This window comes from Dipteris shenzhenensis, chromosome 27 (assembly GCF_047967505.1).
Source record: "Dipteris shenzhenensis isolate YYH24624 ecotype China chromosome 27, Dip_SZ_1.0, whole genome shotgun sequence".
Taxonomy (NCBI): Eukaryota; Viridiplantae; Streptophyta; class Polypodiopsida; order Gleicheniales; family Dipteridaceae; genus Dipteris; species Dipteris shenzhenensis.
The window spans coordinates 20,953,176-21,025,264 of NC_141622.1; the positions used below are offsets into that span (position 1 = coordinate 20,953,176).

Genomic DNA, 72,089 nt, shown 5'->3' on the forward strand with positions numbered 1-72,089 from the left:
AAGCCTGGTTGTTTGGTTCTCTCCTGGTGTCGTTTCCATTGCAGTGTATGCTCTGTGAGTTAGCTTAGTATCTGGTTATTACGATAGTATAGGCTGCTTTGGGCCTGCTATTCCAGCTCCAAACTGATGTTTGAACTTCGATTTTGGCGGCATCTTCTTGGTTTCATGTGGCCTAAAAATGAACCACTCAACCTCTATTTTCCCTCCTTTCAACGGTGCATGTGGCCGCCCTCTAAGGGAATAGCATTGGTGGGAAATAGTCAACGTAGACAATGCATGCCAACGGTTAGGCGCAAAGTAAAGGACCTGTCACCTAACCACCAAATTCAAGATGCCAACATTGAAAGAAGGGGATGCTGGCACTGGTATGAAAAATTCAACGCGGACAATGAACGCCAATGGGATGTCAGGCGCAAAGTAAAGGGCTTAACCACCAAATCAAACACCACTATAATTTCTGGCACCCAACGCCAAACTGGTATTACGGCCACTTCTGTCAGGCAAATAGACCCACGCCATGTATACAAGGTCCTCGATTCTTCGTATTTAGGGTCTGTCGCATTGGGAGGAGATCAATGTGTGTACCGAGTGCAGCACTGTATCTAGCCATTTGACCATATAATAGAGAACTCAAGTTTCCTGCATGTGTTGTGCATACGTTAACGCTCTCTCGCCCCCTCTTTTTTAGTTGCTCATTTATCGTGCACCACACTTTGCATTTGTTGCAGCTGATCCACAATCACTCATAGAAGGATGACACTCACCAGTTATCTACAAACTGTAATTACTCCAACACCCAAATGCACGAAGGGGCCACGAGACGATAGACCTAACCAATGCATGCCTTTATGCATTCAACGTCAACACTTCCGCTCACATTATGTTTTGCCACACCCAACCACCTCTATATGCCACCATAATCCTCATGTTATCACCACTCATTGGGGTGAAGAGGTTGGTTGAGAGTGGCAAATAGAGATAAGAGGGTAGAGTGGGACTTAGGGGAGTACATTGTAATAGAGGTCTCACATGAGACGAGGCATAGCCTTGCCCGCATATTATACAAGTGCTTATGTTCCCTAGTTACAAACATTTATGAGTTTTAGTCAAAAGATGTTTGTGTTCCAATTGTACATGCATTTAGGGTTGCATGTATGATGGTTTCCCTATCACTTGTTATTCAATACTTAGGGAGTTTAGTTTTGAAATGAAACACGTTAAAAAGAAAAGCAAAGGCTCCATGATTTGCGTCCTCACAAACAATCATATTTATTCTTTGAGATGGTGAATGGTTAACCACAAGGGGAATTATTTGCTAACATAGAGACATCATGAACAATGTCAAACAAATGAAGATAGTGTAGTGGTGAATATCAAGGGCATGCACCAAGGATATCATGAGTCCTCCAACAGACTCCTCTTACCATTAAAGTAGTTATGCATCATCTCCCTCATAGAATCCTTCCATTTGTTGCTTCTTTTGGTGTTGAGTGGGACATTTATGATCACCTTTACATTTTCATGCCAGGTATACAATTCGTGGTAGGTACATGACTTCTAGCTTCATGCACAAGCAATTATTGGGTGATCGGTAATATTAGTAGTTCGACCATACTCACATGCATGGTTGAGCGCACAAGCCTACATCCATGCTATGGTAACAATGTTGTCAGTAAACCCATGTTAGACTTCTAGCTTCATTCACAAGCAATCATTGGGTGATCGGTAATATTAGTAGTTCGACCATATTCACATGCACGCTTGAGCATGTGCACAAGCCTGCATGCATGCTATGGTAACAATGTTGTCAGTAAATGCATGTTAATGGAGGGCACGAGGACATCTTCAATCTTGATAAATTCTTTGCCTTGATATATCACAAATGGTTAATCATATAATTGAACCAAGATTAAAGTTGATATACTTTGCTTGGGCAAAGATAAAGGGAATGGATTTATATCATGTGTGCATGTGCAAGAGTGTGCATGCTATGGGAGTGCAGTTGTAGAGGGATTAGGTAAAGAGGCCTAAAAGAGAAATACTAAGTAACTGAACTAAGCATGTCTACTACGAAATGAAGAATACGTTAAATCCAATACTCAATGACGTCTTCAAAGCCATCAAATGTGGGTATCCTACCAATGCCGCCTGGCAAGATCTCTCCTCATAGTGCATGAAACACCCCACCCACATACACCACCATGCACGTGTGAGTAGGTGTGTATGTTATATGTATGCATGCATGACATGTGCACATGTACACATGCATGCATGGGAATGTGCGTGCACAAATGTTCCTACATGGGGTATCCGGGTTTGCATGTGTCCTTATGCTTAAGAGTGCATGTGCGATGATAACCAAAAGGCATCAAAATTGAAGGTTATAATTAGACAAGAAATATACATATAAAAAGACTAGTATAGAATCCTTTTGCGACCAAAATGTTGATACATGAGGCATCAACTTCACAGAGTAGACCTTTTGTTCGATCAGCTAATTCTAAACAAAATGGATGATGTTTTCCCAGGTAAGAGTATAAACTGTTAGTAGCAAACCAATAGAGAAACCTACTCCAGATGGACGACATTGAAGATTTTCAAATAATAAACCTATGATTACATTCGAAAGTTGATTAAGCAGGAAATCAGGTAGCACATCATGATATAAAGACATCTTTATAGACCACATAAGAATGGACTTCATGGAGACATGGAAACATGGAGGTCACACAATCCTGGAAATTATCTGGAATTCTAGTGCTCTTTCAAAGTTCTATTTATCACAGATTATGAACACAATGGTAAACAGACAAATGCTAAAACTTTTTTAAAATTTTTCATCAGGTAGGGCTGGTACACTGTCATAATTCACAAATTGGCATTAACCTGTGCCATCCAGCCATTTGGCATGTCAATGATTTGACACTCTTTGTAATATAATAACAACAAATCCTCCATTTGGAACAATGATCACTTCATGATATTTCGTCCAAACTCTTAAAAGCGTCATTTCTTGCTGAAATAGCGAAGCAAAATTGGTCAGGAGTTCAAACCTGTATCTCTAAACAAAGTCCACTGCATTGTGTACCATATAAGAAAGTTTTTTTTTTAACCGTGTTAACTTGAACTAGGAACGCATCTCACCTGAGAGTCGATGTCTCGCAACACATGACTTGCCTTCATTGTTAATGGGCTAAGAAATGCTGCATGCTGACCATTTACAAACAAACATATCCCAAAGTCATACAACCATTTATTATTTATATATACAAGTAGACCAATCTATCCATTTCAATTAAAGTATGTCCCTTGTAGTAGTACAAGTTTTTACTTCTTCGCGTACAAATAGGATCAAATTTTCTGGTCTGTCATATTATATTCTTCGAAAACACTGAATCCCATGAATACTGTTCTTACTGAGCAATTGCTCTTGTTAGTTAAGTTTCAAACAAAGTCAACATTGTCTTCCATTGATAACATTCCACACATAAGTCCTCAGGCCTAGAAAAGAAAACATCTAGACATTTGAAAAAAAGCATTACTCTTTGAAATATTGGCATTCATATCCAATAGATGAGCAGCACTGATTCTTTTAAAATTCAGACTTGACAAGTATTCCTAACATATAGTGCTCACAACAACTATACCCAAAAGTCTCAATCATTTGCTAGACTTTCTTGGGTCTTCCTGATAGATATTATGACTTATATCAACTTCATCATGTTGCCTGTCTGAGAGAATGTGATTCGTGACCTGACATGATATACAAACTTTTGGCTAGAATTTATTCTATCAAAGCTAGAGAGTTTCCAATAACATACCTTATTTCTATTTTCATCTAGTCTTCTAGATTTTCATTGTATGCAATTTCATTATGTGAAACACTAAAATTATTGTATCATGTCCTCTGCAAAAAAGAAAAGAAACAGAGAAAGCTATGCCCAAGTGTTCTGTGCATATTCTTTTACGAAATCCATATTCCATGAACAGGTTGATCCTCTGAATGTTGGCCCCTTCTTGAAGGCAGAATGATTTTATAGGCTTGCAATGTAAAGAACATGCCTCTAGAATTTACACAGATCAATGACACAAATATGGGAAACATCATAAAGCTTCTCAATGCCCTAAACGAAAGCCTCTTTCATCCAAAGCTTGTACAGTTTAAAAGTAACAGCAAGAGTGGACTTGACACTTTTAAACAATATTGGCACATCATTTACCCTTAAAGTTGTCGGCTGATCCATTGTGCTCCTGATTGGAATCCCCATATGGGTGACAATCAGTGTCCCAAGTATACCTGTGAATTTCATACATTTATGATTTAGTAGATATGCACTAAATTTACATGCGGTTAATTCACCCTGTGCTCCTGAATATCATCCAACAAAACAAAACTCGATGGTATAATTTTTCTTACTTAAAAGAGTACAATGAATTATTTCACTCTTTGTGCTCGTTGTTGTGACATGTCTGAAATTCCTTATTTAATGAGGCAATGTGTGACTGAAATCTTAACTTTGGATAATCCTAGGCTTCATACGATAGCATGGTGCAGGAGAAGCAAAGGAAGTGGTCCCCTAAATCAGGACTGAGCAGGCCGAACCTCCCAAGCAGAGACCAGGTGGACCAGGCAATGCTTGGGCAGACTCATTGGTACTACTTATAACAGTGGCAGAACCACACAGGGCGCAGGTGTAAACCTAACAATGTGGTAGGCCTGTCATTGTAGTCATTATTGCAATGGGAAATGTATAGGGATAGAGTAGCTGATTTCCCAGAATCAAGAGGCTTAAAACCTCAATGATGACACCCACGAGAAAAACAGCATGCACTTTCCAGGGAGTTGAACATGAGTGTGATTTAGTTCCTACAGAAATGGAGTAAATTCTTGATCCACCCCAATGGACCTGAATAGAGGTATGTTATAAGCGGAGGAAGACGGGAAGAGGGTAGGACGCACATTGCCAATGAAGAAAGGGAACACAACCGTTCTGCAAAGAGGGAAAAGTATACCTAATAGTGGAGCAAAGATACACTTAAATGTGCAGACATAGAGGGCGATTATTCGGCATTCAGCATTTCTCATACAGGATTCACAAAGTAAGCTAGAGTGTGTATGAGAAGTGCAGGCCTGATGCTATAAACTCTCCAGAGTCATCCTAACAATGTGTACTGGTGAATGGATCTTTTTATTCTATACTATTTGTCTGTGTTTGCCCCAGTCTACTTATGATGTTCTTGTCCCTTTCATTATTGTCAAATGGGGGTTCCTCAGGGATGCAACACTCCTTGCTGCACAACATGTGGGGGTTAAAGGTCACTGTGCCTTTACCCCGGTTATGTACAATACTCAAACACATATATAAATGAATGAAAAAGAAGATTAGGGTGGTTATGCACCCACCAAAACTTGTGGCTCTCTGTCTCTGTCTCTGTCTCTCTCTCCTTCTTCCGTTCTTGCTTCCGTTGAGAGCACTCTCAACTGGTATCAGAGCCCGGGTGATCTAGCTGAGCGTGCGTGAATGCTTGGAAGCTCAGCAGCTCTGTGGGAGGAAGGAGAAGCTCTGTGGGAAGCTTTATGGGTGACTTGCATCCGAGTGTGCAGAGACCTTGGAGGAACCTTTGGAAAAGTCACTTTGGTTTTGCGAAGTGGTTTCGAGAGCCTGTTAAGTGTTTTCAAAGAAAAAGTCGTTTTTTGAGCTTTTCCCTGTTCCGTTCGATGATAGAGACTCCGTATTGACTTGTAGAGGCAACTATTGCTTGCTTTTAGTGTCCACTTTACTTCAGGAGCTTGGAAACACCTTCATTCTTGAATCTGGGATCATTTCATTGGATTTCTGACTCACTGTGTCAGTTTTTGCGTTTTTTGCCCGAGTGTTGAAACTCAAGTTTGGAGCAACCATTTGCAGATCTGTCAGTTCCGGTGGACTCAGGAGGTCCTAAAACTTCTATGTTGCTCATCATTCGCACTCCGGTGGAGTTTACAAACAGCTCTGTTTCCAAAAACGTTTTTTTGGCCATGTGTTGGACCCAGTGATTCAGACCACGGTTTCCAAAACCGTCTGTCCCATTGCGTTTCGGACGCCCAAAAACCCCTACCTGTCAGTTCTTGCGCGATTCGGTGGAGGATTTTCAGAGTTATAGGTCTCTGTGTATTCGATTTCGTCTCTCTGTTATGCATTTTTCATTCTAAGGTTTTGAAACCTTAGATTTATGCCACATGGCAGTGGATAAGTGTTGACTCCCATTTCTCACTCATCGGTTGGGATTTTGGAGTTTTGGCAGAAGAGAGATATTTGCAGATTTTCTTGCTGAGTCCGATTATGCAATGGCGCCCATGTTTTGAGGCATCTCAGGTTCTATTTTTCAGTAGCGGTCATTACCGTGGGACTATGATTTCTTGAGCATACCTTATGCAGATCACTCCGGTTTGAGCAGTGTGCGCTCATTCGTGGTATGCATTGGGTTGCAGTGGATGATTTATAGGCCATTTGGATGCATTGCGGTTCTTATTGGATGCGCTGATAGGCCCAAATTGCCTTGTGGGATGCTATTTTTTATGGACGCTTTGCACATGGATGCTATTTTATGCTGAGGGACAGCTTTGACACATTGCAGGTGATGCACTGATAGTGCTATGCTCTCTTGGATGAGATATTATTAATGCATATGCCAGTGGACGGTGTTTATGCTTGAGTCATTTGGCACTTATTGGCATTTTGGATTGCCATTGCAGTTGGCATTTTCTTTTGGGCCAGATTTGCTCATATGGATGCATAGTATATGCACATGAGTCAGATGCATCTTTTGATGCTTTGAGCTTTGAGTTTTGGTGATATTTCACTCTATTGTGGCATACACATTTGGGTGCATCTGGTATTTGGTGTGATTCTCTCTTGCAGGCACTAGCATTTGGGATTTTGTTTCATTTGCATCATGGCATCCTCTTCCATGTCTGAAAAGGAGTTTTTCAGCATTAAAAAGTTTGATGGGACAAACTTTTCTTTGTGGAAAGAACAAATAAAGGATGTGCTTATTCAAAAGAAGCAGATTAAACCCTTGGCAGGGATTGAAGCTAAGCCTGCAAATATGTCTGAGAATGATTGGAATGAGTTGAATGCATTAGCAAAGTCTACTATTAGACTTCATCTTGCAGAGTCAGTTTATTTCACAGTAGTAAATGAGCAGACTACGGATGATTTGTGGAAGAAACTGTGTGCCACTTATGAGAAGGTAACTGCCTCTAATAAAGTTTTCCATGTCTGAAAAGGAGTTTTTCAGCATTAAAAAGTTTGATGGGACAAACTTTCTTTGTGGAAAGAACAAATAAGGGATGTGCTTATTCAAAAGAAGCAGATTAAACCCTTGGCAGGGATTGAAGCTAAGCCTGCAAATATGTCTGAGGATGATTGGAATGAGTTGGATGCATTAGCAAAGTCTACTATTAGACTTCATCTTGCAGAGTCAGTTTATTTCACAGTAGTAAATGAGTAGACTACGGAAGATTTGTGGAAGAAACTGTGTGCCACTTATGAGAAGGTAACTGCCTCTAATAAAGTTTACCTCATGAAGAGGTTGTTTGAGCTGCAGATGAAGGAAGGGGTCTCCATTGCTTCTCACTTCAATGAATTCAATATTATTTTCAGCCAGCTTCAGGCTCAGAAGATGAATTTTGATGTGGAGACTAAGGCAATATTTCTCTTATGTTCATTGCCATCCTCATGGGATACCTTCTGTATAGCTGTCAGTAACTCTGCACCTGGTGGAGTACTGAAATTTGATGATGTTGTGGGTAGCTTGTTGGCCGAGGAGATTAGAAGGAAGTCTATGGATGGCAACAAGCAAGATGCAGCCTTAAATGTGCAAAGGAGCAGATCACAGTTCAGGGGAAAGTCCCAAGAAAGAGAGAAGTCTCATAGCAAATCCAGGGCACGAAACATTGAGTGTTACCATTGTGGCAAGAAAGGCCATATGAAAAAGGATTGCTACAAGCTGAAAAGAGAGCAAAAGGATAAGAAAAAGAATGCAAATTGGGGTGCAAATCAAAAGGAAGAGAGTCCAAGGGAGGACAAAGGAAAAGTGAAGATCGAGGAGATCAATGCAGTCACACATGATAGTGACAATGACGTTCTCTTCATGTCTAGTTTATTTGCAGAGTTGCTTACCACTTCAGATGATGCATATTCTCAGGATTCGATTTTGGATTCTGGTGCTTCATTCCATGTTACTCCCCATAGGGAATGGTTCTCCACTTATGACAATGGAAAGACAGGTTGTGTGCATCTTGGAAATGACTATGCATGTGACATAGTGGGAGCAGGTGACATAAAGTTTTCTTTTGCAAATGGGTCTGCATTTGTTTTGAAACATGTGAGACATGTGCCTAAGCTGACCAAGAGTCTTATTTCACAGTGGGTCAGCTAGATGATGCTGGTTTTCACACCACTTTTGGCTTTCAGAGTTGGAAAATTCAGAAGGGCTCTATGCTTTTGGCCAGGGGTGCCACTGTGGGACTTTGTATCCCTTACATGTATCAGGGGTATTTGATCATGTTGTTGCAATAACTGAGCAGCCAAGTACTTCTTTGTGGCATTGCAGGTTGGGGCACATGAGCCAGAATGGAATGAAACTCTTATGCCGTTTGGGTTATGTACCGCATTTGAGTTTCTCTGATTTTGAATTTTGTGAGCATTGTCTCTATGGGAAGCAGACTAAATCAGCCCATAAAAGAAGGGGAAAGAAAGAGTTTGAAATGCTTGATTTGGTGCATTCAGACGTATGTTTTCCCATGCCTACACGGTCATTAGGCGGGGCTGAATACTATGTGACATTCATTGATGATGCAACTAGGAAAGTGTGGGTTTATGCTATAGCTCGGAAGAGTAATGTGTTCCAGGTATTTCAGAAATGGCTGGCCTTGGTTGAGAATCAGTCAGGTAGAACGCTTAAATGCCTATGGACTGACAATGGTGGAGAGTATCTCTCTCATGACTTTCAGCATTTCTGTGATACACGTGGGATTAAGAGGGAGCTCACATCCCCTCATACTCCAGAGCAAAATCCAGTTGCAGAAAAGATGAATCGTACCATTCAAGAAAGGTTGCAATGCATGCTTTCCAATGCAAGTCTTTCTGGTGGTTTTTGGGCTGAGGCAATGAAGACTGCAGTGCATGTGATCAATAGATCACCTAGTAAGAGTTTGGAATGGTGGTATTCCTGAAGAGGCATGGAGTGGCAAGAAGCCCTCTTACTCTCATTTGCGTAAATTTGGGTGTGAGGCATATGCACATGTGCCAAAAGAGCTTCGAAGGAAGCTAGATCCTAAGTCTAGGAAATGCATCTTTCTGGGTTATGGTGAAAGTGGAGAGATGGGCTATCGTCTCTGGGATCCAGAAGCAAAGAAGATCATACACAGCCATGATGTAGTCTTCAATGAGAAGAAGATGCATAAGGCACCCATGAGGGATGTGGAAATGAGGAGAATCACTTTCTAGGATGTGAATGCACCTGCATATGTTGATAGACAGCAAGCTGTCCATGCACCAAATGTGCAAGAAATGGTACCACCAAATACTCCCACAGGTATACAATCAAGGGTAGATGATGGATCATCTATTAGTGGCAATGATGAGCCAAATGTGGCTGATATGCAGGTGGGACAGCAAGCTGAAATGCCCTTGAGAAGATCTTCTAGAGTGTCTAGACCGCCTCATAAGTTTGTTCCAGGGGTAGACTATGTGATGCTTACTGATTACGGGGACCCTTCTTGCTACAGAGAGGCTATGATGCGCGAGGATCAACGCAAGTGGGAGTGTGCTATGCAATCAGAGATGAGTTCACTTATGAAGAATAAGACTTGGGACTTGGTTTCTTTGCCACATGGAAAGAAAGCATTGCCATGTAAATGGGTCTACAAAATGAAGGTCACAGGTGATGATGTGCCTAGGTACAAGGCCCGTTTGGTTGCTAAAGGGTTCAAGCAAGAGAAGGGTGTGAACTTTGATGAGATATTCTCTCCGGTTGTGAAGATGACCACACTTAGATGCATGCTTGGACTAGTGGCATTAGAGGATATGGAGCTTATGCAGATGGATGTCAAGACAGCTTTCTTGCATGGGGATTCGCATGAGGAAATTTACATGGTGCAGCCGGAAGGCTTTGAAGAAAAGGGCAAAGAGCATTTAGTTTGCAAGCTGAAGAAGAGTCTCTATGGTCTTAAGCAAGCGCCTAGAGAATGGTATCAAAAGTTTGATGCTTTCATTCGGTCCCAGGATTTTAGAAGGAGTGAAATTGATCACTGCCTCTACACTAAAACGGCTAAGGATAATAGCCTGATAATCCTGGCACTATATGGGGATGATATGCTATTGGCTGGCAAGAATACTTAGAGCTAGATGCATTAAAGGCCAAGTTGCATGAGGTCTTTGATATGAAGGATTTGGGACTTGCAGGTCATATTCTTGGTATGCGCATCACGCGTGATCGGAGTAGGAAACTCCTTTGGCTTTCACAAAAAGAGTATGTTACAAAAGTATTGCAGCGTTTCAATATGGAGGGAGGGAAGGCAGTGAGTACTCCATTGCCTCCATATGTGAAACTGAGTCACACAGATAGTCCCAAATCAGATGAGGAAAGGGCCATGATGGCCAAGGTTCCTTATGCATCAGCAGTTGGGAGTCTTATGTATGCTATGACAGCTACTAGACCAGACATTGCATTTGCAGTGGGAGTTGTTAGCCGATATATGGCTAATCCAGGAAAGAGGCATTGGGAGGCAGTTAAGTGCATCATGAGGTACATGAAGGGTACCAAGGAGATGTGCATCTGCTTTGGTAGAGGAGACATGCGTGTACTTGGGTACACAGATTCAGACTATGCAGGGCATGTGGATAATAGGAGATCCACTTCTGGTTATGTGTTCACCTTTGCAGGTGGTGCAGTGTTGTGGATGTCTCGCGCACAGAAGTGCGTTGCTTTGTCTACCACAGAGGCTGAGTATGTTGCAGCCACAGAGGGTTGCAAGGAGGCTATATGGCTTGATCGGCTAGTGGGAGATTTGGGGATTCATACAGGTGTACCGACATTGCATAGTGATTCCATGAGTGCTATTCAGCTAGCACGGAATCCGGTCTTTCATGCAAAGACCAAACACATTGAGGTCAGGTACCATTTCATCAGGGAGGTACTTGAGGACAAGCGCATAGAGCTTGTCAAGGTTCATACAGTCTACCTAGTCAGGGGTTTGAGTATTGTCGTGTATTGATGGGCATTGGATAGTATGCTCACTAGTTGTTCTCCCTTAAAGGCACATTGTCCTTTAAGTGGGAGGTTGTGGGGGTTAAAGGTCACTGTGCCTTTACCCCGGTTATGTACGATACTCAAACACATATATAAATGAATGAAAAAGAAGATTAGGGTGGTTCTGCACCCACCAAAACTTGTGGCTCTCTCTCTCTCTCTCTCTCTCTCTCTCTCTCCTTCTTCCGTTCTTGCTTCCGTTGAGAGCACTCTCACAACAGCCATAGGCTGATAGTAATACCTCTAAAATATCATCCCTCACCATATTTTGGCAATGATAGTGAGACCTTTTGAAGATTTGAATGGAGAGTTATCCAAAGTAGTCTTCCAAACGTTTGATTTCCAAGCTAAAAGGTGGCCTGGAACCTGTGTCCAGTCTTATCATGCAAAGCAACTGATAGCTTGAGAGATTCAATGAGAAGACGTAGAAGCATCTTAGGACAGGTGCAAGAGAGTTACATCTGGGAGCACACGGGTTCAAGTGGTGTACTCACACTAGCGAAGCCTCCTAGGAGGTCTCTAATGTACCAAAATTTCCTGAAGCAGTGGTAGTTCAATCTTGATTGAGACCTTGAGTCACGCCCGGAAGAGGAAGCAAAAATCGAGAGCATGAAGTAGAAGCATCTGAGAAAGTTGTTGATGAGGAGAAAAGTGAGCAGAATGAAGAGCAAGTTGGCGCTGAGGATAGCTAATGCAAGACCTTTCAGAATCCCTCTTTGTCACACAAAATGCCTTCTCCCCAACTAATTAATTAAAATATATAAGAAAACACAAAACCTCAAGGAACGGATATCGAAGCACATGTGAGTAAGTTTCCTATAGCACACCCAAAAGAATTAAATCAGAGCTTCACATGTTTCCCTCTTCCTTGTAGGATGCAGCGGACATCTGCTGATTCAGCCACCATCAACAGCCACCATCAAGATGAAGCCTAGTGAAAGAATTTTCAAGTTGTAAATTCGGATGGAGGTGGTTGCTACAAAATGGTTAATCCACACAATCATGTGGTAATGAAGCAAACGTTCTTTAGTTATCTTCCTCAGTCTATTGCAGCACAACTCATTGACAATCTTCTCGAGGATGGACCACTCCAATATTTGTTAAGGAATCGGAGAGGATGAAGCATACAAACCCTCGAAGCTTCCTTCGTAGCAGGTCCCAACTCTACTACTGCCATGTGAAGAAGCAAGACATGGAATGGAATGGAAATGAAAGCAAGACTAAACAACCATAATGGAAATGAAAGAAAGAAAGGAATGTACAACTGAAGTAAAGTACTTACATCACCAAGACAGGCTTGAGTGATTTGACATGAGAACTCTAGGATACAAAGTAGTATAGTACTACTCTAGAACTCAATAGAAACACACTAAAAGTCATCAAATTGACTCCATTTCCTAACACCCCCCCATGGAGGAAAGGTGAGGGACTACTGGAATGGAACCAAGAACATGACGGTCATAAAAAACCGTGCATGCCGGTCTAGAACTAGACATGGCTCCCACACAATCTCAGAGGCAAGTGAGCATGGCTCAGAGGCTAGTGAGCATAACATAGAAATCTCATCTAGCATGGCTCAGAGGCTCACCTGATCAACTCAGAGGTCTAGGAGACCAATGCACCAACAAATAGACCAAAAATACATGGCTCCCACAATACATCCCCTCCTGGCTCCAAAGACTAATGAGGAACATGGAGCCACACACCAAAAATAGAAAAGAAATACATCATTTTAGGAGGACTGTCCAAGGCAGAGTACCTTTATTGACTCATCCTTTGCACAGCATCCAAATATTGGGCTGGCCCTCCCATAAGCTGGCTACAATTCTGAAACATTTGAGGGAAAAGAACCCTCAATATGTGGCAACCCTGCTGGAGTCTAAGAGGTAGAGGGAACATCAACTGGAGAACCCAAATCAGCATCATCCTCAAACTGAATGATGTCCAAAGGTGTATCATCGTATGGAGGCAACTCCTTACTGATGGGCTGCATGCATCTCGAGCCTATGCACACATCAGAAAAAGATAAGAGGACAACAGAGGCAACCTGAAAAATCTATTAGAGAAGCCATCCAAAAAGATAGGAAGTTATCTTAAAGAAGTTTTAGAACATCACAACAAGGTGCTTGGGCTAGTTACACAAACTAGCTCAACAAGTACTAACTACATAGCAAGTGTACAGTATTCTCTTTTACAAGTATCTCGAGGAGGACCCCAGTATCTCGAGGACAGAGGAGTCTCACACGCATTGAGGATCACTATTGGGCAGATGCGGGTTTCATCCCATCAGTTGAGGATTGAGGCAGGGAGAGCAGCAGGTATATCCACAGAGTAGCAAATTTGCATGCTAGGAGTGATTCAAATAAAGGAGCACTTTCTTTGCAGCTGCCCAACCTACTACGAGATCCGAGGGTGATACCACTGTCTCTACGAGGATGGGAGTGGCTTCATCCCACTATCACAATTGATCCACTTCCATGACCAAGTCTATGCTAGGCTCTATTTGCTGAGATGCACCGACACAACTAGACCCTACTACAATAGATCAGAGAGCAGCAGGAGGCAATCAGACCACAGTAGACGGAGGATGACCAGACAAGGCGGTGGGTCATAGACTTCTATGTCTTTGAGTCACAGCTGCAGGACACAGTGGGATGGAGGAGGAGCTAGCCAATATGCGGGCAGTCTGGATTTCTGAGAAAGTGTCTGATAGTTGAAGGAAGATTAGGGTTTGCTTCCTACGTGTGTTCTTACATTAATTGCTTGTGGAGTTTACATGAGTTACATAGTGAATTGGAAAGAGAAGCCGATTGCTCTACCACTGAGCTTGTCGCTTATCTCAATCGACACTAAGGGAGGTTTCTATTTGAGGGCAGCCAATTGATCTTGAGTCAAGCCTTGGTCGTGTTTAATACTGTAGTGACGGATTTTCTTTGCTTTAGTTGATGACGAGTAGCTGCAAAGTGGCGGTTTTTTCCTCCACTTCTTGTGCGCGCTTCTTGTGCGCGCTATTGGTTGCTCATCAAAATCCTGGTTCCTCTGAAGATAGCTCAGAAGCAAGATGCTACAGGCTGCAGGTGATTAGAGGAAGGTTGAGTGCTGTTTTATTCGTGGCAAAGATTGGAAATCCCAGAAGTTGACGGTGAACGTTAATTCTGGCATTACGTGTGGTTGTGGAGTAATCAACTGGGTCGGAATATCTACCATATCGTCCTCTAGTATGCCAGAAGAAGCAGGCTTTTGTTTGTCAAAATGAGGAGTTAATTAACACTTTGTTTATAACAACTCGAAAGACTTTTGGCGAAAGTTCCTTCAACGGCGAGTCCCGTCCCCTCTCACCGACACCAAAACCCTGGCACTCCTATGCACGCACACTATATGATGTCCCTAATCAGCCAAGCTCTCACAAGTAGCACGCCCCACATCGTACATACTTTTCACAGTCGCGCTGGTATCAAACACACAGCCCTAAAGCTTCACAAATCCAAGCGAAAGATCATGAGGGCCTAAGTACTGAGTTCATTGCATATGGACTAGAGACCCTGGCCCCAATCTTAGCAAAGCTTTTTAACAAAGCGGTTTTCATAGGATTCCTGCACACTTGGACCCTTAACACCATCACCCCCATTCACAAGGTAGAAGATCCCATGAGCCTGAAAAACTATAGGACCATTACGATTGGACATGTCATGTCCAAGATCTATGCATCACTGCTCGACACAGACGTTATTCTATTACAGAGCTCCAAGGGCTCAAAGCCGTGGGCTTCCCGGTAGATCATGGAACCATGGATCACATACTCACACTTCGAGGGGTCATCGAGGAGGCGGCCAAGGAACAAGTAGGCTTCCAGGTAGATCATGGAACTGTGGATGACACACTCACACTCTAAGGTGTCATCAAGGAGGCTAGGGAAGAGAGACAAAAGGTTTACTGCTGCTTTGTGGATTTTTGGAAGGCTTTTGACACAATGCCAAGAGCCCAACTCATCAGACATCTACAAGAGTCGAAATATGACCATGAGATCACTTGGGCAGTTATGGCACTTTATGAGAGTCTCGAGTAGGGTTCGGATAGGTGCAAAGTGGTGGACAGATAGATTATGAGCACTATTGGGATCAAACAAGGTTGTCCGTTATCACCAACCTAGTTTGGCCTCTACATAGATGAGCTCAAGACTTTCATTGGGACCCTAGGAGGAGCCGGCTGCTCTTTGGTTGGATTGCTACTGCAGATTCTTATGTACACAGATGACATGGTCCTACTCTCTTCCTTAGCAGAGGGCCTCCAACGACACTTAGATGGGTCTCATACCTTCTGTGAGACACATGACTTGAAGGTCAACCTTGGTAAAACCAAGGTTAAGCTCTTCAATAGTCCTAAGAAACCATGCACAGAGAGCATTTGGATGGGTTACCGATCTAGGTGGTTGCATGCTACACATACCTTATTGAGAGTGGTCGGATAGAGGGCATACCCAAAGAGGGTGGCATTTGCACCGTATGCAATCACCAAGAGGTCGAGTCAGAGGAGCACTTTGCTTTTGGATGCCCTATGTACTATGAGATCAAAGGTCACTATCACTACCTCTTGTCATACCCAGATCAAAGATGCTTGGCGGCCTTCATCCATGAGGCTGTCCAACACATGGAGCAGGTTCTCAGTGCACACAGGCAAGATCAGGGCATACTACTAGACTCCACTCAGAGCATGATCACTGAGTTTTCCGAGCCAGACAACTCCGACTAGTAGGACTCATGGAGGTCGCAGCTGCAAGGACCCAAGCCAGAGATATATCAGACTTGCCAGTAGACTGAGACATAGATCACATTAGGAGACCTTCCCTCCATGATCACTAGACTGGAGACACAACTTTCAGGAGTGACAATGGCACTTGTTCGCCGTAGGACATCATGGCATGCCAAAGTCCCAGTGGATGACTAAGACCCCATAATGATCGCTTTGTTTGACAACATGGGAACGAAGCTGTTTTTCTCTTCTTCTTTCCATCCCAAGACAGATGGTGAAAGTGACCATTAGTAGAGAGTGCCTACAACAATATTGTTTATAGTTCCACCCCATTTGAGGTTATTTATGGAAAGATGGTTTTACCACCCATCTTGAGAAGAAAATATGAGATATTTGCAGCTGATCGGTATATAAGGGACCTCATTCAGCCAAGTGCGGACAGCAATTGAAAGGTCCCAAGAAAAGCACAAGAGGACTGCATATAAGCACAAAAGACAGTTGAACCTCAAAGGGTGCTTTTGAAATTTGAGAAAGCTAGCTTATGCAGGTTAAAGGGCAAAGAGAAGTCTATGCCAAATTATTTACCAGGTATATTGGACCCTTTCAGGTCACAGACAAAATCAATGAGGTAGCATATAGGCTGCAGTTGCCAGAACACTGGAAGATTCACAATGCCTTTCATGTGAGCCTTCTAAAAAGATATCAAGGCCCAGAGCCTACGGAGTCTATCTTGGAAGAGCCACTAGAGGTGGATGAGTTGTAGGGGATCCTCCAACACAAATAGATTGTGCATCATACAATACACAAAGGCCCCCAAGGCAGGGTGACTTATAGGTACCTCGTCAAGTTCAAGGACTATTCGGCATTGAATGCCAAGTGGATGGATGAAGACATGCTGTCAAATAGTCCATAAATTTTGGATCTTTACAAGGAGGCTTTTCAATTGAGGTCAACCGATTAGAAGCTAAGGGGATGTCACCAAGTTGTAGACATTCGAAGTAAATAATAAATTTGACCTTTTATTTGACTAAAATTGACTTTGATCAATGAGGCTTGACTTTGGTCAAAGAGACATGGTTTCGGCCAAGGAGGGTTGACTTTAGTCAACCAGAGCATTCAGACTCCGATAAGAAAGATTAGACTATGATTAGGGAGTTTTGACTGTGGTTCAAAGTCCTTAACCATGATCAAAGAGAGTCGACCCTTGTCAACCAGAGAATTAATGTGTATGCACTGTTTTGCATGGTGAGAGACTAGGATTAGTTTAAGATTTTGATTATTTTTGCATGCAAGAGCTAACAATTAACGGGTCCCACGGTTGAGTACCTCGAATTAATTGTGCATGTTCCAAGAGTGGTTTGTAACCCTATTCTAATGGAACACAACTACAAGTTGGGATATGCCCACTACCGCATGTGACCACAGCCTTGGAGAGCTCTAGAAGATGCCACTCATGGCATGTAACTCGAATTGAAGCTGGGTCTCTCCACTCTCTTGTAATCTCAGTTTCATGGTTTGTTTCACAGCCTTCATGCTGCAAGCTTTGTACTCAGATTTTTTTCAAGTAATAACCTTCGGGGGCGTCCAACCTGTTTGGTTTTGGGCCCTAGTGCTGAGTCCTGCTCCCCCTTCCTATGATTGCTGATTGTGCGAGCTGTGAGTAAGTGACTTTCTCCTGTTTTACATTGAGCAAGTGAATTTTCTGCTGTTTTCCATTGGTATCACAAGACCACAGTGGACCACACATGTCGACCGGCCAGCACTTCGTCACAGGTTTTCTGCCACCACAACAACCTCGCACATTGACAACCCCCTCTTAGGGTTGACGCCCACATCAGCTCTCATCCTCTCCATGAGCTCGGAGAGATTTTATCCCTATGTTTCGATGCCGCTATGGTCATGATTATGGGTTTTCTTTTGTATTCGTCATGGGTGTTGATGCTTGCTTATTGGCTCCACCCCTCAGCTCATTGTATCAATTTCTTTTAGTCTCATAAACCCTTTGGTCTTCTGAAGAATTTTAATAAACTCTCTCTCTCTCTCTCTCTCTCTCTCTCTCTCTCTCTCTCTCTGCTTGCACACGCACATGTGTGAGAGTGTCATGTGAGAAGTGCAGCAGTGCTGAGCAACAATGGAGAGACACACACAGAGGAATGACTGAAAACAAGAGAGCTAGGAGAGACTTGCACAAGGATCTCAGGAAAAGCTCCTCAACTATTGGAGAAAACCCCAATCAACCTGAGAGAACAAGTGACTGCTGAGATGAGAAAATGGGGGGGAGAGGGGCCCTATATATAGGCTCTCCCCCCTAGCCCTAGATAGCCGACTAGGAGCGTAGGGGGCAGCTGACCAGCTTGGTTGGTGCAGCCGACTGGGCTAGGTGGGGGCAGCGGACTACGGCTAGGGGCGCCCCCCCAGCCAGGGTGCCTACTAGGTGCCATGATGGCAGCCTAGTGGTAGCACTAGGTAGCCCTAGCACAAGCCCATAATAGTAGGCCCCAAGTCTGCTCCATGCCTCCTCCAAGGCGGCATGGGCTGGACAACATCTATCTCTCTCTCTCTACCTCTCTCGAGCGGGAAAACCCACAACCGTAGCCCTCACTGAACCTCACATGGGCGGGCAAACCCACAACCAAGGCCCTCTCTCTATGATACAAAAGATGATCTCTAACAGCCCCTCTCAGCTCCTAAGGGAGCTGGAATGATCGCCAAGCAGCTGCTGTGCCAAGGGCTTGGTGAAGAGGTCCGCCTTGTTGTCCTCCGTCTTACAATATGTAAACTAGATTACGTCATCGAGCACCTTCTCCCAGACATACTGGTACTAGATCTCAATATGCTTGGTATGAGCATGGAACACGGGGTTCCAAGCAAGGGCAATACAACTGTGATTGTCACTATGAAGGACTGTTGGGGATGTCTATGGAAACCCAATCTCTCCGAGCAACTGGCGGAGCCAAACTACCTCGCAAGTATCATAACATGCAGCACGATACTCAGCCTCGTTCGAAGACAAGGCTATTGTGGGTTGGCTTTTACTACTCCAAGTGATGGCTGCTGAGCCGAGAGTAAACTAGATACCCAGTGGTGGAACGACAAGTGTCTGAATCTCCTCCCCAATCAGAATCACTCCATCCTAAAAGCAGGATCGTGGAATGCTGCCTTGACTGATAGAACAACCCTCAATTGTGAAACCCTTGAAGATAGCGAAGGATCCACATATCAGCGTCTCAATGGGTCTTCTTAGGTGTTTGCAAGAAGGAGCTGAGAAGACCACAGAGTAACATAGATCTAGTCTGGTATTGAGGAGCCAAATTAGGGAGCCGATCTTGGTCTTGAAAATATGAGCGGCATGACTTCCTATAATGAACAAATCATCAACATACGGGATGATAAGGGAAAGAAGTCCCCCATGACGAAAAATGTACAGATTGGGATCAGCCCATGATCTGCGGAAATGTTTCTGAAAAAAAACTTTTCAAATTTCTGATTCCATGCTCGAGGAGCTTGCTTAAGCCCATATAAGGCTTTCCATAACATGTAGACCATACCCGCAAACTTAGTAAACCCAAGCAGTTGCTCCACATACATCTCCTCCTTTAAATCACCATTGAAAAAGCAGATTTAACATCCATCTGATAAATGGGCCATTGCTCATGAGCTACAACTGCTAACACTGTCTAAAACGTGGCCATCCTGGTGGTAGGAGCAAACGTATCATCATAGTCAATTGTGAGTATCCCTTAGCCACAAGTCGGGGCTTTGTGCTTATCCACAGTACCATCCGAGGCATACTTGGTCTTGTAGACCCATTTGACACCAATGACTGAATGGCGCTTGGGGCACGGAACTAACTCCCAGGTCCCATTCCGCTCAATAGAATCCAACTGCAGCTCCATGGCCTGCTTTCAGTGTGTCTGAGAGAGATTCCCGAACATTCAAAGGCTCCTTGTCTTTGAGGATGCGCGACATCAATGAATAATCGACCTGCAGTAGTGGAACTCCCTCTAGAACCTTTTCCTTATTCCGTTGGGATCGCCGGGGTCCACCCTCCTCTCAAATCCATGAGGAAGGGATGTCGGTGAAACCTGAGTCACGAAGGGTTTCAATCAACCAACGGGGTACTTTCTGAGAGCCCGACCCGAGACTTTCCCTTGCTGCTGCCTGGGGAGGTGGGGAATCACCTAGATCACTATCAGGGTCACTCTCGAGTGGAGGACCAGCAAAAGATGCCGGGGCTAGGGGCAGTGCGGGAACAAAATCATCACTACTGTCACCATCCATGGTCTCTGGGAGAATAGGCGGGTCGACATCAACCATCGAAGACAAAATCTTCTCATCAAAGATAACATCCCTGCTAAGGATAGTCTCCCTCTTGCAAGGGTCATATAGCCGATACCCTATACATTGAGAATTGTAGCTGACAAAGATCATCTGGGTGGACTTCACATCTAACTTCCCCCTCTGCTTTTTAAAAGGCATCACACCCAAACACATGAAACATCGGGCTTCTTGCCAAAATAGGCCTCAAAAGCAGTTGCTTTGGGAACAGTAGCAGACATCGGAGAACGGTTCATGATATGTACTGCAATGGCAATGCCCTCAACCCAAAGAAACCAAGAAACCTCCCGGTGAGCCAGCATGGTCCAAGACATTTCAACCATGGTGTGATTCCTCAACAACACCTGCTTCAAAGACAGTGCCGGTATTGGCAAACTCCCGCCGAATGCCCTTTGTCACATAAACTCCTCAAATGGATGAGAACAAAATTCACCACCTTTGTCATACCAAAGGGTTTTCACATGAAAGTTAGATTCATTCTCAGCTAGGACACACCATTCCCAAAACGAGAATACGCTAGAGACTTGTGGGCTAAAAAGTATACCCACATGAACCTACTAAAGTCATCATCCAGTAGCATGAAGTAGAGAGCTATGTGAACCTATGACTTCAGTAGGTTCATAGCTCCTCCTTTAAATCACCATTGGTCCAGGCAACAGTCATAGGTCCACAGAGATCAACATGGACCAACTCCAGAAGTAAGGAAGCCCGCCATGAAGCGTGCTTTGGGAACACGTCTCGGTGTTGCTTTCCTTGAATACATGATCGGCACTAACCGTGCTTGCTGCCCACATCAGGTAAATCAAGAACCATTGGTTCATGAGCAGCACACCGGAACGCTTCAACATTCAAGTGACCAAAGCAAAAGTGCCATAGTCACCTTGAATATAAGATGTGATTGTGGAAAGTGCGGACATAGTGTAGATGCCCTGACTTACTTTGCCAGAAAGCGAGGTCCGGAAGTCTTTTGCTTGGAGAGACAAAACCCTTTCTTCAAGGGAGGAAGCAAGAGAGTCAATCATTCAATATGCACAAAAGAGAGAGTGATAGTAGAAGAGGAAGAACATGGACCCTTGGAAGAACTAGGACCTTTGTTGTTAACCCGATAGGGCATTTCCTCCAGTAATGGCCTTTCTCGCCACAGTGATTACACGATCGTTCCGCCTTCAGTGCCTCCTTCTCTGCTTCAGTCCTCATATCAAGGGTTCGATGACCTTGATTCTTGCCCGATTGCGGAACTAACAGATCATCGGAGCCACTGCCATGGGGGGGACTTTGAAACCGCTCCCCTTGATCCAGCACCATAGGCACCAACTCTTCCCAAGTAAGAGTACTCATCCTGCCACTAGTGATGAATGAAAGATAAAAAGCAGAGTACTGGGAAGTGAGATGAGAGAGCAAAGTACTGGCCATATCTTCAAATGATTATCTCCTTCCCGGCCTGAAGGATCTCCAGTTCAAGTTCTTGAAGCTTATTGATATGTTCCCGCATAGAAGAAGACTTAGCAGGATCCAATATCCTCCTCTTCATAGGGGAAGTTCGGTTAAAGAGGGAGGTCAAATGCTCCTAGATACTCTTTGTGGCCGACATGTGCTTTACATGATTAATAATCGATGGAGTGCAGTTCAAGAAGATGAATGAATGGACCCTTGCATTGACATGGTCCCAAATCTGGGCCAAATTCTCGGCCTACTTCTGATTGTGAATACCTAAACTTGCATCAAAGGAATCTGGTCTTTACCACCTCCAAGTGACTAGCCTTCACACAATCTGCTCCTTCGATCTGAAAACACCCTTTAAAGTAAATGCCATTCTTTGTACACCAAAAGACAGCCGTACCTTCTCATGACAGCTCTCAAAAAATCATTGTAGCTTGCTAATTCTAGGATCTCTCCATAGCTTAGGTCTTCTTAGCCAACCTTTGGCTATGACAATGAAGAGAAAACAGCAAACACTCACACGGGAAGAACTGAAAACAAGAGAGCCAAGAGAGACTTGCACAAGGATCTCAGGAAAAGCTCCTCAACTGCTGGAGAAAACCACAACCAAACTGCTGGAGCGAACAAGTGATTGCTGAGATGAGAAAATGGGGGGGAGAGGGGCCCTATATATAGGCTCCCCCCTAGCCCTAGATAGCCGACAAGGAGGGTAGGGGGCAGCCGACCAGCCTGGTTGGTGCAGCCGACTAGGGTAGGTGGGGGCAGCCGACTACGGCTAGGGGCTATAAAAGGCCCCCCAGCCAGGGCGCCTACTAGGCGCCATGATGGCAGCCTAGTGGCAGTACCTCCTCCAAGGTGTCATGGGCTGGACAACATCCATCTCTCTCTCTCTGTGCCACTCCCGGGCGGGCAAACCCACAAGCGTGGCCCTCACTCAACCTCACATGGGCGGGCAGACCCACAACCAAGGCCCTCTCTCTATGATACAAGAGATGACCTCTAACGTGTCAATGTGCATAAAACTGAAGCATGATATATGAATAAGAACATTCGCTTGATTTAAAGATATCATTTGAAGAATAAGAGTGAAGAAATGTAAATATTTCAACTCAAAAATTTTCATGCCATATTTCTTTATTTAAGAGCAAGTGAGCATCCTCCACTTAATACATGAAGGATAAATAATATAACATAGCAACAAAGGGGATTAGGTTGATGTTAGTGATAAGTTTGTATGAACTCAAAAGGCTCCACTGGCCTACCTTTATGAGAAGCTATCCGCTTGAAGGTTTCATCCACCTCATACTGCCACGAACACACAAGAATTATGATGTATTTGACATGCACAAAGAATTCCACACCGAAATAGGCAATGAGACTTCTTAGAAAACACTACACGGATTTTGCCCGAGAATGCTTGTTTGAAGCCTATATGTCTATGAGGAAATTGGTTCACAATTACAAAACAGTATCAGTTAAACCTATTCAAGTAACTGACAACAAATCATATCCAATATGACAGCATGCAGTTGGTTGAAAATATAAGAGCATGAGAACACATGTCCCAAAGCTTAATCTGTAAGAGTTCTATGCAACACTCAACTAGCAAACAAGCTTAAACCTCTCTCTAAAGCTGCAAGCTGATTGAAATTTCCAACAAAATTTGTAGATTAAGAAAAAGTAAAACAAGCATAAAAGAGAGAAATTCAGAACCAACAAATTTAATAGGGACACTCAATTATAAAAGGGTTCCATAAGTTGGGGATCACCCTAACAAACACCAAACAGCTCACAGTGCGGTCATACTAGTCCTATACACTCTCTCAACAGCTAGACCTCCTATTATATCCTTAAAGTTCGTCATCCCCTTTCCATTTCCCAATGATTCAAACTGAGTCTATAGAAACTTTCCCATATTATATAAGCTCTTCAGATATTTCTCCAAAGATATACAGATGCACCTGATGATTCTTACAAAAGATAAAGTGGAGCCACCACTCCTGTTGTACATTGCAGCTCCTTGCCCACCACTATAGTAATGAACAGAGGTAAACTTGCTTGACTCTAGATCTGCAAACAGATGCAGACCCCTTTTGTTACCTCATCTGAAGAGAGAGAACGCCAGTTGATCAGCTTTATTCTTATAATTAGCTTGGTAAGATGCATAGGGACTACTGTTACTTTCCAGATGCACCCACATGACTACAGGATCTACTAGCAGTGGAAGACGAGCGCGAATCGAAAGAAAAATATCAAACTATAAATAGAGTGACACGTTATGTAGTCGTAACCACCTGTGAAGAAAGTATTTCTATTATGGTGAATGGGAATGGTTTTCCTGGGTATAACCTCAAAGAGCCCACATTGAGCGAGCTATGCCTATGGACTGCCTGTGCTCCCACATAGGGCTGCAACGAATGAAGACACATGGTGGAGAGAGGGAGAGAGAGGGTAGGCTACGGAGAGAGGAAGTGATACTCAAAAGGAGACATAATGAAATGGAAATGAAATGACGAGCAATGAACAAAAATGAGAATACTCACATGTAGACCAAAGAGCTTGTACCTTGATACTTGATTGATTTGACACTACAAGTACAGCTCTTATATAAGAGCGCACACACACATATGAACACCTATGCATATGGGATAGCTCCCAATGTGACACATGGCATCCATAGGACACACTAGACTAAAACTCATACTAGAACACACTAGAACACACCAAACTGACTCACCTTGGCTTCATATTCTAACATCCCCCCATGAAGGCAAGGTGAGAGACTACTGGAATGGAACCAAGGACAGAACATGGCAGTGACAGGACTACTAAACTGTGCAATGTCTGAACTAGACATGGCTCCCATGCCAACTCAGAGGATGAAGTCTAAGCATGGTTCAGAGGTCGAACTGAGCACTCACATGGCTTTACGTACCAAACATGACTCAGAGGCTCATGTCTCAGCATGGATGCATGAACAACTCAGAGGTCTAGAAGACCAATGCACCAACATCCTAGGAGCCATGTATTGGCATTGATAAGATCTAGTTATCAAGCCTGGCATATGAGTTCCACAATACATCCCCCTCTCGACTCCAGGGACTAACTAGGAACATGGAGTCACACACCAAACATATAAGAGAAAATGCATCATTTTAGGAGGACAATCCAAGGCAGAGGACCTTTATTGACACTCCAAACATTCATTTTAGAGGGACTACTCAAGGCAGAGAACCTTTAACTCGAACATATAAAAAATATAAAAGATTTCATTCATTTATGCATAGCAAGGGCAGAGAACCCATGAGCCCGAAGTATCTACCACACAAGAGTGTGCACATCCTGATGCAAAGAGGTATGTCGGTGAAGAACAAGGCGAGAATGGCCTCGAATGATGTGTCGATGAAGGCCATAGGAGCAGCTACCAAGGGAGATCACGTCATGACTCTCAATGTGCCGGAAGGAGTTACAAATGTCGAGTAACTTCACTTGATTTTACAATGTCCCCAAACAAATGTTACAAAATAGTGACAATTTTACACAATTTCTTGGCAAGCCTCAAGAGTTTACATAGAGGAGGCTATAATACAACTGTAGGAATCAAAGAATCAGAAAAGCCCTAATTTTTCAAATTAGGGTTTCTGATATTTTCTCAGTAACATGCAGAACTGTAAGCCCTAGTGCATCAGAGGCTAAATATGCCAAAATCTCCAAAAAATACTGAAAATCTGGGCTAAAATTGCAAAAGTCGATTTTTAGGTCAAAAATCACAGTTTTGACAGTTTTTCACAGATTTCAGCACAAAATGAACCTGGAAACTTGCTGTGAGCATTGGATTAGCTTCTCCTCAGTAGGGCGACCAGTTCTGAAGCAGAAAACATGGCTGGAACCCTAAAACCGGAGGTGGTTTTGGCAATACCAGCAGTGGTTTTGAGGATGGAAGCTGATTGTGAAGGGGCTTTTGCGCCAGGATGAGGCGCCCTGCTGTAGTGACTGCAGATATGCAAGAAAATTTGGAGTTGATCAAAACCACCCAATTGAAAAGCTGTTTTCTTGTTTCAGCAGGCGATTCTCGCAATGAAACTCATCCAAAAGCTCTCCAGAAGGCTGGACCAGCAAAGAGAAGGTGCAGCAATTGCTGAAGAGATGCTGAAGAGACGGTGCAGCAATCTGCTGTAGTGACTACAGATATGCAAGAAAATTTGGAGTTGATCAAAACCACCCAATCGAAAAGCTGTTTTATTGTTTCAACAGGCGATTCTTGCGATGAAACTCATCCAAAAGCTCTCCAAAAGGCTGGACCAGCAAAGAGAAGGTGTAGCAATTGCTGAAGAGACGGTTCGAGTACAAGATCAAAGTGATGGCGGGCTGGAGCAGCATCGGACTTCAATGGAGAGGCTAAGGAAAGGGGAGGGCAGCTCTACCTTGGAGGGAGAGGGTAGGTTCCATTTGTGGGCCTCCCCAATCCTCTAGGTTGAGCTAGGTGAAGGGAAGATGAAAGGTAGGAGAGGTGGCTCTGATACCACATGAAGGAACATGGTGGAGAGGGTAGGCTACGGAGAGAGGAAGTGATACTTAAAAGGAGACATAATGAAATAGAAATGAAATGACGAGCAATGAACAAAAATGAGAGTACTCACATGTAGACCAAAGAGCTTGTACCTTGATACTTGATTGATTTGACACTAGACAAGTACAGCTCTTATATAAGAGCACACACACACATATGAGCACCTATGCATATGGGATAACTCCCAATGTGACACATGGCATCCATAGGACACACTAGACTAGAACTCATACTAGAACACACTAGAACACACCAAACTGACTCAACTTGGCTTCATATTCTAACACGAACTACCTTGCACCCCACTGTAGGCCATCGTAGATTGCCAAGGGCCCACAAGCTGCTCAATCCTGCTACTGCCTGTAAAGCCTGCCATGTTGCTACTTATGTGAGCTGTTGATGGCTGCTTGCTTCCCCATGTTTCTAGCTGGCTGCTTGCTTAGCTGCTTTGCTATTTCCCTGGCTGATGATTAGAATGGCTCAGAAGGCCCTTCATCTCAACTGAATGCCTCAAGAGGAGCTTGATGCCAGAAAACTTAACTAGAACCATCCTTAAATTTCCAGAGATATGAGTTTGGAAGGGATGGAAATAATGAATAAGAAACCTGCAAGAGCTCCCTGTTATGATCTGAATGAGGTCTCCCAGGACCAAGAACATTTGGGTCAAAGGGGCATCTCAGGCCCATTCTCCTCAAGAGACAACCATTTCCCTTGTTCCTACTACCTTGGGTTTGACATGCTACAAAATGAAAACTACTTAGGTAATCACTTAGTCCAGTGGTGAGATCATTCAACAGCAAGGCTATCCAAAATTCTTTCCGGTCCATGTGGTAAAGATGGAGGTTCAATTTATTTAACTAGGACTTCTTCACCTACTAGATTATCATCATCACCCAGCTTTCTTTTAAGTCTACTTACATGAACAACTAGATGTACTATACATCCTTTTGGTAAAGCTAGTTATGAGCAAGTTTTCCAATTCTATTAAGTATTAGGAATGATCCACAATATCCAGGAGATATTTTTGGACAGTTGCCTATTTTCAAGGTTTTTGAAGAGTCTTACACTTTAAGATGGACCCTCTCCTTTATGACTTGGGCTCGGTAACCTAGTTAAATGATCTCCTTCATAAAGAAGTCACATTGACTCTATCTTAACATACGCGGGTTTCAAAAGTGAGATTTTTCTTTGACACATCAAGAGCCTTGTATTTACCCGCTATGTCATAATCATCCTCCTTCTTTAGGAATTCCTTCTAAAAGTTTCCTCAAATTCATTCCAATTGGTTGGCTTCAGTCGTAATTCTTTCCACCGAAGGAGTGCTTTTCCAGATAAATATCACGCCATGGCTTGTATCTTCTTATCTTCTAAGTAGGGATGGAATTGGAAGTGGACCTGCCACTTGTGTAACAAGTGTCCACAACCTCCTTCGTACATGACTTCTACTCTCCTGAATATTGTTGGAACTGTGAGGAGATACGAAGTGGATAACGAACACGAGAGTGTAGTCCACACACAAAGCTCCACTGAAGAGTTCAACAATAGAAGTACAAGACTTGGGATATATATGAAACCCAAGTATAAAGTGAAAACCCTAGACTAGAATAACTTAGACTAAGTCTAGCCTACAATACCATACCATTGTATGTTCTATCAAATCCCCCCTCAATGGTATGGCTGAAGTACTCTGGAAACTCCTCAGAAGTACCTAGGGTACCTAAAGTACCATGGTTGCACAAATTCATCCAACAGGATATAGCAACCTATGGGAGTATTACAAGAAAAACAATGTCATTTACAACCCCCCTTGACATTGTTGTAATGTCTTTGATTCCCAAGCCTGTTCGATGACGTACAAACACTTCTGCTGACAGGCTCTTAGTGAAGATATCTGCTACATTGTCCTCAAATGGACAATAGATGAGGCTAATGATGCCATCTGCTATACAATCCCGTATAAAGTAATAGTGATTTTTCACATGTTTCATGTGAGCATGAAAAACAGGATTGTTACCAATCTTTATGCAACTCTGACTGTCACACAAGATAGAGGTGGCCTGATCATCTTGTGAATGATGCAAGTCATAAAGTAGCTTCCTTAGCCATATGCATTCTGTAGTAGCTGCATTTGCTGCCTTATACTCCGCTTCACTAGAAGAAAGAGAGACCCTGGGCGGCTTCTTACTTAACGAAGATATGCTCGTGGGAGAGAGCTCTTGGTGAATCTAAATCAGCAGGTAGCTGTGCGTAGGGGTGGGCAGGGGTATTTAAGGCTGTTGGCATGTGCTTTTGGCTCCCAAAAAGTATCAAAAAGCTGCCAAAAAAAATTCCTGTAATCCCTCCAAAAAACTGCTTTTTGGTCCAAAAGCGCTTCTTTTTTGGTCCAAAAGCACTTGCTTTTTTTGTCAAAAAGCAGGGCTTTTTCAGAAAACTATTTCCATGTCTAGACAAACAAGGCCAAAGCTGAGATCCTGCTTTTGCAAAATCAGAGCATCTCAGAAGCTAGATGTCCCTAAAAGCAAAAAAACCAGCCCTAATTTCGTATCTTCCTGCCCTAATTGTGCATCTTCCCAGCCCTTTCTGACCCCCGCGCAAGTCACCTGCCCTGAGCCACAATTTGCAGCACCTAACCCCCTCTAATTGTACCAGTGTTTATCATTCCTGAGTTAAAAGTGATGGTGAATCTAGGATCCACCTTCCCGGTGCAACTCAACCTCTTCCTTGCAGGCTTGATCCAAATTTCCTGATGCCTACTGCTCTCCTTGCCCCACAACCCTGGCAATATCTTCTCTTTGATTCCTCCCTCCTACCAACAGGGCACTCATGCACTACGCTCACAGTTCTCTCAGATAATTACACATCCCTAACTTACCAATTATATCACGAGCTGGCTCTAATACCAACTGACACAACCCCAGCACTCCTAATAATCCAGACCTGCAAGCAAGCACAAAGAAACATCCATACGAAGATGGGTGCAGGCATGCTCACCGCATCCAGGACTATGATATCCCCTCCGAGATACGAGCTGTATTGATGTCACACTGGCACATCTCCCAACTAGATCCCAACTTGCCTAGCGTCTCATACCACCAGGTGCCGCCCCCAAGGGCCGTGGATCTACTGCTGGGTCTTGGGCTACGCTAGGAAGCAGGTGCACGTCCACAACACGATCATGATCCAGTCCAGCAAGAAAGAGCTAAGCTTGCACTAACTTACGTGACTGAAAACTGAACCCCTGGGCTCCTTATATAGGCTCGAGCCCAATGCTACTAAACCCTAATTCGAACCCTAACCCATCCGTGCCCCTGCAACTCAACCCAAGAATTGATTGCCTAGCCCCAAGCCTCCCTAGGCTTCTAGAGCTAGTCCTGTGCGCCCGAAGCACACGTCAAATACGGTCCATGCACATGACAAAACCTTGAAGTGACCACCCTATGCATGGGTGCCACGTGTTATGGGTCATGTTGTGTGGGTATCCAAACCCTCACTTGCCTAGCCACTCAAGAGCTCTCAACCGCAAACAATACCGCAGTGAGAGCCTCCAATACTATCATCTAAGTCTTATATGCCTAGCATGTAGCATTCTCCACCACAAGGGAGTTTGCCACATGGCAGCCCCATGTTACATGGGCTTGGATTGCCCATTACACCTCAATTGTTTGAGGATCCAACATCCGCCTTCAATCCAAGCACGAGGGGGAATCTCCAATTAGAGGGGTGTTTATTCCCCTTGATTGAAATTGATTGAAATTGCCAAGTGTCCACATATGGGTGCAAGAGCAGCCACGGCCACCTCTACCTACCGCACGATCACAAGATCAAATCGTGATGCATCCCACCACAAACTTTTCCAGATATGGATAAAAGGGATCATTTATCATCTGTTGGACAACTGTAGGAGCATAAATTAGTCCGATTGGGATAGCCGACAATTCATAATTAGCGAGTACAAAATGTGGTTTTATAACAAAAAAATCATAATTAGCAAGGTGGTTAGTCCAATTGGGATATCTGAAAATTCATAATTAGCAAGTACAAAATGTGGTTTTATAAACATCATTAGGTTTTATTTATATCTGATGATAACCAAAGATGATGTCACTAAGATACATTGGATCTTGAAGACAAATCCATGAGATACTTATTCTTAATGGTGAGTGCATTTAATCCCTTGTAATCGACACACTTGCGAAAGATACTATAGTGATCTACTTTTTGCTCCCATAGTGATCTACTATTGTCGTCCTCTACCTAGACAAATATATGTGGTTATTGAAAGCCAGATTGAGTAAATCAATACTATGCTCCATACCATGATGAGGTGGTGGACCATATGGTAACTATGCAAGAAAAACCACCTAAAGGTCAATGCTATATTGATCGTCCACATGTTCTGGATCTGCCCTGAACACAGGCAGCAGGCATGGGCTGCTGATTATGAGGAGACTACGGTTTGTAGAATGATGGCAATCCAGTACATTGACACTTTGAGCAGTGTGTGATGCTAATTGCTGTTTCAAAGGGGTACAAAACTGGGGGGTCTTTAGAGCTGAGGACATGCAGTAAGTTGCAGCTGTTAGACTGTTAAATCTATTGCCTGCCTCTTCCCTTGGCATTTATATGCTGACTAAGGGACAATACTCTTCACCTTTCTTCACCTTTTATGAACATTTGTCTCTGGATCATAAAACTGGAGTCGAATTTTAATGTTTCTTTACTCAGTACAAGAGTCCTTTCCATCAGACTTTGCCAAACAAGCAGGATTATGCTTTTCTTTTTTCTGAATCTAGAAAACTGTTTTTTCATGCAACGCAATGAAGCATATAAGAATATAGCATCCTACGGACCTCATCCTACCTAGTTCTCGTCCATGTCCCATAAGAATATAGTGTAGATAATCAGTGGAGTAGTTCTTGGAACTTTGACGCTCAACTAATGATATGGTAATAAAAGCATGTTGCATCATTTGAGCTGGCCAGCTCATGAGTCCAGCCATAGTCAACTGTATCATGGCTTGATCGTGATACCATGGCCTTACAAATATCTCCTTACATGAATAATAATGGACCCCTGTCTGTGGCCAATAATTGCTGATCGTCTTCCTTCCCGGTTTTCCACTCACCAAATTTGCGAAGTCCTAAAGTACCATGAAAGAAATGTGAACACAAATATCAGGGACTGATTCCTTCTGGAATTCTGGACAGCATACGCTAAAAGTTATTATGCAACAAAAAAGCGGCTTGTTCAAGTTCAGATTTTAACAAAGTTAACTCAGTATGTGAATCAATTGACCGTTGCGGACAACGTCATGAGCATTTATCAGGCTCATTATTAATTCTTGTTCCATAGCCTAAATCCATACTTGTCTCCAACAATTCTAAATCGCTCGGTAGTTTCATTTGTAAACGGAATACATAACAAGCAATTCATCGTACAGGCTCAACTTCGATTCAAAGCCATTTAAGAGCTTATCGCCCCATTCAAGAGTAAGGCGACAATAATGGTTTTGAAATCGTATACCATGCAAAATTCCGAACTCTGAAGACGATTTGACAAAAGGAAAGGCAAGTACGTCTTACTTTTACAAATGTACGTGCAACTTTGGGAGACTGGACGTCCATACATGAATTGGGTTCGATCGTATCTAGCTTTTCGTCGGTGCCATCGCTCTCATCAGGGTGCTCCATGTCACCTGGCGTTGACACTGGCCGGTTTGACAGTTAAGGATTCCAAGGCCTTTCTAAACGTGCAATTGATATTGTTATTTATTTTTATTTTTAAAAAAACCGCCACCCTGCAAGAGCACCCGGGGCCAGAGCTAGTCAATTGGACTGTCTGCAGGTTCTGTTGCTATCACGAATGATTCGCAGTAAGCCATGCTTCATGGTCTATCGAGCGGCACATTGCCTTGATCGTGGCATAGGCGAAAGCTGCCCTTTATGGTCTATCAAGCGGCCCGCTGTCGTGACCGTCGCATAGTCAGACTAGGGGGTCGAACTCACGATGCCCTGAATGTCGCATAGTCAGGCCAGGGTCCACACCCAGAGTCGAACTCATGCACACCCCAAACACACTCTTGACCACTAGGCTACGCCCTACTACTGTTCCTTAAAACCTAGTTCTTTCTCAGAACATTCATTGGAAGTCAAAGTAGGTTACTTGCATGGTTCATTTTAGAATATTGATGGGCATTCAAAGTAGGTTACTTGCATGCACCTTTATCGCAATGACTCTCAATGGCATTGCCTGATAGATTTGCAAATCATTGCATTCATTTATTGATTGAAACCAATATTTTATAGCCTTTTTTGTCACAGAGCATGTAACTGCTAATTCGTCACCTGACTTAAATTCCAACATTTTATCCATTTTCAAAGAAACAAAAACAAATAAAATCATGGACATGAGATACAACACGGGTCCATCATTTCCTCAACATCCCTACATATGTCAAGAGTAGTGATTTTATTTCCAAGTTAGTGATAGTCAAGGACTACCAACTTTTGGGAATTATAGCTTAGCAAATAATGAATATGGCATTTCTCACATGAGCTTATAATTCATCATCACTATGAACCATATGCTATTTGTGTCCTACACTACAACAACACCAACATTGTTGTTATCGTTCTTTGATCTCACATCCACCATGATCATCCCTTTCACATTCACCAATGCTCTCTTGTCGTCATTAACATGCACAGAAAGACGGTTATTTAAAACATAATTATTCAAGAAATACTTATTTTTGCCCCACAAATACCATAGCCTAAGTGTACACACACAAGCTACACGCATGCATGCATACATACATATATGCATGTATGTATGTATATGAATATGTACACACACACACACACAAATGCACACACGCGTAAGCATGTGCACGTGCACACATGCGAACACACGCACACACACACATATCCTCTCTCTCTCTCTCTCTCTCTCTCTCTCTCTCTCTCTCTCTCTCTCTCTCTCTCTCTCTCTCTCTCTCTCGTTCTCTCTATGTGCGTGCGTGCATGCGTGTGTGTTGTGTGTGCGTGCGTGTGCGTGTGCATGTGCATGTATGTGTGTGTGTGTGTGTAGATACATACATACCATATTGTCACATTAAAAGAGGTATGAAATCAAGAATTGGCCATACGACCAAATCTCTCACTATGGTATGCCCTAGTGATAGATTTGGCCACTTGGCCAAATCCTTGCACACCTATGCTTAATCTCTCATAAGGTATGGCCTATGGGGATTTGGCCACATGGTTAAATCTCTTTGGACCATGGTGCTATCAGGTGAAAAGAGGTATGACATCAAGATTTGGCCGTACAACCAAATCTTACCAAACCTTGGTGATTTGAAAAAAGCTAAGAAGTCAAGATTTGGCCGCATGGCCAAATCTCCCACTAGAGTATGGCCCAATGGTAGATTCACGTGCTTGGTCAAATTCTTACAAACCTATGTCGGGTCTATTATGAGGTATGGCCTATGTGGATTTAGCCACATAGTCATTTCTCTAGACCATAATATTGTCACGTGAAGAGGTATGACATTAAGATTTGGCGGCATGGCCAAATTTCTCAAGACCTTGGTGCCTTTAAGAAAGCTAAGAGATTAAGATATCTCACTATGTTATGCCAGCAGTGATAGATTTGGCCACCTAGCCAAATCCTTGCACATCTATGCATAGTCTCTTATATGAATGGCCTATGTTGATTCGACCACTTGGTCAAATCTCTCTCGACCATGTTCAAGTGGTATGACATCAAGCGTGCATCCAAATCTCTCCATACCTTGGCACCTTGAAGAAAGCTAAGTGTTCAAGATTTGGCTACATGGACAAACCTCTCACTACAATATACATCAATGGTAGATCTGGCCACTTCTCATACACATATGCCTCATCTCTTACAAGGTATGGCCTATGTTGATTTGGACATATGGCCAAAACTCTCTAGACCTGGTGCTTTGAAGAAAGCTAAAGATTTGGCTACATGGCCAAATCTCTCACCATGGTATACCCAAGTGGTAGATTTGGAAACTTGGCCAGATCCTTACAAACCTATGCCTAGTCTCTTGTGAGGTACAGCCTATGTGGATTTGGCCACATGGCCCTATCTCTCTTGACCATGATAGTGTCATATGAAAAGTGATATGACATCAAAATTTGGCCACAGGACCAAATATCTCCAAACCTTGGTGCCTTGGAGAAAGTTAAGAGATCAAGGTTTGGCTGCATGGCCAAATTTCTCACCACGGTATGCCCCACAAGTAGATTTGGTCGCTTGGCCAAATACTTACACACCTACGCTCAGTCTCTGGTGAGGTATGGCCTATGTGGATTTGGCCACATGGCTAAATCTCTTTGGACCATGGTGTTATCATGTGAAAAGATGTAGTACATCAAGATTTGTTGGCTGCATGGCCAAATTTCTCTAGCTCTTGGTGGTTTGCATTAAATGTCTCATTAAGAAAGAAAGTCTTGAAATTTACATTTTGTGGTTTTAAATTCAAATCACACCCCTACTTTCAACTTTTAAATTTCAAATTTATTTCCAAATTTCAAGTTTTTAGATTCAAATTTCAAATTGCAAATTTTATACAATCACAACTTTACTTTTCTAAAAAGACATTGCTAATGACAAGATTCTATAGTAAGATGGAAATGGAACACATGTAAGGATAAGGTAAAGTCCTAGTTGTATCTTTTTTCAAAAAACTTCCTAGATGATGCCTCAAGTCTCATGCTATGTTGCAAGCTATCGTGCCTTCTTATGCATTGCTACTGTGCCTTTAGTCTCATGCCATGCTACAAGCTCAAATTAACAAACTAGCCAAGGCTTATGTGTAACTTTGGGGCCCTGAAGTATGCGTTGGCTCCATGTTTGTCCTTCAACATTGGGAGCATAGGAATCACATGCAAATGATTGGAGAGAGAGATTTTCAAACTCGTGGCCTATTAGTGAGAAGGCTCAGGGAAATCTACAAAAGATGTCCATTCAATTCTATATTGCAAAGTACATTGACAAACTAAGCAATTGTGCTAGAAAGTGGAGGCAGAATAGATAAAGTAATATTCCACGATCTATAATATCGAGCTAATTAGCATGGCCACTATAGATTTGAGCTTTGGGGGCTAAAGGATGGCAATGGCAAAAAAAGTTGAGAGGCCTGGGGGGAGAGCGAGAGAGAGAGGGGGCGGGGAGAGAGAGTGGTGGATTTGGATCTCCTCTAAGGTTTTGCACATTGATGCATAAAATGTGTAGTCTATAGCAAGACTACACATAGATGCATAAAATGCCACAAAAGATTTTGTCTTCATTCATGCACAAAAGAGTGGTGGATTTGGATCTCCTCTAAGGTTGTGCTATTCTATAGTAAGACCACACATTGATGCATAAAATGCATAAAATGTGTTGTCTACAGCAAGACTACACATCGATGCATAAAATGCCACAAAAGATTATGTCTTCATTCTTTTTGTGTGCTAGGCTAAAGATGTTACCATGGATCAAGAGGTGGTTCTCATGATGAGGATTGGATGACTTTGAATTGTGGAAAATTGAATTATGGATTTGATGTGCTTAACGCGTACAACATGGTGTGCTAGTCATTTTTCCTTTTTACACCACTACAAAATTCCTTGAAGATTAAAAGTTATGGTCGTTTAAAAATGTGCCAAACTTTGTTCAAGAAGTGGTAAAAAAGGATGATGTGGCATTGTACGATAGTGCATCTCAATGTGGGTTCACATGTTGCTTTTAAAAATTACCTACATGGCATTGTGTGCTTAGGTGGTACATCATGGTGTGACATGATAACATGGCAATTGTGATTGTGCATGTTGACATGGCATGTTGATGTTGTAATTGTGCTGATAGTATGGTGATGTGGCATTATTGAAGTGTGACCTATTGATTGGGGTGCTTGCTTGACCATTGACCTAACCTAATCCCTAAACACCGATCTCCCATATGGTAATGCCACATCTATAGCATGTTTCCTTTGTGCCATGGGATGCTAGCATTGAAGCTGCGTCCTTGTTTGTTTTGCTGTATAAATCATCTTTGACGTCCACCTATTAGCTTTTGTGTAGAGTTGCATCTGGGCTATAGTCTTTGCTGCTACCTTATAGGTTCTATTGAATTTAATGACAGCTGCAAACTTTGAAGGTCATAGTGGTTGAGTCTGCTTTCTTTGAGTTCGGGTTGGATGTTGCTTGTTTTACTAAGTGTAGATGCTATTGTAGTTGAATATTACTTCTAGTTCTTGGACGAGAAGAAGAGAATTAGACAGGAGAAATCTTACAAAATCCTCCTGAAAATGAACGTTAACTTAGAATGAACCTTAAGCAAGGAACAATCCATCTCTCTCATTTCCAATCATATGGAGAATTAAACCATGATATCTCAAGCTCCATAAGGTGGAATCTTGATCTTCTTCAGCCAAAACAAAGAGGCATAATAGCTCTACAAGATGAGCTGAGCAAAATATGGAAATGCCTAAAGAATGAGGGCTTCCACCTTGACAAGGGAAAGGGCTTATGCCTAGACAAAGCAAGGGTTTGCATTCACTTACCATGAATAGAGCGTGAGTGAGTATGATACCATGTTGGAGAATCGCAGGGAGAGAATTGTGTGCAAAAGATAGGTAAATGCACATTGTGTTGTATTGAACATAAACATGAATATATACATGATCCCCTTAGGGTTAGGGTTAGGCTTTGACCCTATGTCCTTATGGTATGTGTGCATGCGCATGTGTGAGCGTGCATGTGTGTGTAAGTGTACACGTGCGTGTGTGCGTGCGTGCGTGCGTGCTTGCGTGTGTGTGTGTGTGTGTGTGTGTGTGTGTGTGTGTGTGTGTGTGTGTGTGTGTGAGAGAGAGAGAGAGAGAGAGAGAGATGACTAACTATACACTAGATTATATTGGAAAGAAACTAAAATATGTACATGTTCACCTCTTAGGGTTATGGTAAGGGATTGTCCCATGAACCCTATCTCTATGCTATAAAAGAGATGACTGCCTATTCATTATATTGTATTTCAACTAGCAACTGGTACAAAAGATTGTTCTAGTTTGTACCATATTCTTGTGCATAATGTTTGGCAAAAAGCCTAGCTTTTTGATTGTCAAATGTACCAGCCTAATTCAATTTGACTCCATAATCCCACTTGCATCCAATGGTCCTTTTTTTGCAGTGGGAAGATTAGATGATTTTTTATGAGAGCATTGTACTCTTCATCTATGACATGTTTCCATTTGAATTTCTTCTTTCAAAGATGCAGGTCCACCGATTTCTTTTGCCATGAAGGCAAGTTTTTTTTGTAAGTCCACCTACCTAGTTCCTTTTTATCACAAGAAGACAATCATACATTTGTAGTGGAGCTTTTTGGTATATCATTGATGACTGCAGTAGTTGCTATGTCAACCAATTCTTGCATCTTTCTGCTTGAATTTACTTCGAGTTCACATGGTGATGATACTCCATCACGAGTTGTAGAGGGTTGTGGTAGGATGGATAGTTACTTCCTCTTGATACAAGAGAATAAGCTTTTAGCATTAGGTACTAGTTAGAGACATTGCTTTCTCCAAAGGAGAGGCCTATAGGTCCTGTCTCTAGGAGTTGGTAGGAGTGGTGGCATATTTATCTCCATTTCATAGGCTTTTGCCCTAGTATTTACGCCCCCGCTTGTCACCACCAACACTTTTTGTGGAGGGCACAGTGGAGAGTTTGGAGGGGATCTAGGGAGCATTGCAGATTGATTGTGAGGCCTTGGCGGTCAAGATTAACTGCACCAAATCATTTGGTTTTCTCACGGTGACTATGAGGAGGCTTGAGAGATCAAGACTAGGGTTGACATAAGGCTTCAGGTGGATTTTGCACGGTCATGCTATGAGATACCTTGCTTGCCAGGTAGGCATTGACATCTTCGTAGAGCAAAAAATAAATCCAATAAATCAAACTTTCAAAAACCTCTTTGTACTGCTCAGATTCTACATTTGGTGACCTATCATAGGTTGAATCTTGATGTTTGATTCCATGGGGTCTTGCAATCAGGCATGTGGAATTGCTTCAAAACTTTTTGAGTGTACTTCTCTTGTATCATGTGTATCTTTCCAAATTTATATGCCAAGAAATATTGGAGGTCTCTGATGTCTTTCATGTCAAATTGCAATTTGAAACTTTGACATCTAAAATGAGTTTGCCACTAGATTTTATGATGATCAAATCATCTACATAGAACAACGAGAGCAATGTCTTGTGATGTCTTTTTTATGTATAAGGAAATATAAGTTTGATGGTTGAAAAGTGATTATGGATCCTAGAACTGCAATCTTTGGGTTCTTGCCTCAATCCATACAAAGATTTGTGCAATTTGAAAGCTTTCTATTCTTGTCTCTTGACAACCTAACCTTCTAGTTTTGCATGTAGATTTCTTCATCTAGAAAACCATCCAAGAAGGAATTTTTCACAAAACCATATGATGTATTGGCCAAGGAAAGTGTGCATGCTAGAGTAATGCTTACTCGGATAGTCATCATTTTTGCAACTAGTACAAAAGCTCCTTAAAGTCTGTACTATATTCTTTTGCATAATGTTTAGCAACAAGCCTAGCTTTCCATTTGCTGTCAATTGTACCATCCTAATTTAATTGGAATTTATAAACCCACTTGCATCAAATAACTGCATTCTTTTGCATAATGTTTAGTTTAGCAACAAGCCTAGCTTTCTATCTATCAATTGTACCATCCTAATTCAGTTGGAATTTATAAACCCACTTGCATCAAATGGGCCTTTTCTTTGTGGGGAAGATTAGACAAAGACCAAGCTTGATTTACTGTAGTCTCATGTATGCCGTATTGACAGTTATGTACTTAAATTGCTTCTTTAAAAGATGCAAGTCCATCAACATAACTTTTGCCATGAAGGAAAAGTTGGTTTCGTAAGTCCACCTCTCTCTTTTTTTTTGTCACAAGAAGACCTTACATTTGTAGTGGAAGTTTTTGGTCTATCATTGATGATTGTAGTAGATGTTGTGTCAACTAATTCTTGCATTTTTTTGCTTGCCTTTTCTTTGAGCTGCTGTCACTATGGATTGAGTATTGTTTGATGGTTTTTGTTGGCAAGGTAATTCTTTACATTATGGGGTTAATCAATGAGTAGGTATAGAGACTGTTGTACATTCATCAATAATGACATCTCTAGAGATGATTAACCTTTGTTTCATTGGATCATACATTCTCTAAGCCTTGGATTCTTTTGAATATCGTGTGAAGATGATTAATTATTGTGAATGCCTCTTTTGATATCATAATTTGCAATATAGCAATGAAACTTGTATTCATCAAGTAGAGTACCATGTCACATTTTCAACCCAATGCTATCTTGGAATTTTATTTTCAACAAGCATAGAACATGCTAATTCTACAATGACTACTTTTCTTTCTGATACTCCATTATTCTCTAGATTGTATGTTGTGAATTAACTCTTGATCCCAAAGCATCTATGTGTTGAACTATATTCACCTTTATTATTACAATGGAATACTTTGAGTTTGCTAGTTTGTTTGTCAAGTAGAGCATTGAAATCCTTGAAAAAATGAGTGTGCTACATTTTTATTTGAAGAAATGTGTCCAAGTATTTCTAAAATCATCCTTAGAATTTAGAAAGTTACAAAGTATACTTCTTTACCAAACAACTATTCAAGAGCATAACCCATATGTCTAAACAAAATTGCTACCTATCCTCCTTTCCATGAAGCGTAATTCACAAACATCTTTCTAAAAATAAATTTGTCAAAGACCTTGTAATATGTTTGATCTTTTCAATGATACTAGGCTCTTGACATTGAGGTTTCCAAACCTCTTATGCCATAACGTGTTGAGATATGAATCTTGATTCAAATGATGAGCAACAAGAGCTATTTGAATTGGAAATACTATTAAAACCTTAAATATTTAGCAAATCTTAGCACCTTTTGCAATGGTGGAGTCGGGAAAATCACATTTCCTAACTATGCATCCATACTTGTTGAAAAAACTTACATTTCATTCTCTATCATTTGACCAATAAAGAGTCTATTTTGTCCCATAGATAGAATGTAGAATGATCGCCAATAGTTTCTGCAATACTTGCATTGCTATCTAGTACTTTCTATAGTATGCGCATCACTATGCAGTACCTTCTACAGTATGTAAATCATGATGCAATGGTATGTTTCAATTTTATGACATGTTTCGTCACACATAATAACATTCCCTTTGGGCTTTGTATTTATATGGAGTTTTGAAAATCAATCCTTTTCTAGAGCCATGTGGTTGCTTGCACCTGAGTCAACCACCATGCATTCTGTGAGTCAAAGTAGTTGGCTTCCCTGCAATGCCATAGTAAAAAATGAGAACTTTTTTTTTGGCATGAAAAAAGGGAATGGTTTTGCCCACACAACACAAACCCTTGTGTTAGTGCAGCTCATTCTAGAATGCCGACTCAATGACCTATATGCAATTCTAACTTCAATAAAACTTATTATCAAAGTATGTGAGCATACTTAGTAGCTCCATCTACACTGTTTGAAAGAAATCTTCCAGAATCTTAAAATGATGAGACGCTATAACATTCCTCATTTTCTAGAGTTGCTGGATCACACCTGCTATAATGATATTCCATAGATGATGTTGCATGTTGTTTAAGCTTCCTTTGTCACCCAAGAGTATTTAAGGAAATATTAACGTGCACCTTTTCCAGCCAGGTATGGATGAACCTCCACACGGAACACACACTATTGCGGCTCAAAAAATATGGAAATAACTCTCCATACACACCTTCATAGAGAAGACAAAAGTGCTATATCCTTCCATTTTACAATCCCATCCTTTGTGGGAAATTTTCATATTATTAACCTCTATAACAAAAAATTGATGATGTTGTAGGACAGTGTACCAACCCAAACCCTTTGGAGGCGTAGTTCCCAAACCCAGTACAAACCATATCATGTGCATTCCATGTAGTTTGCACACTCCGAGTTGCATAAGTCGACTAAGAGATAGGAAAATTGGAAAGAGTTAAGTGGGATAATTCCTTTCCCCATGGAGGTGTTCCAGCCTAAAAAATCTTTCTAATGCATAAGCATTGGGTTGGTAGGCCACATGAGCAAATGTCAAAGAAATAAATTTTTCTCTCTTGCTAAGAGCTGGAAGCGAGCTGTTAACTCAGGGATACTAACCTGTTGATGTTGATGTTGAACCCACAAACTTGCCCATGTGCACATGCCTCTGTCACTAAGACGCCTTGCTAATTATCTAAACAATGAACACATTGTTGGACAAATGGCTGCTTGATAATCCAAAATTTAGACCCAGTGAGCCATCACTTCCAAATCGATGAGACTGCCCACCCATGGACATTCACCAAGTCCTTTTTGCCAAACAACTATTATTTAGTTAGCAATTTGAAATGGTGTATTTCAAGAGGGAAGTCAGATAAAAGGAGTTCATGTGACCTAGTGCTCCCTCTTGTGAATCCTAGGACCAATTGTTGCTCGATCGAGTGTCGACAAGCAATAATAGCCCAAGGTTGTGATGAGTGTAAACTTATGACCCACTTACTACACAACCCCTCGCACTTCTCTTTAAAGGACTCTAAACCAAGACCTCCTGCAATTTTAGGCATATAGGATAAAAGACGCTAATCACTGCAAAAGGAACCTTTTAGAAAAATAGCCACTAATTGAGATAGTTTCTTAGACATTTGGAATATACTACTTTGTCGAGAGATTACTGAGGCTCGGTCACTATGGCAAACAATACTGGTGCTAAAGGACATCCTTAGTACACTAATCGCCACAAAGGGAAGCTTTCATGAAAATAGCCATTAGTTGGGATAGTTGCTAAGGCATTGGAATATGGTCATGTTGCAAAATCCTTGGCCAAAACTGAGGTTGGGCATCACCTTGATCATGAAAGACCAACTTACACAATTTTATGCCTTCTCTAAGGAAAGATTCAGAAGAAAACATTGATTTTGAGTTGGACCATATTTGATAGGCAAAAGCATATTTAGGATGGCTTGTTATATGCTCCATCCAGGGAGGAAACCATATTGACAAGGATGAAGCAACCTAGTGGGTATAAATTTTACCAGGTCATAGCCATTGCCTTGGTCATAATTTCATATGCCCCATTGAGCATCGTAGGGGGATGCGTTGACAAACTTGGATATCAATTTAATGACACCTCAATTGATTGAAGGATGTAACTACCCCATTTTAGAGAAAGATTCAAAAGGGAAGTCAAATCCCTGCCAATCTATCAGCGCACAAGTGTTGGAGAAGTTGTCCCATGTAGTAGATTCAATTGAAGAAAGCACTAAAATATCATGTGACCTATCAAATGGGGACATTATCATATTCCAATTGCCTACAAATACAACTTTTATACTAGCAAAGGCAACTTACAATCAATCCCGAAGAGGGTTCTCTCCTGAGGAATGTTAGGCATGTGTATTAAAACAAGAGTGACAGGAGATGCCTTAAGGAAAACCTCACATGCAAGAAAGGCATAGAATTCATCTACAGCAATGAATTTAGGACTAAGGCCAATGCAAATTATGAAAGTGGCGCCACCTTCTCCTCTAAAAGGGCCGTTGCGAAAGACAGAGTAATTGCACAGTTGCAAGTGAGGCGTCAAAGGTATAGGGCCCAATTATCAATTCTTAGAGTGCACATATGTCAGGTATGAATATTTTCATATTCTTAAGGCCTAACGAAATCCATGATGTGTGTTTGAAGGAATGCTTAAAGTCACATTGCTAAATTGTTATTCCAAAATGAAATTCAAGGACAAGCCAACCTACCACAATAGCTGCATACTAGCCAATCCCAAAAAGGCTCTAGGAAGATGCTCTTGACATCAATATTTGTGGTTTTTTAGCAATTTCAAAATAGTAAAATGTCATTGCCTGTATCTACCATTACTACGCTAGAGAGCCTTGCCTATGGAACATGTTTTTAAACCAAAAATTGCTCCACATCAACCTTTGGACTTGCTCCTGCGAAGGCCAACCCTTGTACTCTTTGGTGTGATTAGTCCTTGCCCATTCTTCCAACTTTTTCTAGCAAGGTCAAAAGAAAACCACTTTACCCTTTGGATTGCTACTGTGAAGGTCAACTCTTTTGCTCTTTCATGTGATTAGTCCTTGTCCCTTTCTTCCAACTTTTTCTAGCAATGTCAAAAGAAAATCTCTCTCTCTCTCTCTCTCTCTCTCACTCACTCACTCGCTCGCTCGCTCGCTCAAGTTAGAAACTTTCTTGAAAGTCAAACTCGAAAATGAAGCACACTTTCAAGGGGTCCTTAGCTTCGTTGCAATTTTAGATCAAGTTGCTAATAGAGCACATCAAAAGTGGGTACAACTCAAATCGAGAGTATTGTAAGATACAAAAATTATTGTATTGCATGAACATTAGTTCTACATAATTGAATCACTTAATATATTGTAGACATACCCAACAAGTTGTGCCTACCAGAACCTTAGGCACATCATTCTTTAGAAAATGAATAATCTCTCTTATAAAAGGCTTGATGGATCAAAAGGATTAATCTCCAATATTATTTTACCATTGTCTTGATACCGATCACAAACCCAACAAACACGATTTTGATCTAAAAACCTCCTATGGCCAACTTTCAAAGGTGTGCAATGGTGCATTATTTTGGATGTACTGATGACAAACGGTAAGATGCACAAATATATCAACATGATTTATAAAGTAGCTTTCGAAGCCAAGGCTAAATATCATTGCCTTACTACCTTAAAGATCCTAGGCTATGGAAAATGGCTTGTGCACATCAATTGCTCACCTCAACCATTAGACCTAAAGTCATGCTCTCTTAAGGGTTTGCTTGTATCATGACCGTTTGCACCCCTCTTGCTCTCTCTCTCTCTCTTTACGCGTGCACACACACACACACATACATATATATTCCCAACTCTTTCTTGTGCCCTCATAGTCCCTTTAAGCTCAGCCTTAACTTAGCCATCAATACCCCAAGAGCACTCACATTGACACAACACTCATCTTCCACCCAATTGAAGGTGAGCCTTCTTCAATCCGTTTGTCCAAAGCTTATCAAGACGGTATGCCTTCTAGATTCATGGGAGTGCATTCCATAAATGATTTCTCTTTTGAGTTCTCTCCATGGCTATGAAAGTCATCAACCTATGAAGTAGATATACCTTTTCAGTTCACAGTATGCATTCCATGAATACTTCCTCTTCAAAGTCTTCACCATGAGAGTGAAGGTCATTTCTTTTGCTCTTTAATGTCATTGCTCCTTCCAACTATCTATCAGAAGAAAGACCCTCTCTCTCTCTCTCTCTCTCCCAAGTCTCTCTCTCTCTCTCTCTCTCCCCCAAGTAAGACACAACCTTTTTCGAAATGTGATCTCAAAAATAAAGCGCTTAGCTATGTCGTGGTTTGAATAGAATAAAATTCATTGAGAAACTTAGAACAAGTTACACACTCAAAGCTGGTACAAATAAAACACCTTTGCGGTTCCCTTTGGTTGTCATAACACAGATAAAGAACGAGAACAAAAAGAAATCTAGAACTATAAGATGCAAAACTAGTCATATTGCATGAACAGAGGGAGATATGGACAATTACATCACTTAATAAGTTACTATAGATGAACCCAATAACTGAGCCTACCTGAACATTAGGCACATTGTAAGTTAGGTAATGAACAACATCTAGATTAATCCTCACAAAAGACTTCAAGGATCGAAAGAAATGCTTTCTAACAGTATTAGCCAACACATGGGTTTTGGTCGAAAAACAGACCAAAACTAGTTGAAAGTCACCATACATCTCAATAGGCTTAAGCAAAGGTACAAAGCATTCCTTGGGCTTAAGAAATCAACACATGCTAAAGACCTTAGCACATGGATGGGACTAGCATGGGTTTAGGATGAGAATCTTTTTGTCATCATTACTCCCATCCTACACCAAGAAGTCTACAATGGATTCAAAATGGGAGTAGCCACTTTTTCTCCCATCCTGGATCATGGCCTCTAGACCCTGGCAGCCAGAATGGGTTTCCCTTTTTTAGGGATTCAAAAACATGGAAGAATGACGTGTGTCCTTGTCCCCACAAGGTCCCCACCTCTTAAACACGTGAAATGATACCATGTGTCCTCTTCCTCCTAAACCCATCCCTAGTTCTTTTTTTGTTAACACATGGCGAGATGGGAATAGGATAGAAATATGCATGGGATCACTTAGGACCACCTTATCCCATTCCCATCCTATTTCTTCCCATGTGCTAAGCCCATAAGGCATTGCAAGTGCAAGGTCATGGGCTCCTCTACCTACCCACAAATATGTGGGGAGAATTTAGCGCTGAAGCATGGAGACATCGTTGCCCAGTGCTATCAAGAATGCCCCCGGTGAAAAAATAAAAGCAAGAACACCGGGCAAATAGACATTTGCAACCAATCTAGCTACATAGCACATCATAGTGAGAGTAGGGACCACCACCGTGAAGCTGTATACCTCTTGTCCCACCAAGTTGCTCCCCAGTTGTGCCATGTGCCTGTCTTTGCATCTGTCACATAAAGGAATGCTGGCAACAGACCCTCCAGCATGTCTCTCAGCAGCTGTACTAAGCAACTTGATATGGTTCTTCTCTTTCGCTCCTCCGTGTCTTTAACGAGTTTGTGTATCGTCTGCCTCATGTCTCCAAAGCTTCAGAGAGGGCTTTGTGCCTTCTTTCGCACCTGTAGTCCACCAACTTGAACCCAGATATGTTAGGACCAGAGAGCAATAACCCAACGTGGAGAGAGAGAATGTATAATGTATGATTATGCATCGACGAGGGGCAGTATTCTTTTTCAAAAGGATTCTGTGAAAGCATACATCAACCAATGGTGGACCAATTAGAACTCACTCTACATAGAGATTCTTCGTTGTACATAGATCTGTAAAATGCAAAAAATGAGCTTTTAAGCTAAGACCGCCACTCTTCAATTTCTGCTAAGACCGCCACCTTAAAAGAAAGCCTTTCTCCTTCAACTTACACAGAGCTCAAAGACAAGTGCCATAGTGTGTCTCTTTCCAAGTCATCGTCCAAGACTTGCCTGGCACAAGAAGAGAAACCAGAAGGGAAGCTCTCATGGATTGCACGAGGCAGGTGATTGTCTTCTCTCCTAATCAAGATTAGGAGAGTGTAGACAAGCAGATTGCCATTGGCAATGCTGGTTGGTTTTGCCACAAGCTTCTGGGAGCTGTGCTTGAATAAGAAGTCCACCTAAATCATGTGTGCCGCAGGGTCAAGTATGAAGCGGACACCATAAGCTTGATTCACACATTTTACAAGCTCGACCCCCGAATCTGCACACATGCCCAGCTCTTCTCGACCGAGCTGCATTAAAACCCCGTTGGCTAAGTGATGCATAACAACTCCAGTTCTTCTTCGACAGAAGCATAGAACTACAACGGGCTGGGAATACTGATACCTCACACTGGTTGCATGCGCTACTGTTGGCAAAGCCCGATCTGTTACAACGTTCCTGCATCAAACAGAAAGACGAGGAACCTACAAGATCGAGTGAACAGAGGCACAGGAGTTGAAACTCCGGCAAGCACCCACTAACCTCTGTTCCCGCGTTGCAGAATTTCCGCTCCCCTTGAGTCTTGAGGCTCCTTCTGAGCGTGATTTTGCCAACCATTTGATGCCCGAGAATCGTATGATTGACCTCGCTGCAAAACCTTGCTCGAGAGAAACCGTAGTCTTTCCTCTCAGCAAGGTCTACTTTCAGATTAAGGTTCCCTCCAGCAAGGTTTTACAACAAACATCAAAATAACCTTCGCAAGGTTTTTCCACAAGCATCAAAATATGCTTCTTCCTCGAGCACGCATTGCAATAAAAGAAACCAGCCCACCCGTTTCTTTCTTCAGCCCTAACCCTAACTCTCTTATTGGCACGAGTTCTGTACCCGGGCCTTAAATGCGCTAGGGAATTTAGGTTGGTGATTTTGAAATCAAAGGGGCCTCACCTTGCAAGCAAGAGTGGTACATGGCATCGTTCTCTATTAGAAATTAGAAAGATATAGATAGAGATAGAGATAGAGAGAGATAGAGATATAAGAGATAGAGAAGAGATGATGTAGATGTAGATAATGGAGTAACACAGGCTATACTACGGTGTGTTTTGTAGAGGTTTATTGAGCACATTGAACAAACATCCTTCTACTCATAACTATCAAATGTTGTCTAAGAAATGGAAGATCAAAGACAAGTTAAAGCTCTTAATTGAAAGTAAAGGTGAAGTTGGATTCTTATTAACCTCGAGAAATATTCCACAAGGAATTGGCTAATTTTTGTATAATCTTGGCATAGCCATCTACTATAGCAACAACTTGTATAAAATGCAATTATTACATGTTCGAAGTTAGTTCTATACCTTAGCTTGTGTATGTATAGGTGGTTTCTTAGCTGATTTTTTTTGTTTTACGTGGTTCGATTAGTGAATGTGTGTGTATTTTTTATTTTTTATTTTAAAGAAAAAACCAACTGATTGTATTAAAGGAAAATATTCAAAGGGGCCTCACCTTGCAAGCAAGAGTGGTACATGGCATCGTTCTCTATTAGAAATTAGAAAGATATAGATAGAGATAGAGATAGAGAGAGATAGAGATATAAGAGATAGAGAAGAGATGATGTAGATGTAGATAATGGAGTAACACAGGCTATACTACGGTGTGTTTTGTAGAGGTTTATTGAGCACATTGAACAGACATCCTTCTACTCATAACTATCAAATGTTGTCTAAGAAATGGAAGATCAAAGACAAGTTAAAGCTCTTAATTGAAAGTAAAGGTGAAGTTGGATTCTTATTAACCTCGAGAAATATTCCACAAGGAATTGGCTAATTTTTGTATAATCTTGGCATAGCCATCTACTATAGCAACAACTTGTATAAAATGCAATTATTACATGTTCGAAGTTAGTTCTATACTTAGCTTGTGTATGTATAGGTGGTTTCTTAGCTGATTTTTTTTGTTTTACGTGGTTCGATTAGTGAATGTGTGTGTATTTTTTATTTTTTATTTTAAAGAAAAAACCAACTGATTGTATTAAAGGAAAATATTAAAAAAAGGAGAGGTTAGTCCCTTACAGAACCCGGACAAAAAGTGGCCACAGGAGTGGGCAACAACCCCTCGGCCCACACAAATCTATTATTTAAACCTTGAACAAAAAGAATCCGACATCCCGAAGATAGGAACTTAACAGCTCCTACTTTGTAGCCATTTTTGAAGCCATGTCCATCAGATTCTAATATGTTGAAGCCAGAATCGCCAGAATCACAGTTTCTTACTATGCAACCGCTCCTGCGCAAAGATTACTGAGTTCCTAGTATTCCAAAAGTATACAGCGGCTCTTAGGTAGGGCCACCAAAATGCTAAAGTAGAAGGAAAGTTTGCCACATCACCGCTACGAGCAAAGCAGCCTTCCAACTAGAAGCTCTAAAGTTCGATATCAGCCCTACCTCTTTGATGGCACTTCCCAATTTCCACCATGTTCAGCTAACTACCGGACAGAACCACATAAGATGCTTTAGGGACTCTAACGCCACCCCACAAAGGGGACATAATGGGCTAAGATTGGACCATTTTCGCAAGATTACCTCTAACTGGCAGAACCGAGTGAGCTATTTTCCAAAGGATGAATCTAGCTTTCCCTAGTCTGCACCCATGCCAAATATCCTCGAACCTGTCCTTCCACCATTTGGGACCCCTTCTTAACTTCCATTTTTCATTAAGACCTGTATAAGAATGGGCTGGAAGGCAACTTTCGCTGAGATCTTCAAGATTGTTTTACCAAAACACCATTGCTTATCCAACCAAAGGGAAGAGTATCTCGTATTAGTAGGTCAACCTTCATCCACCCTCTCTAGCACAGTATTCAAGATTCTCAACTCGTTTTGATTCATATGGAACTCCAAAGCAAGCCTGTGGATCAATTTTCGGTTAGCACTAGCTGAATCCCAAATGTCCTTCCACCTTCGAATCCCTTTCCTGTGTAAACCTCTTGCTCTCGGCAAATCTATCAACGCTAGGGGCTTTTGCTAAAATATCACTGGTAAGCCCCACCAAATTGCTTCTCCCAAGCTACCATCTCCCCTGAGGCCCCTCCACTTAAACTTATAGCAGCAGCACTCCCACATGGCCACTAAGCTAGCCACTACATCGGAGCCTTTGACTTTGATAGGAAAATCTGAGAGCACCTTCTCATACCACAAAAGGTCCGGACCAAGATCCCACACTCTTCCCATTTGCTTGTTCAATAAACCAAATAGCCATCTGAACCCAAGGCAATTTCTTAGCAAACATTTTTGGCAACCATTTACAATTAAGAGCTATGTTGCGAGATTCCATATTAGGTAGACCAAGCCCTCCACGCTACTTAGTCATCTTAAGAAGCTCCCAAGAAACATAATGCATTCTTCTTCTGCCATTCTCTTCTGCCCAAAGGAAGGATCTGAAAAGTTTTTCAATTTCTGCCCAATGTGACTTCCAAAAGTTCAACATCGAGGCAATGTATGTAGTCATAGCAGACAGAATATGATAGATAATCAATAACTGTGCATTCCACCCGAGCTGCAACCCACTCTAGTATTTTAATTTTTGTTTCAGTTACTCTCATCCAATTAAATCTCTGCTTAACTAAGAGGTCCATTCCCAAAGGAGCCCCTAAATATCGCACAATGGTCCCTTTATTGATCCATTGAATGGCATAGCCTACTTACCAATCAAGATTCCCCCTCCACTTGGATTCAAAGCATAGGTTTTGGACCAGTTGCACAAGGAGCAATTGACAAAGGCTGAAAACCCTAGCTTGTTGAAGGTGAACCAAACAACATCACTCTCCACAAATTTCAGTCCTGCAACATAACGGTATCTGGATTCATCCTCTTGATCAACCTTATACAGCCTACCTACTTGTCTCTCCCACAACAGCCTCTTAGGTTCCAAGACAAAATCTTCACTCCCTTCACTACACCTTCCCAACTCCTTTTACTATGACTCATGTTTTGACAACACTCTATATGCATCTCTAAAGAAGTTAAATCTATTCTCCTTCCCATTACCAGCACCTTTGGCCAGCTCCTTAAGTTTTTTGGGCATTCCTTTGGGGATCTTACCATTCCCATTAGACGAGGTCTCTTGCAAGGTAGTGAGCTCTCTTGGCTTGTCATCCAGTAGTCTTTTTTGGTGGTTAGCACCTAGAATTTCTTCAACTTGCAAAGCAGGAAGACCTTTGACTCTGACATCAATCCTTGAATTATTGGTAGAAGGGCCTTGTACTTGGGCCGAATAGGCTTCCACGACCCCGACCAATGCATGACTATGTGACAAACTAGGAGGGACCTATTGTGCCTAGATGAACATATCTTGCGTGACCGCATTCAATGTGGAATTCTCAGGCCGCACAGCTCGACCCTTTTTGCCCACCAAATTCTACTTCGGATCTTGGGGATCTTCAGAACACCCCTTTTCCCCTTGCAAGGTCGAGGCAGTTTGAACCTTGGAAACGAAAGAGTTTGGGGATACCTGTGTAGACAGAACCTTACGAGCCACTTCGATCCTCTCCTTTTCAGACTGCCCCCCATCATTCACAGTGTTTTCCTCAAGCTGCTCCTTCAGGGCACCACTAGGTTTTGAAAGTCTGGATGGACAATTACGCACAAAATGCAAAGTTTGCTCGTAGATGTAACATGAATCGAATAAAGGACCAAATCGAACTTTGATCTTAGTGGTAATTCCATCCGTTGGATAATCACTTGGCCTCTCTCAATGCTGAGAAGATTAAGACTTGCATTCTTAGGTGCAGTAGATGGCGCTGTTGGTCTCCACATTGTTGGTCTCCACATTAAGCAATTATTATAGAGGCGATCAACTCCACACCCTATGCACATTGGTGCTTCCGATGACTAGGTAGTTCCGCCACCAATACTTGATTCATGGGAGTGATTCATGGTGGATGGAGGAGTGGGTGTAAGTATCGTCACTAAGTAGTGATGGGCCAAGTGGGGATGAACTAAGATGGATAGCACAAACCTCATGGTCAAATTGGATGGATGAAGCTACAGGTCAATCAGTAGGAGTTCTAATTGAGATCAAGATTAAGACTTTTGATTTGACCTACCACATGTGTTTTTTCATAATGGACTTTCACAATCAAACAATCAGACAGCTATGATATCATATTGGGTAGACCTTTCATGTGTACTACAGGATTGGCCCATGACTAGGGCTCGAATAGAATATATTTACATAGGGACAAGTACATCATGAGGGAACCTATTCGCATTAGAATCAAATACAAAAACCTTAGTAAATTTATTCCAGGAATGTAATGAAAAGGACACACGTGAGGACTGGATGACTATTAGTATGCTTTGTTGCCCAAGTTATTGCATAATTGGATGCATATCCTTGCAACCATAGATGTGCCTAGAAAAAGGGGATCACAAATGGAAACTCCAATTCCCAAGGTTCCTAGGGCAGTAGTGCCTTTTAATATGATCAATGTGTTGAGGGCATACAAGGAAAGAAAGGAGAAGTGAAGGTTAAATCTGAACTTCATTGGCTCAGGTACATTAGCGCTACCACCTCTCACTATGAGTCTCCTCAAATTGGGGTGCAAGTCTAAATTGACCAAACGTTCTAATAGGATCTTTTAAGCCAGAAGAAGAGCCCCCACAAAAGACTAAGGCCCCCAAAGCTAAGTGTAGGAAGGCCCCCACCATAGAGAAGTAGTCCATCTAAAGGAACTTAGATGAGGATGAGGATGAGGATGATAAGGTTGACCTATGCCAAGTTCCGGGACATTTCAAATCATACACCTGGTCTGAGACCAAAGGATACTCCTGGAGCAATCCAAAAGGATGATGGAAGAAGGAAATCAGCAAGGCTTTGATGGACTGGCCAAGGTTAAAGTGGTAAACCTCACGGCAGTTGATGAAGACCCTAAGCTTGTCTACATCACCAATGACCTTACACAGAACAAGAGGAGGCATTGATTTCACTTCTCTAGTGTACGAGGAATGTTTTGCATGGAAATATTCCAACATGAAAGGGATACTGCCGGAAACATTCTATCCCCATGTTGAATAATGTAAGATGGACATATGGAGTACGTGTCTTTAATAGTCATTGTAATAAAAAGGATTGTAGGATCCGAGTATTTATGGACTTGTGGACCTTAAAAAGGTTAATGTTGCCACCCATTAAGATCATTACCCACCCCCATTTATTGAACACGTGCTCAAAAGAGTAGCTGGCAAGGAAGCCTATAGTTTCCTCGATGGATTTTCTAGCTACAATGAAGCCTCATTGTAGTTGAAGACCAACACAAAATGGCATTTGCCATGGAATGGGGAATATTCACATTTAGAGTGATACCTCTGAACTCACCATTGTCCCATCTATGTTCTAGAGGTTAATGAGAATGGCCTTTAAAGAATTCTTGAGGGACCTTTTATAATTTATCTATGTGTCCACTTAACATGGGATGAACACAGTCATTGGGTAAAGGCTATGAAATGCTTATGTAGGAATATCAACCTAGGTCTCCAATGATGGTTTGATTGAAAGGTATTCACCTTGATGCACCTAAGGATTTCTTTCTAAATACGCAAGAGATGCTAGTAACTGCACAAGATAGAGCATGGGCAATGTTCACCAAGGGAGTTTTCCAAGGGCCACTGGTATACTTGCGAATACCCCTCAAATGCCAATTTTGGATGAAACATGGGGTGATATTAGGACATGTCGTGTCCAAGAATGGGATTTCCATGAGCTACAATAGAATTAAGCTCATACTGGACACTAGCTTCAGCTCCTATAGTGTGGGCATCGGGTTGGAACCTGATGTTACATGTGCATATAGATGCCTCAAAATTTGTAGTAGGATGCGTGTTGCCAAGCGAGCATAGCCTAGATTACCCCATGTTTTTTGCAAGTCTCCAACTTAATGATATCAAGATGTACTATACAACCACAAAAAGGGAAGGCCTTGCAATAGTTTACACAGTTAAGAAGTTCATGGCTACTTGTTGGCAAACAAATTTGTGTTCTTTGTGGACCATTAGGCACTTCTCTACTTAGTGAATAAACCATGTATGATGAGACGCATCACGTGATGGATGCTAATACTTTTGGAGTTTGATTTCACTATCGTAGTTTGTAAAGGGAGAATCCATTCTATGGCAGATCATATGTCTAGGATCCCCAATGGAGATCTAGCAACTGGCATTGATGATGACCTCCCTAATGCTCCATTATTCCTTGTTTACTTAATACCAAATGGACACAGAAGACTGGTCATTTTTTGGCTAATGGGTTTCCACAAGACAAGCCCCTTAACAAGGATAGGGCCCGACATTTTATTAAGTATATAGCACCACATCAACTAATTGTCGATCAATTATATTGGATGGGAAAGGATGGCTTTATTCATCATTGTGTCCATGAGGATGAGGTCATTGAGGTGTTAAAAGAAGAACACTTAGTCATAGCAAGAGATCACTTTGCAAGAGAGATCACGGTCCGCAAGCTGTTGCAAGCTAGGTTATGGTGGCCGACTCTTTTTGCAAATGCGGTTGAATTTGCTACAACAACTAAAGATCAAAGTTGGGATGTATAAAATGCCAAATCTTTGACTTCGGCCTTTAGTTGTTGTATCTAAGTTTTGGTGGAATACAAGATCTCTTTTTTACCTCATGAGTTGTGTCTTATTTTCTTCATGCTCTTGCCTTTTGTGAATGCCTCATATCTCCTTCCCTTTCTCCCATCTCATTGCATCCTCTTGTCTCTTTGTCCGTTCTCGCTTCTCATCTCTCTCTTCCTCCCCCTTCTCTTCTTGGTGGATTCATGACTACAACAACTGAGGGAGCCACTTGAGTGACACTTGTGGACCATTTGTGCTTGCATTGCTCTCATAAGGAGTAGCTTGGAGTCAAGGACTTCATCAACATCCTTGCAAGATCCCCATGACACGTGAGTCACTGCCAGAGACTACACAATGTATACCTAGTAGCTTCGAATAAGTGTTGTTGTATGCCCATCTCACTGTGCATAATTTATCATCCCAATCACATTTGTGGATGATGTTGGATTCTTGAGAATGGCTTCTAGTTGCTTGTTAGTACTTTCCACTTAACCATTTGTCAAAGTTTATACCTAGTACTCTTATCATGTCGATTGTTCAAATTGTCTATCATATGCTCATTGCTCAACCAGATTGTTCATAAAATGCATACCTTTGTGTGATACCAACTCTAATGAGCTATGAAACTAGCAAATTACTTTTAGCATCATTTCGCACAGTTCACATCTTTGACTGCACACATGACAATCTTTAAATAATGGTGGGTCACCAATACCTACATGAAGAACCTTTTTAGTACTCAATCTTCTTGCAAAGTGTATCCACATGCTAAATCATGGCATTCCTTTAGAATATGTGGGATCTCTTCATGCTGAACACAAGTCCTTTAGCTCCCTCGTGGTTTAGCTTCCCATCAATTATTAAATATTTCACAGCATGTGTTGCAAGTCTTGTCTTTCCTATCTTAGGCATATTAGATGTGAACATTCCACTAGAAATGTCATTCAAGGACTCTTTCTATCCTAAAAATATATACAAGAGGTCCTTGAAATTATGTCCCTAGCTTAGTTGGGATATTTGCCAAGTAGCCCACTAGGTTTTGTAGGGCTTGAGGCTTGGTCTTTAGCTTGTAGTCATAGGCCTAAAGTCCACAACCCATTTCATAATTTGAACTTGTGGTTTTAACTTGCTCATTGTTATCTTCAAAGAGGCCTTCATAACACAAATTACTATTTTTTGCATTGTTAGATAATGATGAACTTCTGGGTTGGTGCTGTAAAAGCAAGGCATGTTTTCTACATTGATGCATGACTCACCTCCAGTATATTTTAGTTTTCTACAATAGTAAGCAATGAGAGAATCATTTTAATCACAATTTTGGCAAAATAAGAAGACATCACCTCCTTGAAGGAGGCCATACATAAATAAAAGGGTTTTATTGCACCAAGGGGCTTTAGAGTAGGAGCCTTTGTGAAAGCCACCTTCAATCCATTAAAAGCATTTTATTCAGGTCCCCACCATGCATACTTGGGGAATTTTTCTCCAATTGAGGGGAAATACTTCCATATCTATGTCCTTGATAAAGCTTTTATAGTGGCCAGCAACACCTAGGGATCCTTATAATTGCTTAACTATCCTGGGGGTTGGCATTACTTTAATGGACTCTACTTGCTTTAATACAATTAGTGATCACTTCCTACTCCATGCAAAAATGCATTTCTTTGGATTCATGGAGATGCCCTTCTCCAAGGAATTCTAGATTACATACCCTAATGCTTTGTGATGGTTCTCTTCATCTATACCCAATCAAAAGTCATCCCAAAATATCCTCTAGAAATCTATTAGGTCATCTCAAAATGTCTCTTATATAATGTGTATGGGGCATTGCTAGATGCCAAAGGTCATCACATGGATTGCATACATTCAAAAGTTTGTTATGGGAGTGATCTTCAATTTATTCTCATTAGCAATGGCCATTTGGTTGTATCTAGAGAAACAGTCTAGAAATGAGTACATGCCTTATCTTGCTAATGAATCTGACATTTGGTCCGTCAAGGGTAATGGACAATAATCCTTGATGGAAGCCTTGTTGAGATCCTTGTACTGTACACAAATTCTAAGTTCTCCACTTCCTTTTAGGACTATTGTCATGATTGAGCACCACTCCATGCTATCCACCACTAGGAAGATAAGCCCTACTATCAATAATCTCTTTAGCTCATTATAGACTCACCTTGTAAGCATTTGGTACTCTTCTCTATCTCTATCTAAGTAGTTTAGAACCAAGTTTAAGGGGAATCCTATGAGCAACTACCTATGGTGGAATACCTCTTAGTTCCAAGAAAACACAAAACAAACTATTTTGTCAGGAGCATTACTAGGCTATCTTGAAATTCAACAGTAAGGAAGCATGGGATATGTTCGCAGCTCTTTATGAGTCTAAGAACACTTCCATGATTCTCACACTGAGAAACCAAATCAACCAGAGTTTCCACAATAGCAATGAAACTAGTCATGCTTACGTACTCAGAATCAAGGATTATAACAATCAACTTGCAGCGGTAGAAGAGACCATGAATCTCACAAAAATGGTTCAAGTCATCCTAAATGGACTAGGAGAGGGATACAAGAATCTAGTCCAAAGTATTGCCATTCAACCGAAAATTCTGACATTGGAAGAACTCCAGTAAGTCTTACTTGGTGAAGAACTCAGGATGCAAGCCATTCACGCATGCAAAGGTCATTTCAATGATCAAGCATTCACAGCTTCAGATAGAAGCAGATGCAGAAGCAGAGGCAAAGGCAAAGGCAGATCATTCCAGCGAAGTGGCATCATCAACAACAAAGTCAGCATCAAAGTCAAAATTAGCATCAGCATTAGCAACATCAGCATCAGCAAAGAGGAAATCATTCCAATCGAGGAAGATTCCAAGGGTGAGAGAATGCATCCACCAACGTGTCAAAAATTCAGTGCAACTATTGTCATTCATAAGTTTGGACACTATGAAAGAGATTCCTGCAAGAAGCAGTACGACCAAGGAGGTTGATCGAACGACAATCGAGGGAATTTCCAAGGAAGAGAAAATCATCGCAATGGACATTCAAATCACACTCATTATGCAAATGAACATGAGAATATGTTCCTTGCAAATGAGGATATGCAAAAGACTAAAACAGTGTATCTCGACATAGGTTGTAATGCGAAAGGGGAATGCAGTTATCAAGTCAATCAACCAGATCATGATCCTTGGTACCTCGATAGCGGTGCATCATCTCATATGACAAAAAATTAGGAATGGTTCACAAAGATGAAACCATTAGAACGACATAACAATGTCATCTACACGATAGATAATACACCAAATCCAGTTCAAGGGAAAGGAATTTGCCCAATGAACAATTTCAATGGTACGAAAGGATTGGTGAAGGATATACTCTATGTTCTGAAACTCAGTAAGAGCCTCTTGTCAGTTGGTCAAATGACAAAGCACAACTACCGAGTCATCTTTCATGGAGATGAATGCACTATCAGAGACAAATCCACAGGATATCAGCTTCTAGTAGGAAAGGCAATCAAGGAAGGACGCTTGTTCAAAATGCTAGGTTGAGTACCAGATTTGCAAGCCATGTCAGCTCGCAACAGATGCCACTTTTTGCAAAATGGCACAAGAGATATGGACATGTCAATTTCAAAAGCTTGATAGAGCTCAAAAATCAGAATATGGCAATTGGAATTCCTAAGCTTCAGTTTCTTGGAAAAGTTTGCAAAGCATGTTGCTTCGGGAAACAAAAGTGAACCAATTTTGGCAGAAGCACCTCTCGAACTAGAGGTATTCTTGATTTGATACATACAGATGTATGGGGTTATGCCTAGACCTGCTGCATCAATGGTTGACTTTCATCGACGACTATAGTAGATATTGTTGTGTCTACTTTATGAAAGAGAAATCTGAAGTGTTTTCCAAATTTTAAGAATTGTGTTACTTGGTGACATCACACTGCAGCATTATGATAGCAAAGAGAATGTTGCAAACATCTTTATCGAACCACTTGGTAAAGAGATTTTCGAGAAGCTCTTGGTTTGATGTAGAGGAAGGACATTCCCATTAAAGGGGTGTGATGGAATGTAATGCTCAGTCCTCTTTCGATTCCCTAGAATCATCATCTTGAGGGAAGGCCTACTTCATGATGTTGATCTTGAGGGAAGGTGTTGAGAGACCATCTCAACGTCATGTGTTTAATATGTGCATAGCACTAACCCAATAGAGTGCTATAAAGGAAACGGTTAGATAGCCTAACCCTAACCCTAACCCTAACCCTAAAAGGGTTTGTATATATTCTACAATTTCAACTAAATCTAGTGTATAGTTAGTCATTTGTGGTGTGCTCTCTAGCTGTGCCCTCTCTCCACTCTTCTCCTCTCCCCTCTTCATATTTTGTCACATTTTGTGTATAGCTAGCCAAGTGTGTGATTTCTCTCGTGCTCTCTTTGTTCTGTGCACTGAGTGTTTAATGCTATGTGCTTTATCACATGGGCTCAAGAGCAGTTAGGGTCCTGCTTGGTAGGTGAGAGTTTTTAATTGTGTCTGTTAGGGTGCATTAGATTTTCAAAATCTATGAGCCACACTATTTTGAGGACTAACTACGTTAGGGTTCATTATGTTAGGGTTGCTTTAGAGTATTGGCTCGGATTGTGTGTAAGATTTGCTACAGAGTGTGTCTCCTTGTTTGCTCTCATTTTGAGTTTTGAAAGTGTGCTACTAAGAAAGGTTGTGCAATGGTTGTTGAGGGTTGCATGCAAGTTCTTGAGAGATTTGTAAAGGCTTGCTAAGTAGGCGTGTTCATTATTGAGTCACTAGGTGTGTCACTATGCAAAGGTTGCAATGGGGAGGTCATTTGATGCTCAAGGTGTGTTTGCAAAATTTTCATTTTGTAGTTGGAGTGGATCTCTTTGAAGGTGCTAAAGAAGTTGCAATAACCAAGAAAGTTACTCATGTAAGAAAGAACTCTATGGAAGGAAATAAAAAAGATATTGAGAAGAAATGAGCAAACATAGCAAATTGTAGAAGGAGCTTAAGCAAGCAAACCTTGCTTGGAAGCTTTGCATAGCAAAGAAAACCCCAAACACGACAAACACATTGTGAAGAGCTCAAATGACAAAGAAATCTTGAGAGATATAAAGCTCTAGTGCAAGAGTCCAACTAGCAACCAAGCATAGAGCTTCTCTTGTAAGAAGGTCGAGCTTCAATAATGACCTTCAAAACAAACTGTAGCAATGATGATGTGAGCACAGTAGCTTACACAATCTATACGAGGAGCAACCTCAAGGTTATAGTAGTTTGTGTGGCAACCTCAAGGTTATAGTAGCTTGTGTGGTAAGCTTGATAGTGGCAAGAGCTAGGAGTGTTGTTTAGAAGAAGCCATGAATCGACAGCTTGAGACCGGGCTATAGAGGAGACGAGAGCTCAAACTGGCAACATAGAGTAGTTAAAACTAAAGGAAGCCACAACAACAATACACAACTTGTCTAGCAAGACACCGACACGAGCTTGGAAGATCGGCTTACACACCAGCCAAGTGTTGAAGGGACCTCTAGACTACAAATAACACAAACTAAAGAGGAGCTAGGAGAGGCAAGCTCAGGTGAAGGGAGCGTAAAGGAGAGTTGTTGCGAGCTGAGCTAGTACATAGTGGACAGGCTTCATAAAAGGTGTGTAGAAACCACACAAAAGTGTGGCTCTCGTGACCATTTGGACATGCTATAGACGAGAGTAGAGGGCAAAATGCAGTCAGATGCATTTCTTTAGATTGATTCCATAATAAGTAATTGAGTACACATGGTTTAAGGAGATAAGTGATCACTATTAGTTCATATTGGTCGCTAGTCCCATAGAGCCTTAAAAGGTTCTAAGTCCAAGCCTAGACAACACAAGAACAATCAAAGCCAACAGAAAAAATAGTCTTTTGCTAAGTAAAGTCAGATGCATTTCTTTGGATTGATTCCATAATTAGCAATGAGTACACATGGTTTAAGGAGATAAATGATCGCTATTAGTTCATATTGGTCGCGAGTCCCATAGAGCCTTAAAAGGTTCTAAGTCCAAGCCTGGACAACATAAGAACAATCAAAGCCAATAGAGACAATAGTCTTTTGCTAAGCAAAGGCCATCTATAAAGAGAAAAAATTAAATGCTATGAATGTGGCAAGTTGGGTCATATTGCCATATTTTGTCATAACAAGTTCAATGCTAGATAGAGCAACAATGGCAAGCAATAGTGGTGGGCACATGGAGCAGAAGTAGAGTATGCTCTTGATGGGTCAGAAATGAGTGATGCCTCAAGTAAGAAAGGGGTGATGCCTCAAGAAATATGTGTAAAGTTCAAAGAGCTCAAGACACTAGTAGAAGCCCAAACCGATTGTTGCATCAAATACCTTAGATCTGACAAACGAGGGATAACATGTCTCCAAAGAGTTTATTGGGTTTTGCAAGCCGTGGGATATACATAGAGAGTATTCCTTCTGAAACACAGCAACAAAATGGAGTAGCGGAAAGGAAGAACCCCACTATTGTTCAGTGTGCAAGGGGCATGATGCAAACAAAGGACATGCTTGACATGTTTTGGCCTGAAGCATTTTGCACATCGGCTTATTTGTTAAACCGGTCCCCTACTAATGCTTTATGTGATATGACAAAAGAGGAAGCATTGAATGGGCATAAGCCAAATGTCCAACATCTTAGAATATTTGAATCAACTGTCTATGCTCATGTGCCAAAGGATAAAAGGAGTAAGTTTGACACCAAGAGTGATAAATGCATTTTTGGTTGGGTATGCAGAGGAACATAAAGCTTATAAGATACACGGCCTTGCATCTCATTAAATGGTTTCTTCCCATGATGTGGCGTTTGATGATCAGGTAAAGCAAGATACTTGCCATCATGGTTATGCAGAATCAGATGGAAGAGCAAAGAACCAAGTGGTTGACAATGCTAAAGATGTGGATTCCTAGACATCCATAGAATGTGGAATATTTGATGACATGCTACCTAGTGTGAGTAGGAGTAGTCCATGGAAAAATGGATTACTCCTTGTCTTTCTACAAATCCTCAGGTCGAGAAAGCATCTTGGTTAGAATGACCAAGATGCAACATCATCCAAGTAGATGCCAAGATGGCCAAAGTAGCTAGTAGATGAAGCACAGGGCATTGTTAAGGACAATGGTGCAAATAGCCTATGTGGGATAGGTCAAAGAACCTATTAACTTTCAAGACACAAATAAAATCCAAGGAAAGGGTTGACTCCATGGAAGACCATATAATGGCATTCCAAAGAATAAAGTTTGGGAGTTAGTAGAACCACCCAAAGGAAAGAATGTCACTAGCTACAAATGGGTCTAGAAAGTGAAACAGAAAGCTCACAAGAGTGTTAACAAGTATAAGGAAAGATTGGTGGCAAAAGGATATGCCTTTCTCTTACTTATAGTATGGGGTTACACTTGCATCAGATGGATGTCAAGTCCATGTTCCTTAATGGAGAAGTACAAGAAGAGGTTTATATGAAGCAACCGCAATAATTTGTGGAGAAAGGATATGAGCACTTAGTGTCCAAGTTAAAGAAGGCACTCTGCGCTCTCAAGAAAGCCCTACACGCTTAGAATAGGAAGATTGACACTTATTTTAGACAAGAAGGATTCAAGAGAAGTGGATTCAAGAGAAGTGAACTTGATCATGAAGTGTATAAATCAATCTTTGTAGACAGTTGAATTGCATGGTTTGGGATTCTTGCATTACATTGTGGGTGCTGAGATTGCACAAACAGAGGAAGGCATAGTTTTGAGCCAAACAAGGTATATTGACTCTATGTTGGAAAAGTTTGGAATGTTGGATGCCATACCTCTGAATACACCTGTTGAGGCTGGGCACAACATGTTGAAGTTGTAGAGTGCAATTTTTTTAGATCTGCACTTTATTGACAAGCGGTTGGTAAGATCGTGTACATGATGACCATCAACGCAGCTTGATATTGCTATGTAGTTTGTGTCCATCATTGGAATGGGGTGAAGCATATTTACAGATACGTTAGTGGGACAACCAATCATAGGTTGGTATATTAAAAAGAGAGCCCATATGCAAAACAACCAAGTTTTGTGATGTAGATTAGGGAGGTAGCTCAAATGCAAGTCTATTTTAGGATCCAGATTCATGTTGCATAGTTGTTGTGTATGTTGGCCTAGCAAGAAGCAAGCCACCATGACATTATCTATAGTGTAGGTTGAGTATATATCTCTTGCACAGTGTGCATGTGAAGCAATATGGCTTGGGAGTCTCTTAGAGGATCTTGGTGCAGTCCAAGATGGTGTTACCATTTTCTTTTATGATAACCAAAATGCCATTGCATTGGCAAAGAATCCAAAAAATCACAAGAGGTCAAAGCACATTAGCATCCACTACCATTTCATATGACATCAAGTGGAGGAAGGAACTATTTAGCCAGTTCATTGTTTCTCGAACGATCACATAGCAAACTTGTTCACAAAAACCTTGCCTTCTAAGAAGCTTAAAAAGTTCAAATCCTACCTACCTCTTTGTGATATAGAGTTCATCCAATGAGGGGGGAATATTGAAGTATGGGTCATTAGGTTGGCATCACCCATGTATATATGGTTGGATATATGTTCATATGGTTTATAAAAGGGTAGATGGATAGGAGGATACGAGGGCTTTATAAGGATCTTAAGTCCATGTGTGAATGGTCCTTATGGACTTAGGTTAACCCATTTAGGGTTTATAAATATTGTATCATGTTCATCTTTTTGGCATATGTGACAGTGTACATTTTGTGTATAGACTGTGCGATCTCTCCCATACTCTCTTTGCTATGTGCATTGAGTATAGGACTGTGCATCCTCATCTAGAGCTATGTGCTCTTTCACAACTACCTTCTTGTAGTACGGATGCCCTTAATTTGGAAGTTACCTTACAATCCCATTCCAAATTTCACTCATCTTCCTTTGGGAGAGGAAGAGAGAGAGAGAGAGACAGAGAGAGACAGAGAGAGAGAGAGAGAGAGACAGAGAGACAGAGAGGATTGAATCTTCAATCATGAGATTAGGAAAAACTAGAATTATGATGAGATTTGCTAATATTTTTAAATGATTCTCCAACACAACTAGACAAGGGGCCAAAATATGAGCTGATGCAACCTCTCGAGGAGATGAAAGGTGACACAACATCAATTTCAAATTGGTTCACAAGTTAGCCTATAAGTGGTACTCACCATCAAGAAGATGAGACATCCTATGGAATAAGGGCAACATGAGAAGGGGATTAGAAAAAAGATTCTACATATAGAGCTTCAAATATTTTTAATTAAAGGTGTCCTCTTGATAGCTATAAACTACTCCAAAAATCTTAAAAGTGTTTCCTTTACATTTAAAGTGCTCCCTATTTGGCACTTTCAAAACACATGATGCATTTAGTTTGTATAATTATAGATGAATCAATCCATTCATGTGGCAAGTGCAACTATATAGTAGATTCAAAGAGATGCATCCAAACATTAGAATATCTTTAAGAAGCTTTGAAAGCCTAAAGCCATATTTTGTACAAAGGATGAAGGACCGCTACACATGTTGTTGCATTGCACACTTGCAAAAGATTTTCTTAAAGGATTCAATCCATCCACAATTTGGGCTTGATGAAACTTCATGCAGATGCATTATTTGGTATATGTTAACAATGAACACTTAGGCAATTGCAACTCATCCCATCATGTATACAAGAGTGACAAACATATGGGGGTCTATATTATGTGCAAAGGTGGATGGATGAATGTATCACAAATTTGCATGCCTATTTTGAACATGTCCCAAATGCAGTGTGCAAAAGTTGGTGCATTGTCCAAAAGAGCTGCTTGAAAATAATTTGTTAGTGGTTGTTGAGGTGGGAGGGAACAAGTAAAGAAAATACCTTGTACACTTGAAGATGCCTTGTAGGAATTTACTTAGTATGTTCAAACATCATCTTGCCTTCTTTCTTAAACATAACTTTATTTGTAGGTGGTAGGCTAAATTGTTGAAATTGTGTTTTCCTATTTTCCCAGTGTTTTCATTGTTTGTATTGTTTTGGGAATGTTCATGACACCACAACAGCTTGTACCATCAATTTTGTGCTTCTGATCTATAGAGATTAAAGTATGCTCCATCGCCTGCCCCTCCTCTTTCCTCCTTGTGTGGCATTCTATTTGGAGATGCTTTTGAGTTGCTTCTTTGCTACGGTCATGTACTCTTTTGTCACACGAAAGGTTTTTCTATATGTTATTGGAATGAATGTAATCCACATTATTTTTTATCCAAGAAGAATTAGAATTACTCCTTATATAGATGGGCTTACATTAATGGATGTATGTTTGTGAGGCCATGTATATATTTGTCCAACTGTGTATTTTGGCCTATGCTTTCTTTGCCCACAAATACTGATAGATATTGATATTGTTACCAATACTGATACTTTCTTTACCTATTAGCACAGTATCATACAATCTTGGTATTATGCACTTGGAAATACTCGAACAATATTTTGATTGTGAGGCATAAGAAGTTGTTACAAATGACAGTATTGAAAGATAGATACTGTCACAGATACTCAAAATCGTATGATCTAAATTTATTATCTTCTTTGCCCACTAGCATACTATCATACACCTCTTGTCTTATATACTTGGAAATACTTAAATACTATTTGCTTTACAAAAACATAAAACATTATTACAAACAGTAATTGTAGCACAACCAAGGTCTACTAGATTAACTGTGTCGGTGTATAGATAGCTTATCAATTGTTGCCACAAAGCATGCACTTCAAATCCAATAGATTTTGCATGTCCCAATGAACTAGGAGGCCTCGAACATTTGTGCTCTCTTGTTGCCAACCAAACAAAACATGCTCATTCTAATAACTTTTACGAAAATGACATTTCTTCAGCGTGGGAACAATTTGACAAAATTACAAAACTAATACAAACACAGAATTATTGCCAATCAAACAAAACATGCTCATTTTGGTAGCTTTTATTGAAACGACATTTCTAAAGAAGCCAAGTTGTAAATCAAGCATGTTCGACCATGCCTCTATCGTAGAAAATTTGATTGTAAGAAATGATCAACATAGCACTCCTCGAGGCATGTAGCAAGTTGGTGGTGCCCCACTCCTAAGAAAGCATGTGGACCAATACGAAATTTCCACAATAGCTAGGCACACCAAAAAAATTTGAGAAAACTATTTTTCCTGTGAGAACCACAAGCGTCACTAAGACTTTCCCTAGCGGTGTAGGCCCAAAATCCCCCCATTGGGCAGGCCAAACAAGGTGAAAATGTCACTAAGCCTGCCAAAGGCCATGAGATCTGACAACCCATAGATTATGATAAACCTTAAAGCCCCTCTCACGTTATTCTTCTACGATAGCATTCTTTTAAGGCCCTTGCACATTCCTATAATGTCAAGGCTAGAGGTCGGCCAGAATTAAATCTGGACCGTCCGACCAAAAGCAATTCCTACACAGAATACCCCTCGAATACCCTACTGTAAAAATCTGGACACGTGTCGGTTACACTCAATCATTGACCTCCCTTGGGACCTCGACGCTGAGGAAATGCTCGTGGTCGGCATTTTCTGGGAAATAGGTTGGAACTTGCAGCCTACCGGCCGCTCGTTCCAGCCACTTACCAGCCCGGTGAGCAAGAGAACCCAAAAGAAACTCTCGTTTGGCATGCCAATACTCGCAAGATAAAATCTTGAGAATGTGAAACCCGAAGTTTGATGACGGTGTTAAGGGAGGGGCGGGGGGGATGAAAAACCCTAAGGGTTTACAAAGAAAGGAGGACTAAACAAGATGAGTGTCTTATCACAGGAGGGTTTTGTGAAGCTCTCGTTTTCTCAGCCCTTTCAGATTCAGCTTTCGCATTTCTCCGAGATGAGGCAAGCAGCCCTTATCCGCCCTGCTTCCCTGTTTCTATCCCCCATTTCGGCTACCAGAATTGTAGCTTCATCCGCTCGTCATCGCCTTTCCAACTTCTGTGCCCCTGAGAAACCCCTTCGCCAGTTCGTTTCCGCCAAGGGAGCTGCCAAGCCTGGATTTGCATCTGCTCAGCGCCTCTTGGGTCCGTTCCTGGACGGGCGCCGGCAAGTCTCACGGTCGTACGCGACCTTTGCAGTAAGTGCATTAGTAGCATTTCCTTCTGTCAAATATGCTTTCCAGACTTAGTAGCACGTTTGTGGAACCATCTATTCCCGGTGTAATTTCAGTTTTTAAGGTTGATGTTCTGCACTTGTGTTGAAGGGAGTCGAGGGGCTAGAAAGTTCCGCTTTATTTGACCGACGGATTATTGAACCAGTACTGAGAAGGCCTGCCAACGTACGGAGGATGAGCGCTTACCGAAGAGATCCCAGCATGCGTCGTGAACCAGAAGAAGATACAGCCAATATTGATTTAGACCCGGCAAAGATGCTTGAAAAGGGTTCCCCTGGAACTTACCAAGCTATTGTCAGGGACGTTATGCCTGTGGGGTATTTTCTAACCATGCCCAGTGGCAGAGAAGCTTACCTTCCGGCGACGGATATAGGTACCACGGGTGGTATGACTGTATTGGAGAGGATATTCAAGCCGGGACAGGAGTTAACTGTTCGAATCACAAGCTCGATTCCAAGACGTGATATAGTGTCGATCAAAAAGGAGGGAATGGTCCCTGAGATGGCGAAACCAGGCTATGGACTTGGAGGAGGCACAACAGGATCAACCGGATCAACAGGATCAACAGGATCCTATAGGCCACGAAACCGGTAATAGATAGGGTTTTTTTCAGCCGGCAGGGTTTTGGTGAAATTTCTGTCTTGGAAGCCCGACTTTAGTCTCGTGATCAACGTCTGATAGACAAGTTGCTGAGAATGGGGTTGAGGAACCATGCAGACGGCGATAATATTGTGCTTAAGGCGAAAATATTGTGCTACTTTCTGGTAGGCTTATATGATAGTTACTTATTTGTCTGTCAGATAGACAAGTGATTAAGTTTAGGATTGAAGAACCATGCAGACGAGGAAGATATTTGCAGTAAGCACTGCTAGGCGTGTGATACTTGTCTGTCAATTGAACAAGTGACTGAGAACCATACCGACGTGGAAATAGCAGTGGTACTATCTGTTAGCGATATATGGCACTTATCTGTCTTTCCTTGGAAGTGGATGGTTGCTTGTTTTTAGCATGGTAGTGATTAGTGTGAGCTTATGGGGTGAAATGTTGTAAAATTGGTCATTTGGACCCTAGTGGACATGCTTTCATAAACATATGTAAAGGTTGCTTGCATGCGTGCATGGACATAGAGTAGCCCCTTTCCTAATTATTGCTCATGGATAAATGACATCTAAATGGGATGAAGTGTTCCATACCGATTACTTGGATCCTATGAACGCATTTTTTTGGAACATGCATGCATGCTAAGAACCACCTAGAAATGACCTAAACACAAGGTCTACTAAGAGATGCGGCTGATTGAGCGGAGAATTCCGGGTGCAGCATTGTAGAGAACTGGCTCTAAAGCCTTATGTGGCTTGCAGAATGAGTTAATAAGGGAGGTGAAATAAAATGAACTCTGAGAGAGAGAGAGAGAGAGAGAGAGAGAGAGAGAGCAGAAGATCCAAAGGTCTATGAGATTGAAGAAACCAGATAAAGTAGTTCTAAAGGTGAAGCCACTCAAGTGGACATCCACATGCGCGACTCAAAACTACTAGCCACATGGCTATGTCCTCTTCTAGCCACACTCTTGTGTTTTGGATAGTTTGAGTATGTGGACTCTATTGCGTGTCTAGAGTATACCATGAGTGCCATCTACCTTGATCTTCATTTGATAGTCTTCTTGCAAATCAATGCTTGGTCGTATTGTCTGAATCTGTCTCTAGGTCACATGAAATGTCTTTACCACCCGAGGTAAGTCCCCTATCCTGATTTTCTCTGCATTTCCTTGTCTGTTGACTTGCTCTCTGTATTCATCTTTTTTACGAATTAGCTCATCTGACTGTTGAAGTTAGTTGTGGAGCCGTCTCCTGGACTCTCCCTTCCAGTTCTTGAATTGAAGTTTTCCAGTCAAGGGTTCTTTTGGCGGGAGAAGGACCTGTTGCTGAAGCAACTAAATTATCTCATTCTGCTTGATGTTAGCCAGTGGAGGTGGGGGGGCCAATGTAGCTATGAGCACAGCTCACTAGTATTAGCTTCCTGTTATCCCCCTTACTGTGCTTATTGGACATGCTGCTGCCCGGTAAGTACCCTGTTTTGTATTACCCGGGGGAGAGGATAGAGGATTCCAACTGCCTCTCAAGCCTAAGTTGTTAAACATAGATTTCATATGCTAGAATAATGCTTGAATTCGAGTCAGAATAGATTAGCAATGACATGTTGAGTGCATATTTTGGGTGATGGCTTTGAGTTGGTTCAGCTGAGGGAGGCAGCAACGAGCTTATATATTCTAGTCCTATGAGATTTGATTTTTTTAAATAAGAACCTCTTTAAACTGTCCATTTTCTGTCCTTGACTTCTTTGACTTTTGTGAGGTCTGTGGCTAACAAGTGACTTGAGCATGTGTCCACCTTGTCTAAGAACTGAAGCAGAGGTAGATGCATGAAAAGTTGTACGGTACTGTGTCCACCTTGTCTAAGAACTGAAGCAGAGGTAGATGCATGAAAAGTTGTACGGTACTTGTGGGGGTGGATGGAAGGTGTACTGAGATATATGGCGGTTGGATACAGGGTTTGTATGGGCTGAAATGGAGGTTTGTATGGAGAGAGAGGGATGGACAAAGTGGGCGTGTTAATTAAAGAGGCTATAGGGTTAGGCATGGACGAGAATAGTGGGCAGCCTACACACAAGGTTGGCCTACATTGAAGGGGCAGGATCTCGTGGGATTTGTATGACGAAATATAGTATTGTTGCATCCCATTGAAGCCCATTGGAGGACATGCAGGTTGACATAACAATTGAAGTTGCTAGGAGGTGCAAAACCATTTGAGAGGTCATAGGGTCATCAAGGTGGCGCTTTGCAACTTGATGGTTCTAGATTGGGATATTGGGGTCATCAAGATCTTCCTTTAGTAGAAGATAAACATTCTTGACCAACTTAGTCAAGAAATATTCCACTTAGACTCTTTTAACACATTGAGGTACAGAGATTCCCTTACATTATAAGTACATTTAACAACCCCTAATAACTCCTTCCATTGGATAATCAATTCACACGTGTGTTAATTTTTATTTCTCAAAATGGTGGGCGATCATTACTTTACAAGCACGCATAGAACCTTTTATGGAAGATGGCTACATAAAAATCTATGATTAACACTAATGAATGTTGGATTGTTATTTCAATTCATGATGTTTCACTTAATTTTACCAAAAACATGTATACTATTCTCATGGTTGATATTTGTAAATGTCGCTAGATGTTTAATTTAACTCATGATGTATCACTTAATTTATCGAAGAACAAGTGTAGCATTTGACAAAAGACATCGGTAAATGTTATGAACCTAACGGACACATTTGATTCATTAATGTTATTAATAAGGTCCTCTCTCTAGCCTTTGAAGTTTATGGAGAAAACTACTACGCCTCCACACATAATGGGGAAGAGTTATAAAAAAAATCTAAGCTTGAATGTGATAGATTCCTTACAAAACACATTGCTCATTATTATCAATGCATGGTTTGCCTTTCAATATGATTGCTAGACTTGGCCACCCTACTTTCAAATAAAATTCTAACATTCTTATGGGATTTGCATGCTCTCCTCTTTTGTATAGATTGTTTTAGTTTGAATACAAGTTTATAAAGAGACTTTGGGGACTTCAAGGCATGGATATCCTTATCCAATTCTTGCATGTCTTTAGATACATTGATGATATAGCAATCATTAATCTTAGGAATGCAAAGCATTTTTTGATTCTACCATCCTAGGTGTTAAGGAGAATCCATATTGGATCTATGCTCTCCATATTTCGAAAATTAAAGATACTATTGAGTCTTCTTGGATTAATGGATTGGGAGACTTATTTTTCATTGAGGCCAACTATCTCATATGACTCACAATCACACACTATAATGATCCAATTGTGGCTACAATAAAGTATGATTAATTTGAGAACCTATTCATATGGGTTGATAGTAAGAATCATTTGCAAAATAAGCTATCCTATCTTGACTCATGCATATTCCATATGTAAAACTCACAACTTTGAAGCATTGTTAGAAATCAAGAAATATCAAGCTCGAAGCCAATGATTTCAAATGGCAATAAAGGCAAAAAGTCACTTAGTATTTTCTTCAAACTAATCATCAATGCACACATGTGATTGGGACACCAAGCTACATGTAGCTTTATGGGGTTACCAAACATACTCCTTTCCATATGGTGTTTGGGTTGGAAGCAGTGGCACCATTAGAATTTTTGGTTTCAAGTTTGCGGGTTGTTGCTCTTCTGAACATCATCTTGGTGAACAAGAGGCTCTACCAAAATAGTCACACCAACTTGCTGAGCTGGATGTGCTCCAATTGTGGGTATCTTGTCCTCAATAGGTGATTTAACGTCAGAGAAAAGCTTGGCATGACAGACACATTATACCCAAGCATCTAAAGAAAGCATTGCTCGTTTTGTTATACAATGCCAAGCTTGGTCCCATTGAACCCAATTTCAAGCTCCGATGGAATGGTCCATATAGACTTATTAGAGTATTTGATAATGGGACAGTCCAATTGGAAGATCTCCAAGGCCAAGTTATCTTGAAAATAATGGTAGCAAGGTAAAACTGTACCAACCTCGTACGTCCCTGGGGGCTGTATCTTATTCTTTTGTGTAGCCACATCTGCTTGTTCAACATCTAGCAAGGCTTAGTGGCCTTAATGGTGGATTTATTATGGTATATTATGGGCTCAACATGGGTTTCATAGACTTCAACACCCTACTTATGATCATCTTAATTACGGTGCTAGGCTTAACATGATGCCTTGCACCATGCAAGCTCAATATAGCAGTTGGAATGCACAATATTTTACACTTTGCCTTGTTCGTTTTCCATATTTCACTCTTTAGCATCGAGCCTTTGCTCTTGCTGCTGTCAGCCCTCTTTCATTTTTGCAACCTCCTTTGTGATAGCTAAAGTGTCCCCTCTTTCCTTCAAATCCTCATAGTAGCAAGAGTCCACACCCACTGCTTTCTACTGTTGCTACTGACATCTTCCTTGCTTCTACCCTCTACATCCTATTAACACTTCCATCAAGCCTTTAAGGTCATGGTTGCGATGCAACCACATTTCATGTTTTGCTAGGCTACCAGGTGCTGCTGTTTAGGATCCAGTGGTCATCGATGGAGTGATGAGCACCTATCTCTCAATACATAATAGTGTCGTCTTTGACGGACACTATGTCCTTACATAAGAGCTTTATCAAACAATGTTTATACTTCTGTCTTGGCCAATAGTGGAACCCTTTCTCAATAATGAGCGTTGCAACAACTACTTCCATGGAGGCAGCTATTCTTCATCTCAGGGTGGTACAATCAACAAATCTATTGATCTATAGAGTCTTTTCTTCTTCTAATTTCTGCTAGAGTTTATTAGGCTTAAGAAGAGCACGAGCAATGTCCCCTGCAACTATGTGCGATTGGTACTAGCAAGTTACTCATCTAGCCAGGAAATTGATTGGCTAACAACTTTTACCAGGGTATTTGACCACCAGCTTTGATAGGTGTTCAAGAGGTAGGTGCATAAAAAATTTGGCCCTTATCTTTATATGATGAGGTACCACTATGGCTAGGTTTCCTGGCCTATTTTGCCCCTTGGTTGGTAGATTTCTTAGAACCTTGTCTTGGTCACCTTGCCTCCCATTCTTATCCTTGCTAGTGCTTGTGCCTCGATATTTGCATCTGCCTCTACCTCTACCTTGGTTGCTGCCACGTTGACTATACCCATTTCTTGACCTATCTGT

At 41.5% G+C, this 72,089-nt stretch overlaps 2 protein-coding genes across 4 annotated transcripts; one reads left to right on the top strand and one right to left on the bottom strand.

Moving 5' to 3' along the window:
• Positions 1-2,763: 2,763 nt before the first annotated feature.
• Positions 2,764-32,128, bottom strand: LOC147884021 (uncharacterized). Of its 3 annotated transcripts, none has more exons than XM_087399083.1 (6): positions 31,978-32,128; positions 23,801-23,895; positions 23,088-23,130; positions 4,221-4,297; positions 3,145-3,210; positions 2,764-3,016 (listed from the first exon to the last, which is right to left on the bottom strand). In XM_087399083.1, the coding sequence occupies exons 1-6, from the start codon at positions 32,021-32,023 to the stop codon at positions 2,912-2,914; spliced, it is 432 nt and encodes a 143-aa protein (XP_087255209.1). In that variant the 5' UTR covers positions 32,024-32,128; the 3' UTR covers positions 2,764-2,911. The 3 variants fall into 3 exon arrangements, with proteins under 3 accessions (XP_087255209.1, XP_087255211.1, XP_087255210.1); XM_087399085.1 differs by having other exon boundaries at positions 31,919-32,004; XM_087399084.1 differs by lacking the exon at positions 23,801-23,895.
• Positions 32,129-65,915: 33,787 nt separating this feature from the next.
• On the top strand, positions 65,916-67,269 carry LOC147884022 (uncharacterized). The gene is made up of 2 exons (XM_087399015.1): positions 65,916-66,278; positions 66,405-67,269. The coding sequence occupies exons 1-2, from the start codon at positions 65,958-65,960 to the stop codon at positions 66,906-66,908; spliced, it is 825 nt and encodes a 274-aa protein (XP_087255141.1). The 5' UTR covers positions 65,916-65,957; the 3' UTR covers positions 66,909-67,269.
• Positions 67,270-72,089: the final 4,820 nt, after the last annotated feature.

Excerpts from the sequence above, each read along its gene's own strand:
- LOC147884021 (XM_087399083.1), bottom strand. The coding sequence starts at position 32,023 with ATGTATGGACGTCCAGTCTCCCAAAGTTGCACGTACATTTGTAAAA. Across the intron at positions 23,896-31,977 it reads TTGCACGTACATTTGTAAAA|ATCTAGAGTCAAGCAAGTTT; the intron begins GTAAGACGTACT and ends ATCTGTTTGCAG. Across the intron at positions 3,017-3,144 it reads TGCGAGACATCGACTCTCAG|CAAGAAATGACGCTTTTAAG; the intron begins GTGAGATGCGTT and ends TCGCTATTTCAG.
- LOC147884022 (XM_087399015.1), top strand. The coding sequence starts at position 65,958 with ATGAGTGTCTTATCACAGGAGGGTTTTGTGAAGCTCTCGTTTTCTCAG. Across the intron at positions 66,279-66,404 it reads GGTCGTACGCGACCTTTGCA|GGAGTCGAGGGGCTAGAAAG; the intron begins GTAAGTGCATTA and ends CTTGTGTTGAAG.